The sequence below is a fragment of the Vigna umbellata genome, chromosome 1 (assembly GCF_029865625.1).
Source record: "Vigna umbellata cultivar VRB3 chromosome 1, Vumbellata_1.0, whole genome shotgun sequence".
NCBI classification, from domain to species: Eukaryota; Viridiplantae; Streptophyta; class Magnoliopsida; order Fabales; family Fabaceae; genus Vigna; species Vigna umbellata.
The window spans coordinates 99,815,287-99,876,634 of NC_142165.1; the positions used below are offsets into that span (position 1 = coordinate 99,815,287).

The 61,348-nt window shown below is 34.7% G+C and overlaps 5 protein-coding genes across 15 annotated transcripts; 4 read left to right on the top strand and 1 right to left on the bottom strand.

Annotated features, from left to right (window-relative positions):
* The first annotated feature begins 827 nt into the window (after positions 1-827).
* On the top strand, positions 828-4,956 carry LOC124841032 (uncharacterized). Of its 2 annotated transcripts, none has more exons than XM_047317196.2 (5): positions 828-1,114; positions 1,422-3,154; positions 3,315-3,507; positions 4,244-4,552; positions 4,658-4,956. In XM_047317196.2, exons 2-4 carry the CDS (start codon positions 1,566-1,568, stop codon positions 4,394-4,396), a joined length of 1,935 nt encoding a protein of 644 aa, XP_047173152.2. In that variant the 5' UTR covers positions 828-1,114; positions 1,422-1,565; the 3' UTR covers positions 4,397-4,552; positions 4,658-4,956. The 2 variants fall into 2 exon arrangements, with proteins under 2 accessions (XP_047173152.2, XP_047173150.2); XM_047317194.2 differs by having other exon boundaries at positions 833-1,114; positions 4,238-4,552.
* A 2,924-nt stretch (positions 4,957-7,880) lies between these two features.
* On the top strand, positions 7,881-9,467 carry LOC124841034 (Duplicated homeodomain-like superfamily protein). Its single transcript, XM_047317198.2, has 2 exons — positions 7,881-8,420; positions 8,624-9,467. The coding sequence occupies exons 1-2, from the start codon at positions 7,996-7,998 to the stop codon at positions 9,102-9,104; spliced, it is 906 nt and encodes a 301-aa protein (XP_047173154.1). The 5' UTR covers positions 7,881-7,995; the 3' UTR covers positions 9,105-9,467.
* A 6,222-nt stretch (positions 9,468-15,689) lies between these two features.
* On the bottom strand, positions 15,690-33,676 carry HDA15 (histone deacetylase 15). 3 transcript variants are annotated; one of them, XM_088105138.1, is made up of 18 exons: positions 33,485-33,676; positions 33,115-33,280; positions 32,799-32,996; positions 32,513-32,624; positions 31,493-31,569; positions 24,833-24,908; positions 24,651-24,715; positions 24,102-24,157; positions 23,530-23,653; positions 23,302-23,427; positions 23,132-23,182; positions 22,913-22,981; positions 22,280-22,388; positions 21,721-21,800; positions 21,412-21,494; positions 21,287-21,332; positions 20,886-21,057; positions 15,690-17,622 (listed from the first exon to the last, which is right to left on the bottom strand). In XM_088105138.1, exons 2-18 carry the CDS (start codon positions 33,253-33,255, stop codon positions 17,600-17,602), a joined length of 1,608 nt encoding a protein of 535 aa, XP_087961264.1. In that variant the 5' UTR covers positions 33,256-33,280; positions 33,485-33,676; the 3' UTR covers positions 15,690-17,599. The 3 variants fall into 3 exon arrangements, with proteins under 3 accessions (XP_087961264.1, XP_047165665.1, XP_087961265.1); XM_047309709.2 differs by lacking the exon at positions 15,690-17,622 and adding an exon at positions 20,127-20,638 and having other exon boundaries at positions 33,485-33,673; XM_088105139.1 differs by lacking the exons at positions 15,690-17,622; positions 32,513-32,624; positions 32,799-32,996; positions 33,115-33,280; positions 33,485-33,676 and adding exons at positions 20,127-20,638; positions 31,715-31,855.
* Positions 33,677-39,268: 5,592 nt separating this feature from the next.
* On the top strand, positions 39,269-45,123 carry LOC124834899 (S-adenosyl-L-methionine-dependent methyltransferases superfamily protein). 6 transcript variants are annotated; one of them, XM_088105141.1, is made up of 12 exons: positions 39,269-39,386; positions 40,542-40,803; positions 40,878-40,975; positions 41,054-41,158; positions 41,482-41,542; positions 41,739-41,814; positions 42,607-43,138; positions 43,228-43,332; positions 43,529-43,687; positions 44,205-44,311; positions 44,513-44,587; positions 44,706-45,123. In XM_088105141.1, the coding sequence occupies exons 2-12, from the start codon at positions 40,559-40,561 to the stop codon at positions 44,763-44,765; spliced, it is 1,623 nt and encodes a 540-aa protein (XP_087961267.1). In that variant the 5' UTR covers positions 39,269-39,386; positions 40,542-40,558; the 3' UTR covers positions 44,766-45,123. The 6 variants fall into 6 exon arrangements, with proteins under 6 accessions (XP_087961267.1, XP_087961266.1, XP_087961269.1 ...); XM_088105140.1 differs by having other exon boundaries at positions 39,269-39,326; XM_088105143.1 differs by lacking the exon at positions 43,228-43,332 and having other exon boundaries at positions 39,270-39,326.
* A 3,308-nt stretch (positions 45,124-48,431) lies between these two features.
* LOC124834903 (glucan endo-1,3-beta-glucosidase 8) lies at positions 48,432-55,933 on the top strand. Of its 3 annotated transcripts, XM_088105147.1 has the most exons (5): positions 48,470-48,888; positions 52,769-53,871; positions 54,038-54,256; positions 54,788-54,879; positions 55,093-55,933. In XM_088105147.1, the coding sequence occupies exons 1-5, from the start codon at positions 48,534-48,536 to the stop codon at positions 55,790-55,792; spliced, it is 2,469 nt and encodes an 822-aa protein (XP_087961273.1). In that variant the 5' UTR covers positions 48,470-48,533; the 3' UTR covers positions 55,793-55,933. The 3 variants fall into 3 exon arrangements, with proteins under 3 accessions (XP_047165683.2, XP_087961273.1, XP_047165685.1); XM_047309729.2 differs by lacking the exon at positions 48,470-48,888 and having other exon boundaries at positions 52,654-53,871; XM_047309727.2 differs by lacking the exons at positions 52,769-53,871; positions 54,038-54,256; positions 54,788-54,879; positions 55,093-55,933 and adding an exon at positions 49,146-50,385 and having other exon boundaries at positions 48,432-48,883.
* The last annotated feature ends 5,415 nt before the right edge of the window (positions 55,934-61,348 follow it).

Genomic DNA, 61,348 nt, shown 5'->3' on the forward strand with positions numbered 1-61,348 from the left:
ACACCCTTATAATATTAGGAAAAGCCCACATCACACCAGCGCTGTTACTGCTTCCACCGCCGCCGCACCGTTACTTAAGAACACCGCTGCAGAAAAAAAAACCTTATTTCAAAAAGTTTTGTTTTGAGTATTTTAGAAAACTCATTCCTGAAAGCATTTTATGAGTTTCAGAAAGTTCTTTTTGAAAATTTCATTCCAAAAAATTTATTTCAAAATACATTTCATACGTTCCAAAAATTTTACTTCAGAAATCACGTTTTGAAAATTTTGTTCTGAAACTATTGTTCTAAAATTCTAGAAAGCTTGTTGTACAAAGCTTACAAAATATATAATCTGGAAGTTACTTTTTAAAAAGATAAAATAGTCATTTCAAAAATTTGAGGGGTGCACAAAAATATTGTGGAGTCAGGGAGTAAAATACTTTAAACCTATGTTAAGACGAATGGGATACTTTAAATCAGTTTTCAAATTAGATTTTTAAACATAAATGTGAGTGATTAATTTGTAGCAGTTTGAAATCATTAAAAATATAATGTGATAATTTTAAGGATTTCAAAATCTCATAACAAAATTGCATATAACTCAATTAGAAAAAAAAAATACTAGGCAAGAGAACTGTTAAGATTAATAGAATAATTTAACTTAATTATAGTTCATAAGTTCAGAGGTATAATTGTAACTTATAAATTACAAAGACATACTAAAAACTTTTCAAATGATTCTGTTGGTTCTGCATAAAACGAGAAATCTCTCATTCACAACCCAACATAATTTAATATTAAAATCATTTATTTTGGTGAGGGGGCAGTATTTTCAATTTCAAATATTTACACAACTTGCAATACTATTTCCACTTATTTAACAACAAATGAAAAATTTGTTGCAGATATGTCTTTTTTCTTTAGGAACTCATTATTGATTTGGATACCCATTGCCCTGAGCACAGAAAGTTGTTGAATTTGAAGCCATAGTTACTGGGACCAAGCACGGGGCCTAAAGCTCTCAACTTTGTTTGATTTTCTGGGAGATTTTCGATCAATCTGGTTTTCTTTTGTTGCTGACCAGATGGTTTCCTGCTAGGAACTGTGTCGTGGTTCCTGACTCCTATCTTCAGGTACCCATTTGATGGATCTTGTTGAGATTGAAATTGTTACATTCATACGATGATTTTGGTTACTAGCTTTGATTGCCGAGGAAATGAAGGGAACTATGTATAATTCTAGATCTTGCTTAAGCTTTTGTTCTGAAAACTTGTTTGGTTCTTAGTCAAAGTAACACAAGTAGTTGAGCATGGTTGTTTGAACTAGACTTTCTGATTTTGCTATCTTTCTTTCTTGGTTTCTTCTATGCGATGAGGTACACTTCATCCTTCTTTGTTGTTAGTGATCCTCCTAACAGAATCATATATATTTGTTTCTCAGGCTTATGAGTTATCTGTAAAGTTGAGTTGAACTTCTTTGATCAATGAAGATGCTGCTGGTTTTCTAGCAGGAAGTAGTTGCCAGAGGTGGTGTCAGTGGCATATTGATCAATGAAAGTATGCATTATTAGTATTTTTATTGGATATGAGTAGGTCTCCTTCCTTTAAAGTCAGAGAAGAACATCTTCCCAGTCTTGATCCTGAGTCTTTACAGAGATGGATAGTTGGCTTTTGTGCTATAAGGTTTGATCTTGAACAGGGCCAGCTTGTAGAAGTATGTTATCCGCCTGGCTGTCTTACGAATGATGAAGAGCTGGAGATTGCATATAGTTCGTTTCCGGATTCCATTTCCCAGCAACAAAACCGCTCAAGCATTCATGATTGTATCTTCTTTTTCCGAGTTCGTAGGCACCTCAAATCTCAATCCACTGAACTTGACAAGGACTTTTCTCCAAATAAAAACAATGTCCGTGAAGAATTATCCAGTACAAGCAGTGCTAATGTTTCTAAATACATGTATGGTTTTGTCTTTAATAGACAGATACATGATGAGAGGCTAAAGCGAGGAGGGGAGCAGAAGTCTGTGGTTGTTTTGTCCCACAGTCCTTATTCAAGTGTGTTTAGACCTTTATTACAGATTATAGGTCCCTTATATTTTGACTTTGGTAAGGTAGCACTGGAGCATATTGCAGCTTATGTTTCAGCATGGCCTGCTCCTGTTCCTGGAAAGCTAATGGATCTTCCGATTGGGAATGAGACCCTTAAAGTGAACTTGCCACCTGTTCACTGCTTGCCTTTGGAAAATGGATTATCTTTTGATGAGTCTGCTTCTCCTGTGGCACCTTTACTTCCTAGTAATCAGTCTATTCCACAGGGCCTTTTTCATGATGCAGATATTTTTGGTGCTTTCCGTGGCATCTTATTGCAGCTTTGGTTGTTATGGGAGTTGTTAGTCATTGGTGAACCAATTCTGATCATTGCACCAACCCCTTCCCAGTGTTGTGAGGCCGTTGCCAGTCTTGTGAGTTTGATTGCACCATTACTTTGTAGTGTTGACTTCCGGCCTTATTTTACCATTCATGATCCTGAGTTTTCACACTTGAACTCAATTCGGGAAGGGGAAACCATCCCCCCAATGGTTTTAGGGGTGACAAATCTTTTCTTCCTTAAGGCTCTCCGGAAAATCCCCCACATTGTTTCAGTTGGAAGTCTCCATCCTAGTTCAAATAGGGTTGCCCTTTCAACTAGGTCTTCTGCTGGCAAAGTTTCTGGTAGACCTGATGGTGGGCTTCAACAACTTTCCCTACAGAGCCTACAGAAGTTTTCTCCTTCAAGTTTACTGAATGCAATTAAGCTGCGGAGAGATGGTCCTCTTTGTCTCATGACAGAACATAAGGAAGCCATTTGGACTACATATTCTGCCATAACTAAGCCCGAAACCTCTATTTTAAATAGGCTTGTAGATGCAGGCATGTCACCAAGAGTTGAGGAATCAATGTCAGTTGTTAACAATGAGATATTACGGCGGCATTTCTTGGAGCTCACAACTAATTTCTTGGCCCCTTTTGGTCCATATTTTAGGATCACAGCTCCATTGGAAGGATCTTCTCCTTATGTTGATCCTCCATCTTTGCCTCCATTTAGTGCTGATGAATTTCTTTCAAGTTTATCAACCAGAGGTCCAGGGAAGTTCATTTTGAAGAGAATGAAGTCTAACTGGCTCAACTTCTACAGGTAATGAATTTTATTTGCAATAGTTTTTTATATTAATTTTTGCTACCTACCTCTCAGTATTATATAGTATTTTACAGAGTGATCTTCCTCTAAAATTTTAGTTCCTCAGACTTCACTTATTAGATTTTTTATTTATGGTTCGTATGAATGTTCTTATCAGGCGGTTCCTGAATGGACCCAACTTCATGCCTTGGTTTCAGAGGAGGCGTGCTGTAGCTGAACGGGAACAAGATAGATTGTGGAGGCATTCAAGAATGAAAACTGATATGCAACAACTTGTATCTAAAATGTCTGAGTTGGAAATTGTGGATTCCTTCAATGTTATAGAGAAACTTCTACGTAGAGAATTGCAGGTGGTAACCTACCCTCCTATGGTCCTCCAGTTTTGTTTATAACCAATTGTTCATGTCTTTTGGTACTTTCTCCAAATGAATAGATGTCTACATTTATTTGAATTAATGATTATTTTCATTTGCTAAGCAATAACTAATCTAATGTATTCTGTCACAAGTTTTGGTAGTGATTTATTAGAACTTGAACCGTTTTTATATTGGCAATTTATTTGTTGTTGGGATCCAACGAGGTAAATGATCAAATTGAATGTACCAAGACCGAAGTTATGAAAACTAAATATGTCTTATTTTATCTGGGAGATTGTTGGGAAACAATCATAAATACTGTTTGAGTTCAGGCATGAATTTGGAGTTCCACGTTATGTAAAAAAACTATTTGAGGGAGACAGTGTTAGAGTGAGTTTGGAGTCTAACATTATATAGAAACAGGCAAGTTGAACAAAATATAAGTGAGAAAATTCTACAAACTTATTGTCTTTAAAGTTTTGGATTGAGCATGTTGCCAAATTCAGTTATGTAGTTGATTTGTGGTCCATTGACAAAGATCTCTCCTGAGTTTTCCTTCGAAGAACCGAATAAAACTTATCATTTGTTTCTTTATAGGGTAGACATGCCAATGCTAAGCTCAAGCCTCTAGTACATTATTATTTATTGCATATTGCATGTGTAAAACATAGGATTGTTTAAGCTTACACAGTGCTTTTATTTCTCAATCAAATGCAATTATCAGCTGCAGCAACCTGGAAATGGAGGTATTGATTCTACTGTAACTTGTGAGAAACTAATGAGAGATCTTCAAGCAGTTTTCAATGCGCTTACAAAAGATATGCAACAAATCATGCTTTCAAATCCAGAAAGGGCATCCCTTCTTCAACGTATTGTGAATTGACAGTGCATCCCAGTGAACAAGCTGGGGACATGTCTTCTGCATCGCCCAAGTTAATGGAAAAAGCGTGAAACAGGTGGTCTTCTTATGGTCCTCAAATACACCCTTGAAGTCATTGCCTCTGTCTGAGGGAATTTCTGTAACCTGACACATCAAGGGGTAAGATTTTTTTTTTTTTTTGGAGACATCCCATTTAACTTTGTGAGCATGCAATTCCTTTCAATAGAACATGTTTCCTGATTATCATTTTTCTTCAATAAACAGCTATGGGGTAACCGCGTTTGGGTTGATCAAATCCCCTTCAAGAAGCAGACATATGAACTTGGCTCTTGACAAACAAATAGAAATTGATTTATTTGAAACTTGCCAGGTTGTATGTATTGCCTTTGTAGGTGATAATTGTGGCATCATATTGTTTTAATTATGACCGACAATACTGTAAATTATTCACTTCGTTTTAGCCTTTGGTTATGATCTCTATTCCACGCTCTCTTCAAATCAAAAACTCTCAAATCTATGCAATGGATTTTCTCTCAAGGAAAGATTCATTTACAGGGATTGTATCTTACACTTGCAGTGTCAAATTGCTATTTGCAAGTCACTTTGCAACATCCATTTTCTTAGCAACACAAAATATTGATAGAACGATCTTAATAATACGTAGGCAGGTATAATATGCAAAATTTACATCTGATTAATCACTTCTGAGAGGCTTTGGAACTTTTAAAAGCTTATCAAGGTGGAATCTGTCTAACTCTCCTCTGAAAATTTTAATCGTTGGACATACTTAGACAGATTATCAAGTATGAACGCTTCAGATTATCAAGTAATATTTGATAAAAATAGGACAAGGACTGTGTAGCATAAGAAAACCGAGTTGAAGCTAGACTGGAAGTTGATGACCTGTTTAATCTGAGAGCACTTTTTTCTGTTTTAATGATTACAAATATTTGACTTTGTTTTTATTTTATATTTCAAAATATTGTCCAAAAAATAATGTGAACAAATAAGGCTTTTAGTCCATTATAGAGTGATTATGATAAGAATGGTTTATTATGATCATTATTATCATCATAATTATCACTATGATTATTATGACTTGTGTCAACCATTGCATCTACTTGTCACTTCAATGCTGGATTTGCTACATCCTATTGTAATTTTATGGCGTGACTAAGGATTAGGACTCTGATTCATATGTTGATGAAAAGAGAGCTGAAGCTCAGTGTTACATGAAAGTTTTGGGATGTTGACACTTTGTCCATCAGTCAAGGTTGGTTGCACACCGCATTTAGTTTATGCTTACCATTTCAGGGTCACTGGCTCCAACCAAAATCAAAACCCTCTTACCAACGGAACTCAGTGGAACCTACCATTTTGAGAGAGGGAATGGTGTTTCCAATGTAAAAAAAGAATTTGTTTACCTCACTAAAAAAAGTCAGTAAAAATATGTTGTAATAAGAGGAAATATTTATAAAAAAATTTGTTTAAAAAAAATATCTATAAAATCTTCTTAATTAAAAAAAATAGGTGTAAGATTTTTTAGATTACTTTTTAGTATATTATTATTTTTTTAATTAAATAACTACAGGTAAAATAGAGATAATGAGAATGTAATTGATATGAATGAAAATAATAAAATGATTCTCACTTTCAAGTAAATTTAAACTTCAAACATATATATACTATTTTACTCCACTGATTTTGTTTGTCCTACAGTTGATACAAAACCCATATCCAGTATGAATTTTCTCTATGGATAATATCCAAAATTTGAATATAACATATTTTATTCAAGTAATTAAGAAAAATCAATTTCATATAGATAGACTTACATATATCTTATTTGAAGAAAAAAAAGTAGAAGTTTGAACATGGGACCTATACATATATCTTATTTGAAGAAAAAAAGTAGAAGTTTGAACATGGGACCTATTACATATATACACAAGACCAATCTTTTGGGACAGTATCATAGATAACCGAGTTCTGCCTCAGGAAACAATGTGTGGTAGCAGTTTTATTTTACAAGAGAAGTGAGATACTTATATCATCAGTAAATGAGAAGTGAAGTAGTTATATGGTAACATCAGCAGGTCTTAATCATAAGCAAATGTTTTGTTGTTGCTTGCCATAAAATTGTACTCCTTTAGACGTATCTGAAGGATGTCACTTCTAACTTACATACGCTAAAGGGAAATTACAAACTAAAATCTCTGATTTTTTTCCTATGCGCATAAATGCCTCAAATTTGAGGTATAAAATTGCAAGACAATCAATTGATAGAATGGAACTTTAATCAAACACATAGAACATGAAGGTGGATCTTTTAAGAATTAAAAGTCCCCCTTATGGAGAAGTGGGGTAAGGGGAGAATAGTGTTCTAGAAGTTTGGGTTGATATGGTGCAACTTGATGTTGTGAAATACTATTCCCAGCTGCAACTTGAAACTCTACATAATATATTTTGATGTGAAAAGTGTTTACTTTATAAGATGAGTGCGTGGGTGGATGTGGATAGTATTGTTCTAGTTTTCATAATTTGAATGAATGAATGAATAGGTTCCTATTTGAGAAAAAAGGAAACTAAAGAAATGTGGTTCATATTATCCCAGAGCAGACGTCGAAAATTCGCCACGTCTCTACTTTTCTCTCTATCAATAGGACAAATACTATAATTCTGCTGGGTGTACTGGCATGTGTCTTGTATTTGTGAACCTTCCATTAGGGCAGCATGATATCTATCACATTTGATTTCAATTTCAAAATTCTTGTATTTGATGGAGAATTTTAGGTTGAAAAGTATGCTTCTGTCTCCTATAATTGTTTTACTATGTTCACTGGTATCAGATAAACCAAACAAAATCACTGTTAATTCAATTCAAAACGGTAATTAAATAGGAACAAGTGACAAGAAAAATTTAGACGTGTTGAAAAATCACAAGCCATGCTTAAATGATTGAATAACAAGGGAAAAAGAAGCCATACCTTAATGAACTTGTCTTTATGCCTAGATGTCTATTCATTGGCATGGTCGAGATTCCATTTTATTATGGTTGTATTGGGGAAAATTCTATTGGGCCTACTATATACTCACTCATTCAGAAAAATGTAAGTACATATTATAAATTTACACCATTTTTGTGCTATTTTCTTCTTAGATAATTGAAAATCATTCAATTTTCTTTTTTTAGTATAGTTTTTATTTCTGTCTATGCACCCCTAAAAAAACCTATAAAAAATTATTGTAATATTTGTAAGGTGTAAATATGTTACTCATACTGATTTACAATTTGTGGTTAGTTGTTTCTGCAGTAATATGCAAACAAGAAAAAAAATATATGTGAATGAAGATGACAAATTACACATCCCTTCAATTACAGAGTGTGGTCCTCTTGAAATGGATTGTTTGATACCACTTTACTTCTTATCATACACACATTATGATTCTTCTCCTTATCCTGCGCACCCCTTCTGCTACTTTGTTCAATAGAGACAAAATCCACACACCAAAAGAATGACTTACACACCCATCTACTACCAATTCCACCATTCTCATCCTTCAAGGCTGAACCATAATTGCAAATCCAACAAAGAGCCACCATGTCATCAAGTGGAAGCCTTTGGAACTATGAGGAAGAAAAGGCATTTGAGAATGCCATAGCTATGCATTGGATTGAGGAAGCCTCAAATGAGCAATGGGAGAAAATTGCTTCAGCAGTTCCCAGCAAAAGCATGGAAGAAGTGAAGCAGCATTACCAGGTTCTAGTGGAGGATGTAAGTGCAATAGAGGCAGGTCACATACCATTCCCCAACTATACTTCTGAGGAAACCACCTCTTCAAATAAGGACTTCCATGGCTCTTCCAAGGCCTCAAGTTCAGATAAAAGATCAAATTGTAACTATTCCACTGGTTTTTCTGGATTAGGACATGACTCCACCACTCACAGTACTGGTAAAGGAGCCTTGTCAAGGTCATCAGAACAAGAAAGGAGAAAAGGAATTCCATGGACTGAGGAGGAGCACAGGTACTTTCCAAATACATTTACCATAACTCTTTAACTCTCATACTAACTCCCTCATCTTAATATAACATACTCCATACATCACTCACTCATATCAATTCTATCTGATTCAATTCAAGCAAAATTAACTCCAGTGAGCTAGATGTACACAAAATTGGTTATATGGGAATCAAGTTAAGAGATTTTTTTGATGTCTTGTTTTTCAGGTTATTTTTACTTGGTCTAGACAAGTTTGGAAAAGGAGACTGGAGAAGCATTTCAAGGAACTTTGTGATATCCAGGACTCCCACACAAGTAGCAAGCCATGCACAGAAGTACTTCATAAGGTTGAATTCTATGAATAGGGACAGAAGAAGGTCTAGTATCCATGACATAACCAGTGTGAACAATGGAGATGTGGCTAGTAATCAAGCACCGATTACAGGGCAACATAGCAGCACAGTTTCTTCAAGTACAATGGGTGTAGGACAATCACTGAAGCACAGAGTGCAGGGCCATATAGCACCTGGTTTAGGCATGTATGGAACACCAGTTGGACATCCTGTTGCTGCTCCTCCAGGGCACATGGCATCTGCAGTTGGAACTCCTGTCATGCTTCCTCCTGGACCCCATCCACATGCTCATCCTCATCCACCTTATGTTCTTCCTCTTGCTTACCCAATGGCACCACCACCAATGCATCAATGACAACCCTTTTTCTTTTCTTACTTGTAGTTAGTTTCTTTTTCTCTTTTTAGTATGGAATTAAGCTCCTTTATGTGGAAAGTCATAAATATGGTGTGTCAAATTCTACTCCAGTTTAAGCAAGGAAAAGTTGTTGAATGAATCCATTGGTACTACTTACTACTACTCAGTTTATATCTCAGTATAGAGTTAGTTGATCTTGCCACTGTTCCTGTGAGGTGGTGGATGTAATGCTAAGAATTTTGCCTTGGAGTGTATATGCTGATAGAAGTGGATTCATATACCAAGGCAAAGACTTGAAGTAAATGAACTTGTCTTTGTTCAGTGAGCTATAAATGCTTTCAACAGATTTCTGTAACCTTGAAATACTTGTTTTTGGGCACTTTTCTTATCATTCAAGTTTTTGGGTGACTTTTCCTTGAAACAATGGGAAAGGAGAAAGCAGAGAGAAGCAGGAAAATCAATGAGAATGGAACAGTAACAGATAATTTTGTGTTGGGAAGACGCACTTTACTAACGCAGTCCTTAAATTGTATGACTTAACTATATATCATCTCACTTTCACTTCATAAATTTACCACTCACAACATAGACATGACATGCATTTTAACTAAATTCGGTATTTAATTAAGTATTAATAAAATTCATAAATTTACTAATAATTTATTTTGTATCTTTGCAATATATTAAAAATATTTTTTGACCATTTATTTTACAAACTCACCACCATTTTATTAAAATTCATTCTATTATGGACCCCTTATACCATCTTTCGCTCTCATCAAACATTCTTTGCAAAAAATTCATCGAAATTACAACGTAAATAATTCTACTATCTATTTTCATTTATAAAATTACATTATTTCATATAATCATCTTCTTATCAATTAGTTTAAAGAAATCTTTATTTATCATATCTGGGTTTTTTTTCTTATTTTACTGCAAACAATTATAAGAACTGTGATAGTTGTTCTTTATTATGGATCTTGGTATAAAAGACAATCTTATTAAAGCTAGAGACGTTTCCAGTATGGTTAGACTAATTTATTTAGTGAAAGTTTTCTTCGTAGATAAGCTCTTGTTTGTTATGATTTTTTTTAGGGTGAGGATTATGATAGTTCTGACTTTATCAGAAAAGGTGGAAATATTCTTAAAAATCTCTTTTTCTTAATTTCTTTTTCTCAGGCAAAAACAAGAGTAGTTTGAACGTCTGAAAAGATCTTCTCTCCCATATTATATTTCTCTCCATCTAAACGTGGATGAGAGAAATCACAATTTTGTTTGGTTTTATTTATTTATTTTCAGTTTATTAAACTATTATAATTGTAGATTACTAGAAAGTCTAATAAATAGGCAATGTGGAAACATTTGTTTTATTACATATGCACAGTTATGAGATTGTCATGTGTATACAAATTGATTTGATTTGCCTTTTCTTGTCTTCAAACAACTCTTCCACTTCTAATAAAACCATGCAATTTCTCACTTATTCTAAGTGAATTCCTGGTGTATAATTAACTAAATATACGAAAAATATTTTGCCAACGGTCGTAATATCACAAACAAAAAGAATTAGTAAATTTGAAAAAAAAATCCTTGACAGGACAATACTAAATAAAAGTAAATAATAATTGAGTTGATCTTCTTTAAAAATGTATAGATATACTATGTCCTTATGATATGAACATGCATGATGGTTAGGCACACTACATATTTGGCAACCAATACTGACATACAGAAAATATTGACTAATTTAATATCATGATTAATGTATGTTTAACATATTTACTAACCAAAGACTAATAATAGTAATTAACTACATGGATCGGACTCACCTAGATAAAAAACCTATAAACATAGTATAAATAGCATAATACATAAGGTACATTTATTATGTTCATTAATTATTATATTTATTGTCGTCTGACACACTTGATTGACTTGAGTGTTGGAGTGTCTTTTATAAACACAACCCTCACTTGGCTTTGAGAGGACGAGTACCTAAACATCCCAACCTAAAGTGTGAAGTTAGAGTTGTGAGTGCTTAAAGATTAAGAACCTGAATCATGAAGTATTTTACACTATGATCACAACAATGAGGCTGAACCCTTTTGCTGACAATCTGTGCATGACATCGACCACAAGTGTAGACGAGTTGAGATAATGACGCAAAAGGGTGGGTTTCGTTAGAGAGAGAATGATGGACCTTATATGTGGATGGTTCTTGTAATCTTAAGGGAGCAGGAGCTGACATAGTTTTAAAAGGACCAGATGACGTGCTGATAAAGAAATTGTTACACTTTAACTTCAAGACGTCAAATAACCAAGCCAATTATGAAGTTATAATTGTTAGTCTTATATTGGCTAAGGAAGTGGGACCCAATAGGTGTTGTCATCAAGGTAAAACTAGAACATATTTCTAGATGGGACAATATGAGAGTCGATGTGCTCTCCAAGCTTATAAGCATAAAGAAGAAGGGACAATACAAGTCATTACTATAATAGGTGTTGTAGTCACTATCCATCGAGATAATTGATGAGTGCATGCAAGTAAACAAGTATGAAATGACCTAAATGGCGCATTTTATCAGTTACCTAAAGATCGGGGTCCCTTCCTGAGGGAAAAGACAAAAGATAGGTAAGGAAAGTTGTCCGCTACACATCGGTCAGTGATGAGTTAATTAGGAGAGACTATGGCCGACCCTTACTAAACTGTGTTACTTGGGAGCAAGCCATATACATAATACGAGAATAACACGAAGGTATTTGCATATACCACTATGGGACAAGAACTATGATAGAACACATGTTGAGAGTTGGATACCTTTGGTTGACTATAAAGGCAGATTGCGCTACATACATTAAGAAATGTATACCTTGCCAAAAGCATGACAACACTATTCACATTAAGCAGGAGGAACTACACCATATCTTCTCCTTGTGACCTTTTGCAAAGTGGAGGATGAATATCATTGAGCCTTTTACTCCATGTAAAGGCTAAGTAAAATTCCTACTAGTTGGCATTGATTACTTCACTAAATGGACCAAAGCGGAGTCTTTGGCTACAACCATTGCTCAATAGGTACAAAATTTTGTGTGGAAAAACATCGCATGTTATTATCATGGATAATAAAAGGCATTTTATAGATAAAGGTCTAACTGAGTTCTATGTCAATCTCGACATCAAGCATATCACAATCTTATTGGAACATCCCCAATCAAATGGGCAAGCCGAGACTGGTAACAAGGTAATATTGTAGAGCTGAAGAAGATACTAGACTCGACCAAAAACAAGTGGTCGAAAGATTTACTATAAGTTTTATGGGTATATAGATACACTATCTAGTCTTCAACTAAAAGAGACACCTTTCAGCCTAGTGTACGACGTTGATACCATGATTTCAATGGAAATTAGAGAACCATCTCCTCAACAGGAACAACATGACGAGGAGCATAATGAAGATTGTCTCAACACTAGCCTAGACTTGTTAGTTGAAAAGCGAGAGAGGGCTTAGATCCGTGAGACGATTACCAAGTAGAGAACGCCCATAAGGAACCATTCCAAGTTATAACAAAGAACTTTTAGAAAGAGAGACCTGTATGCCACCTAGCTAGCATTGCCAGGAAAAGTGACGACAAATTCTCCACCAACTGGAAATGACCTTTTCAAGTAGTTGAAGATGCTGACAAAGGTGCTTACAGGTTGGAACACTTAAGACAGCCTATACCCAATAATTGGAATGTAACACATTTAAAATTGCTTTTCAGCTAGCTTGTAATGGCTAGATACTTTTAACCTATGATGTGCTCCTTCCTTACTTGGTCCTTTTTTCCTAAGGAGGGCTTTTGGATGATAAGGTTTTAACGAGGTACTTAATCAATAAAATTAGAGGTTACACTTAGGTAAAACGTTATTTCATACCTTTTTAACTCGGACAATTTTGTAGTCATGTATTAGTTCTCTATAGGCTACCATGTTAGTCCTGGTCGAACTCACCTATTAGTTCCCTATCGGTTTACCTTGTCAGTCTTGGGGATAAAAAAAGGTAAAAGTTATGAAGGAGTTGATTTATTCACCAAAATATACACACACAAAACACGTAAAATCAACCATTATCACTCTCCTACACTTAAAACCTCGCTTGTCCTCAAGCGAAAGGTAACTTGGGCAAGAAAAACATCTACTCAATAAAAGTCAAATAACTAGGAAGCAAGTTCACACAATCAAATCCGATAACATTCATGAATACTCTTCTTTTAACACCAATCCAAAGAGAATATGTGTAACGTTGTAAATCCTTAGCTATGATGATCACAATGCAAATATTACAAGAATAAATATACATGCTTTATGAGAGATTAACAATCATGGCAAAGATGTTTTCATTGATCAACCAAAGAAATCAATCATCACTTGAAAAAGTGCTTCACTCAAACAAACTAGTGTATAAAGGTGTGTCATTCTCTCATTTACCTCTAATTTGACTTTGCTTTTCATTTCAAGAGCCAAGAATTATCAAAGCATGCAACAAGGACTTTATTTGATGTTGGGACAAGGTAAGGAAGAAAATTAGTGTATCTAGATAGTATGAATGAGCAAAGAAAGAAATCACATCAATTTCACAGTCATATCATTCTACTTTCTTTTATCTGAAAACTAGAACAACCAAACACCAACTTGCACTCACCTTATTCATATATTTTCTTTTTCTTTTTCTATTTTTCTCTTTTTTTTTTCCTTTATAGATAACATATATACAAGAATGCATAAAATAAACCAACACCAATTCACAATTGTTACCCATGCTCGCTTTCTAATAATAACTTCCCCCACACTTGAATCACACTACTAACCATGGAAACTTTACTCTCTCATCAAGGTGAGATGGTCAATCATATCAACAAGGCTTAAGATTTTAAAAATGAAGGTAAGTTTCTTTAAATGCTCAAAGGATTGCACAAGGGTTCTAATATTTGAAAACATAATTGGCTATTTTGGGTATATGATGAAAAGAGGGAAGGAAAGACAGTTTTGCTTCAATGTAAACATTCAAATGAATAACAACTAGAAATGAAACTCAAGTAGAGTTAATTGTATACCAAAAGTGGTAGCACTCAATAGATAAAAACTAAGGCATAAAATATCATCCAATTAAGTTCTTTGGTTTCCTAAGATTGTCATACACCATACCATAATCATTAACCACAGTAAAAGCAATAATATTCTCGATATACCTACAAGAGAACAACCACAAGCATAAGGTTTCATTAATTCACAACACATTCTCAATGTATTCTAATATCAATTTATGAGCAAACACAAATGGTTATCCTCAAAGTCATGCAAAACCCACTCAAAATCACATAACTAAATACATCATATTTGTCAGACCAACCAAGTCAAACTTATTATCAGCAAACAGGAAAACAAAATAGAAAGGGAAAGAAAAAGCAAACTCTTTTTGGGTGGACCAACTTGTTGCTCAAATTCCTCAGCTCCTTATGTATTCTTCTTCATTAAAACTTGCATTAAGAACCAGAACAGTGGGGTCAAACACGCAATCTCATCCCTGATGACTTGCAATATCTGGGTTGATTTAGCTAGTTCGGCTGCTAAAATCTCATCCCTAAGACCTTCCAACAAATAGATCATACTCTATGGCATACCCCAAATCAAGCATTAAGTAAAAACAAAACCAGTGGAAAGTATAAACATCTGTAGGAAAACTACATAAAAGAAACACAAACAAAACAAATATACAATTGGCAAAGAATTCTATTTTCCATATTTTCTAAAGTTAGAACACTCAAATCTCTCTTATTGTGCCTATCTAAGTATGATGAACCCTACCCAATCCCTTGGTGTAAGAAGTATAACAAACTTGCCTTAAGTTCCAAAACAGTTAATCCAAACACACAACCCCATCCCTGATGATTTGCACATCTGGTGTGATTTAGTTAGTTATGCTATTGAAATCTCATCCCTAAGAACTTTCAATAATTACATCAAGCACTAAGGCGTACCCTAAGACAAGCATTAAGTTCAAACTAAATCATGGAAAGTGTTAAAAATTAAAGCCAAATGTATACAAAACAACATTCAAAAGAAAAATTCACAACAAAGTCTAAAAGAGTCACAAATGCTAAAATTTCCTTGTGTTGCAACACAAGTCCCCCACAATGACGCCAAAAAACTTGTTGGCTCAAAACTAACGACAAATGCACCGATCGTAGCGTAGCAAGTGAAATATATTTTTCTCTCCCAACGGACTTGTACAACACATGGCAAAGCTTCCTTTCATAACTCAATTAGACATCAAAGTGCACAAAAACACAAAAAAAAAACTCTTTTTGATATTTTTATCAAACAATTGATGTACAAGAAATTTAACATAAAGTATTTACAATTGTCAAGAATAGAATTCGTCTATTTCATTTTCATGCATTCACAAACATCTCAATTTCATCCATTAGATGTTCAATTTCAGTTCTGAGTTCAAATCATATTTCACAATACATCAAGAACCACAAATCATGCATGGGTGACCAAACCAAAGCAAGCATTAAGCATAAAATTGAATACTAAAATGAATTGGAAAAACATATATCATTAACATCACAAAATACATAAGAATTTCATATTTTACAACTAATCTCAACAAATAGAAAAAGTCTTCCATGGTGGAGAACTTAGGGTTCTACAAAATTAAAAAGATAGGGAAGAAATTGAAACCAAAGAGAAGATGCACGATCTTTCCCAAGATTCTTGACATTTGCTCCATGCTTCAATCGCTCCCTCTTCGCATCTCCATCTCCAATTCGTGACCCATCTTTTCTTCCTCAACCCAATAGGGGCAAAATCACCATTGATGAAGTTGAAGACCCAAGGAGGAGTGGGAAAGATTCCTAGCACCTGAAACAACCTCCAAGAGCCTCTTCCAATCACTCTAGGTAAAGAATGAAGTGTAACAGGAGAAGAATCCTCAAAACCTCGCAAGAAACCTGCTTAAATGACCCATTTTGACATGTCAGTGTAGCCATCGCTCAGTTATATATCAGTGTAGCCACCGCTTAGTTGTATATCAGTGCCGCTGAGTGTCATTCAGTTTGAAAAAAATAGCGCTTGAGCACCATTTCTGTGTCGCTCAGTGCCACTCCTCTCGGCCTTCTGCCACTCAACTATGTTCCTGTGGCGCTCAGCTACACAACTCCACCGCTCAAAGCCAAACAGTTTTGACAACATTATCAACATTGCTTCAAATTGATCTTTTCTTGTCTTAAAATATGTTCCCTTGAGTTCTTGTGTGTTTTCCTCCACTATAATTGTTTTCTATTCATTTATTTCACACACTCAAACAAAGATATTACAGATAAAAGCAAGCATATACTAAATAAAACACAAAAAAAGATGAAAACACATTAAACTTAAGCATAAAACAAGGTAAAAATTATGAAGGAATTGATTTATTCAACAAAAGATACACACAAAAACACGTAAAATCAACTATTATCAGCTACCAATCCAGTCCTTATTGAACTCATCTATTAGTTCCATCCCAAATACCATGTCAATCTCGGTTGAACACTTTCATATGTTCTTTGCCGATTACCAAGTCGGACCTAATTGAACTCACCTATTAATATCTTGTTGACTACCAAGTCAGTCTTGATTGAACTCATATATTAGTTTCATGTTGGTTACCTTGTTGGTTCTAGTTGAACACTTTTGTATGTTGTTTGTAAGTTACCAAGTCGATATTAGTTAAACATCTTGCAAAGTCACCCACTACTTACCTTGTCCGCCTCAGATAAGCATAATTAAATGAGAACTTTTCCAACAATAACTTTAAAACGTCAAGTCTATGATACTTAAGATTATTATCATGATTCGTTGTGGTTATAATTATATTGGAGCACAATTGTATTCGATTCTATACATGTCAATCGTAGCATTCACAAAAACCTAAAAAAAATTATAAGTTATAAAAGGCAACAAAAAGAGACAATTGTTGGAAAAAGACAATTTTCATTTTATCAGCCCATAATGGACAAGTCAATACATGATTTGGCCTTGCCCTAATCAACAATCTCATTCTTTAACATACTGGTTATTCTGTGCCCACACACAAGTGTACGATTATGAAACTTCAAAAAGGCACGTATAAGGATGGTCAACTCACTCTTTTCCACCAGCTTCATCTCATGCTCCCTTAGAGCTACCTTAGACGCCTTTGCACATATTGAGTTGAGCACTCGTCAACCCACCAAGGTCATTAGCCTTGTTCTTAGAACTACCAGCCTAGGTGTCGAACTCAACCAACAGTTACCGCGCCTCTTAGCATTTGGACTTTCTTCGCAGCACTTTGAGGTCAATGAGTGTCCACCACTGAGCCTTTCAAGTTAGGTACCATGTTGACTGCCCCTCTCTTCTTGACTTCTAACTCTATGTTGTTCCTCAAATTGCGGAACACATCTTTTATCCCTAACTTAACTTTGTGTTAGGCCATGTAACCTGCAAATACTGAAAAAGAAAAAAAAAACACACACACATTCAAATTAGCTAAAAAGTATCCAAGTTACATAAAATTTCAAACTTATTGAGCAGGTCAGTCACCAAAACACTAATAATACTTTTAGTAAGAAGTTTGCGATAGAGCTCGTCTGTCGAACATAATGTCTTTTGGCCATTCCTTACATCTAAAAAGTTTATTGGTATAGTAGAAAGGAAACTTTTGCCTATTATTCTAACATAAAAGTGAGATCGACCAGTATGATTTACTAGAACCGTAAAAAACTCATTCTTAGATTGCTTAAATGACTGAGAGTACACATTAAACGGGCAAGTACCCAACTAGCTAACTAAGGATAACCAACTAATGGGAGACCTTGAACGAGTAAGGTAGAAATGGAGAAAACACTAAGGTGTTAGCGATAGGTTAAAAGCTTTACATATCAATCTAAAGGCTTAGAGGCAACTCTAGTTATTCAAATGAAGTTGGGTTGGTGGAACATTAAAAAATGAAGAAGACTCATGATGAACTCATCGAAAGGTAGTCAGACATAGAGTTGGGTGAAAAAGGCCATATACACATAGGAAAAGTCATTTTTGTACCCTTCTCAACCATGACATACATTCTCTATGACATAAGCCCTCCTAAACGATATCATATCTTTTACCTTCTCATTCTCAAACACATATACACTATTTAGTTACGAGTTCAAGATGGGCGACCACCTAAACTTAGAAAGGTATTTTTATCTAAAGGATCTACTCACTAATAACCTCCTCTCAGAGGTAAGTTGTTCTTAACAACCTCTTTAGAAGAATCTTCCTGATTCTCTCTTGTTACCTCTTAGACGTTTTGTCCTTGATGATGATGCACTGGAGGACGGCAAAGCCCAACTACAATCACTACATGTCCCTTCACCAAAACCCATATTGGAACCACTATGAGACATACCTACTATTAGTTAATGTTAAAGTATTGGAAATTTTCCTTAAAGATACCAACAATAGAGGAGATTCTCAAGAATCAAGGCGCTCAACTAAGACAAATGAGCTCTTTATTTATAAAAAAATGTTGGCAACCTTTCATATTCCAACTCTTTATTTCAACTTTTAGATCTCTTCATATCTAATTGTCAAAGTGCGCAACTCTACCTTCTAAGCATCACTTCATTTCTTATGCAATATGACAACTCTTCATATCTCACATCTAATAAGATCTGACACTTCATCATTAAAACATTTTTGTCTACACACTCTTCGAAGTTCAGTAGCTACTATACTTATAGGAAGAAATCAAGGAAATACAAATTTTCTTTGTATATACAACACCAATACTAACATCATAACAACAACCTAAAGACATATCGAGTCTAAGGGCAAGTATACCATATATGCTTGAGAACATCTCAGCCATATATGCCTAGATGTATTTGATCTTTATGATATGAGATACTAGATGTATTTGATCTTTATGATATGAGCATGCAATATGATGATTATACCGACTGCACATCAACCAACCAAGACCAAACAGAAAACATTAACTAAGTTAATTAATTTTAAATCATGATTAAAGCATGATTAATATAGTTATTAACCAAAAACTAATCAAGATAATCAACTACATGAATTAGACCCGCCTAAGTAAAAATATTCATAAATATGATATAAATAACACAATACACAAGATACATTTATTACATTCATTAATTACTACATTTATTGTTATTTGACACATTTAATTTCAAGCGTTAAAGTGTCTTTTACATACACAATCCCCACTCAACTTGAAAATAATGAATATCCTCAAAAGGACAAGTACCTAAACATCTCATCCTAAAATACGAAGTTGGACTTAGAAGTATTTGAAGTTCAAAACTTTGCATAATATATTTGACTCTATAAGAAAATAAACATTTAAATTCATAATAACTCAAGCATAAGGTATCTGAATTTTTTAGGTGAGAGGGAGGAATTAATGGCTTTATGTTTCCTGCAATGTCTACGTCTATGTTTGCTATCATTTCCATTCCATCTCCATCTTCTTGCTTAATGCAAATTAGACAAGGAACCCTGAACTGGAACCCCAAATTATTTCGGACAAGATCCACATATACAGCTTAATAAAGTTCGCTTCATCTAATGGGTGTCAAACAAGATAGACAGCAATTTGTTTGCTTCCATTGTCAGCTGTTCAGAAACAGTATCAACTCCACAACGACCCAATGCAATTTACAACTTAAGATTAAGATTAGTCCACAACAACCGGAACCTTTGCCTTTCCATTGCACCTGAGATAGGAGGGTGCAAGAGACGAATTGAACCAGATTTACCATTGTCCCAACCCAAAATTTCAATCTAAACCCAGTTCAAACGTTCAATAATGAAACTTCCAAAGGGAAGGTTATGCTTCTCAAGACCATATGAATCATGAAGCTTCTTATTGAGATGGCTATATTAATAACAAAAAAAATAAGGCCTCCATAATGAAGCATTAACCCAAGTCGAAAGAAATCTGATTTTCAACTCTACTTGTATAACCGCCAAAACATAGGACGAAGAAAAGCATAGCAAATATTGGCTATCATACAAAAGTTCTAAGATTCAAAACAGACCATGAAAATAAAGGATAAGACCACACATGTTTCAGTTTTTATCATGCGTTTTCTTAGTTGAAGCAGAAAGTGTTAATTTCTCATTTTTCCCATTTGGTAAACTATCAAAATTCAATGTTCCAACAAGGATCTGGGAAATTTAATCCTCTACACTTGTCCTCCCCCTCTTTCTTCTCCGATTCTCACCCTTCGGCACTTTGCACGACCAAAGAAAAATCATATCACGAAGATAGAATGTACAAACATGCTGATAACTACTACGTATTTCCTGTGCTTACAAAATTCATCAGCTCAACATAATCACTTTGATTTCTTATGAAGGTGGCCGTTCATAAAATAGAACAATGAACTTTTTCGTCCCCACCTCCACCACATTGGAACCACAAGTCGGCGTCGTTTCTTAATCTGTTTCCCTACAAAACATTGATAATAATAATAATAATAATCACCAATTTAGAATTGATGCTTCTCTAAAATACTAAATTCTAAACTCTCCCAGAGCGCACAGTATGTTAGTAGAGCAGAGAATGAGATACTCCTCCCTCCCCACAAATATATCCCATCACTGTTCCCAACTAGTCCAAAGATATAAAAAATAAAACAATATCCAAAACAAATAAGGTTGTCAAATCAATAAATAAACCAAAGGAAGTTCCTTACTTTTTTTTTGGAAACAGTACATCCTCCATTGTGACTCCAAATTCACAAAAATCGGACCCAAGGAAAGCCAAAATTTCATCTGAATTTTGAGGACTTCCAGAACGGTTAGCAGGCCAGCTTTGGAAGGAAAACTATTTTCCAGTTCACATCCAGGACTCTCACCCAGTAATACCTGTTCCAGTAGAATCCAAGTAAGAAATAAAAAATATATCAAGGAGCCATAAGCTCTGATATATTAATCTCACATGTCACGACCATGCAACAGATTGAATACACAATAGAAATAAAAAACGACCAACCAAAGAAATTTTTCATCCTGAAGGGTGCAATAGAATAAATGAAAGAGGAGACACAACCCAAAAGGGATATCAATACATATCATGAGGGGCATGAGAATTCACCTTGATTACTGCAGTTGCGGAAGACGATATAGATCGAAGATTATAGCTGCAGTAAAGAAAATGTAAATCAAATAGAAACAAAATAGCGTCTAATAAAATAAGTATGAAAGGCGTGAATTACATACCCCCCCTCAAGAATAACAAGCAATTTTCCACCCGCGAGGGTATTCAACATATGCGTCATGTGTGCATAGCCAGAGGGAGTAATCTGCATAATTGATGAAAGTTCCATTATATACCTCGTAAAATACTGATTTATTATAGGCAAAATTGGTTACTTTAATTAAAGTATATTGAATGTTTTTAACACTTGACCAAATAGTAAAACCGGTTAAATTTATTTATACAGCGATTTTATGTAATTTTATCCAATTAATCAATTCATAATATTTAAAAAAGGAAGAAGATAAATATTGTGTTGGTAAAATTCTCACATCGCAACATCCTAGGGGATCGCCTCTTGCAGCATCAAATCCAGCAGATACTATGATGAAATCTGGATTAAACTCAGAAGCTGAAAAAGAATGCAGTTCATAATTAATGTTTCAGAGATTATTGTACACTTTAAGAGATACAACCCGGAGGGTGGGAAGAATAGAATATCATATTCTACAATGCCACTTCTTAATATACATGCATGCCACAATCCAATATTATTCTCATTCCTTGGTAATTTTAAAATCCTTGCCAGCTACCAACAAGAATCAATCTTCCACAGCAGCACGCCAGGAAAATTAGATCAATTACCAAAAGCATATTATTATTGACAAAAGGTTCAAACACTGATATCACGCTTACCAAATAGGTTCCAGTACAATAATTATTATGATTATATTACCATTACTGAGATCATAAAAAGGAGGTCAACTAATACTTGATTTCATCCACCATTTCACAAGATATTCTAAAAGGACACTGTTCTGAAATTATTGATCAATCAATCTTCCAAAAATCAAATTAAATAAATTCCAGAAGTCCACAATATATGCTAACCTATAGGAAGGACAACATGCTGAAATGCAAAATTGTAGTCATTGTCACCAACTCCTCCTCGACTCCAAGGAATATTCACACAGTAACCTTCAGCACCCATGCTACCAACCTGAAAAGATGAAAAAAAGACTTAAAATCACTTCTCAAAATTCAAATGCATTTAAAATAGGAGGAATTTTAAAGATGTATAAGCATTTTACACCCAAATGGAAATATGCAGCAACCAACTCACAGAACAACATGGAGGCACACTAAAAATCCACTTGATCAAAAGCACACGGCAATAACATCCATATAATTTCAACATTTAACTTCTAAAGAAAAAGCACATTCACCGGATGATCTTCCAAAATTTTACAAAGGAAATACACTGAACTCGATAAATCCAATTCAAATCTATATATATCTGCAAGAGCAGGACAAAGTCAAAATAGCCAGTCTAGATTCTAATTGTCATCGAGATTAGCCAAGTTATATCACTCAATGCAATACTTATCTTTATCCCTTTTGGTTTACTATTAAAAAACATTTGTCAGATAAATAATAATATTCCCACTACCAGACCAAAAAGCACCTGGCTAAGTTGGCCAGCAGCATCAGTTTTAATTTGAAATTTCGTCTGCAGTCAAGTACCTCTTCAGCAGCTCCAGTACCAGGATAAAACTTTCCATCCTCGTGTCTATGCAATGATATATACAAGACCTACAGATAAGAAAAAACTAGTTAGCACCATTAAAATCATGAAAAAGCTATTGGCTTAGTTTCTTTAAAAGAGCAAGAGTAGCACATAGATAAGTTTCATCCACACAAGAGGTGGGAAAAGAAAACAGCATTTAATATTAAACAGCTCACTGATTTGTTATGTTCAAATATTTCTTGGGTCCCGTTTCCATGATGAACATCCTGTAATAAATTAATAATCATGAAGCTCAATCAACTCTTCATTTAATAACGATTAGGCCCCATTCAAAACGCTTTAGGAAAAACAAATAATTTCACAAAGGCATGAGTGGCAACATTACCCAATCTAAAATTAGCACTTTCCTAGCCCCTGCAGCTTGAGCAGCCAACGCTGCCACAGCAGCATTATTGTGAAGGCAGAACCCCATTGCCTGTCTTACACCAGCATGATGACCAGGAGGCCTAACCTGATTTATAGAAGAACAAAAATACACTTAATAATTAATGTGTATCAACCTTCAATTGCAACTAATGATGATAGTTATCAGAGGTAACTCAATGATTCCCACCAAAGCAAATCCATTTTTGGCACGTCCGGAAACAATTGCAGATGCCAGATCAGCACATAACCCAGCAGCCAACCTAGCAGCAAGTGCTGAATGCTGATTGGCATATGTGTCTGGAGTGAAATAACTGCAATCACATAGAGACATTAACCATAATGAATCCTGTCAACATAGTTAAAAATACATTAAGCATTTTTACACTGAAGAATTGAATGGAATCATAAATTATTTATTATCCAATTAGAAGATCAGGGTCCAAGGATTGCTACACGATAGTGGAGACTTCTGCATAGGGATAGGGATAAAATCACCAAAGAGGACCAACTGGAGTACAGGTTGTATTAAAAGAGAGAAAACCTAACAGTCTTTTAAACATACAATTATCCACTGAAATTTATTAGAGACCACAACGCTGTGGGTCCCACATTTTATTTAATGAGTCTCACTCACGATGTTATGGTTGACAATAAATTTAACCAAGAGTACAGAGAGTACTAGCACTCTAAAATGACATCAACATCAAAGCATAAAATAAAGAAAAAATATGCATTAGAGATAAACAGAAATTAATGTACCTAGAGAGTGATTCAGTTGTAACTTCCACAGACTCGATATGCTCCAAAGAATGAACCTTCAATTCCAATATCGTAATGATAAGATTGGTTAAGGATGCAAGAGTTACTTCTTAGACAAATTGATAAAGGAAAGGGAGGGGAAAGGAGAAAAAAATTAAAAACAAGTTATCCTATTAGCATAATCAGAGAATATAAAAAAGGCAACTATTACAAGTTACTCTATTTTTGAAGTGGAACTTTCTGAAAACTAATACTGGTGATCAATAGAGTCAAATAAAAAATGGGGTGACATAATGGTAAAAGGAGCTTTGGTCCAATTATACACATGTCACGGATGACATATGCCATGTATTATATTTGAAAACAAAGTTTATCCATTAATACACCCTATCAAACAATATTAAGCATATACAATTAAATTATGTCTACTAATTGAACAGCATTTGTTTGTAGCCCTAGTGTATCTTATTAAAGAAGGAAAGCCATAGGAAACAGACTCATGTATGTGCCCATGCACGTATTCATTACAGTTACATAGAAATCCACTACCGTAATAAGTTCTTCTGGTGTGATTTCCCTAGCAGGAATTGCATAACATTTTCCAGGAAATATGCCTGCATGATCAACAATGATATCAAATATAAATAGACATCAGCAGGAGTACTAAACTGTAAATATTGATGGTCAAGAAAAATGGATGATAGCAGCAAATATTTAGAATATATAAATACCAGCTCTAGAAAGACTAGCAGCAATGACTTGAAGACGATCTGGCCTCTCAGGATGTGGAGGTGATTTCTTATCAACCTATGATAACCCAAAAACCACAGTATCATCACACAAACAGGCATATATTACTAAGTAAAAAAACCAAGCTGCAATCATTGCATTCATAAGACACACAATAGTGTTGCCAAAATACAATCCTACTTTGCTGTATTGTACTCTGTAAACCATAGCTTTTAGTATAACAGTTTCCATGATAAAGATATCAGATGATTGTTTAAATATCAGATGTATGAAACCTTCATTCAAGGATGCATAATCAACATTAAGTAAGAAAATTTATTGTCCGATAAGAGTATATTTATCCACAATTTTTTTTCCTCTTGCTTCCCCTACCCTTAATGAGATATGGTTTTGTGTTGATTGTCATAGATATACTGTTAGGCCTTTACTGGTATATAGTAGAAGGAAAACCGGTACACAACCTAACTGCCAAGGCAGTTAGAGTGGGTAGTTAGGAGGTTTGTATATAGGGGCCGAGAGGGGAGGTTGAGGGGGTTAGCGAAGTAAATACTTTTGGTTGTCAGGAACGTGTAACCTGATCGGGAGAGGTTAAGCTCTCTGCATTGTATCTTTGACTGTTTGATGAATAAAGAATCATTGTTTTCAGTACTCTTGTGTGGTGTTTGAGAGAAGAGAAGTGAGTTACATTAGGTTCTTGATTAAAGAACCTAACATTTGGTCCGACCTGCCGGATACAAGGAGGAGAGGAATCAGCCATGGGAAGCCAGACGGAGGAAAGATTGGACAATTTGGAGATGACGGTGGAAGGAATCAAAGAAGAGACAGCGGCGATCAGGCGCGATATACAGCAACTGATAAGAGGGACAGGTGGAGGCCACGCTAATCAAGGGGGTGGCTCGGATGGAAGTAGCAGTTCAGTGAATGAGAACCAAGTAAGGTACGACAACGGGGGAATTCCCCAAAACTGGCGGAAAAGGGTCGAGTTACCTTCGTTTGAAGGAGTGGAACCACATAGCTGGATTAACCGGGCGGAACGATTCTTTGATATTCAAAGGGTGGCAGAGGAAGATAAGGTAGAACTGGCCTACATCAGTATGGAGGGGAGCGCGAGTTACTGGTTCAAATATTGGAGAGAGAAGACCAAGAATCGTTCTTGGACGGGTCTGAAGGCGGGACTGATTAACCGCTTTGGAGGAGGGTTTAGGGGCACCGTATACGAACAATTAGCCACATTAAGGCAAGGAGGCACAGTGGAGGAATACGTTAAGAGCTTTGAGATGCTATTGGGACAGACCCAGGGGTTATCGGAGGAGTTGATATTGGGGTTCTTCCTAGCTGGGTTACAGGAAGAGATAAAAGGGCAAGTGCGAATCCAAGATCCCCAGGGTTTCATGATTGCGGTAAGGGTTGCGAGGGACGTGGAAGACGCACTGAACCGCGCACGGGGTGTAGTCTGGCACGGAGGAAGGGTGAACCCGGTGAGTGTACGAGCGTCTTCAACGATCGTTAGGGGAGACGGGGATCGTAACTCGGCAAGTCGGTCCAGTGGGGCAGAGGGAGGAGGAGCTACCAGACAGGTAGGGTCGTCAATGGCCAGTAACACCAACGCGAGGGGAAATACGATTACCGGAGGCGGAGGAGGAGGAAGAATGGTACGAAACTTACCGTACCCAGAGTACCTGAAAAGGAGGGCAGAAGGGAGATGTTTCCAATGTGGGGGCCCTTTCGCTCCAGGCCATCGGTGCTCAGAGAAAAACCTGAGGGTCTTATTGTTGGCGGAGGACGAGGGGGAAGAATCGGAGGAAGACGCAGGCGAGGAGACAAAACCGATGGAACTCTCGGCATGTTCCGCGGAGGGGTTAACGCCGCCAAAGACGATGAAGTTGACAGGATTAATCCAGGAAAAGCGAGTAGTGATCTTAATTGACAGTGGGGCCAGTCACAACTTCATTAGCCGGAGAGTGGTTGAGGAGTTGGAGCTGCCAGTGATGGATACGCCATCGTATACTGTGAGTTTGGGTGATGGGCATAAGAAAGTGACAAGGGGGAGATGCGAGAAAGTTCGAATAAGTTTGGGCGTCACTACGGTGGAAGAGGAGCTGTATGTGTTTGAATTGGGGGGTGTGGACGTCGTCTTGGGAATTGCCTGGTTGGCTAAACTGGGAGAAGTCGTAATCAATTGGCGGGAGATGTCGATGAGGTTTGGAGTGGGAAACGAGAAGATAACGATCCGGGGAGACCCCGCCTTATCTCGACAGCTGGTGGAACCCAGAGAATTATGGAAGATAATGGATGGTGACTCATGGGCGTTCGTATGGGAGTTAGGTGTAGTGGAGCAGGAAACAGGGGGTGAGGTGGCGCGCGATTTGACAGCAGCACAGGTAGTGGAATTACGAGCTGTCCTGCATGCCCACGGACGCGTGTTCCAGGAGAGAGAAGGGTTGCCTCCTAGTCGTAATTTGGAGCATAAAATAGTATTGAAAGAAGGAACAAATCCTATCAATGTCCGGCCATATAGATATCCATATCTAATGAAAGAGGAGATTGAGAAGCAAGTTGCTGACATGCTGAAAGCGGGCATTATAAGACCCAGTCAGAGCCCGTACTCGAGTCCAGTCATTTTGGTAAAGAAGAAGGACGGGAGCTGGCGGTTTTGCGTGGACTACCGGGCTCTGAACAAAGCCACGGTTCCGGATAAATTTCCGATCCCAGTTATTGAGGAATTGCTGGATGAACTCAAGGGGGCCAGATATTTCTCCAAACTGGATCTGAAGGCCGGCTATCATCAGATAAGGATGGGGGCCGCGGATATCTCGAAGACGGCCTTCCGAACCCACCAAGGCCACTTCGAGTTTCTGGTGATGCCATTTGGGCTAACAAATGCGCTGGCCACCTTCCAAAGTGCGATGAATGATTTAATGGCAGCTTATTTGAGGAAGTGGGTGCTCGTCTTCTTCGACGATATTCTGGTTTACAGCCCCACTTGGGACGAACATCTGACGCATGTGAAGATGGTGTTGCAGCTACTGGAACAGCACGGGTGGGTTGCAAATCCAAAGAAATGTGAGTTTGGAAAGCGACGGGTCCATTATCTGGGTCATCAGATTTCAGAGCAGGGGGTGGAGATGGACCAAGATAAAATTAAAGCAATCGTAGAATGGGGAGCACCGAAGAACTTGAAAGCTTTGAGAGGCTTTTTGGGCTTGACAGGTTACTATAGAAGATTTGTGCAGAGATATGGGGAACTGGCCAGACCATTAACTGAGTTGTTAAAAAAGGGGAAGTATGAGTGGACGGAGAAAGCCGAAACAGCCATGGCAGCCCTGAAGGCCGCTATGACATCTGCACCAGTTTTAGTACTACCTGATTTTACTCAGGAGTTTCACCTCGAGTGCGATGCTTCAGGGGGAGGTGTTGGTGCGGTCTTGATGCAAAACCGGAAGCCCATTGCGTTTTTTAGCCGAGCTTTGTCCACAGGATCTCTGACAAAATCCATTTATGAAAAGGAATTAATGGCTGTGGTGATGGCCATTCAACACTGGAGGCCGTATCTGTTGGGGAGAAAGTTTGTGGTGCATACCGATCAGCGCAGCCTTAAATATCTGTTGGAGCAGCGGATTACAACTTATAGTCAGCAGAATTGGATAGCCAAATTGATGGGCTATGATTTTGACATAGTGTACAAACCGGGGAGTGCAAATAAAGTAGCGGATGCCTTGTCTAGAAAGGGCGAAGGGGAGATGGAGGAGCTGGAGATGAGCACTATATCCCGACCTTATTGGCATGATTTCCAAGACGTTTTGAAGGAAGTAGAGGCGGATGACACACTTAGGAGGATCATCGAAGATGTAAGACGGGATCCGAATACACATGCGGCATATACTTTGGAGAAGGACCGCTTGCATTATAAGGGGAGGTTGGTTTTGTCGGCCAAATCCAGCTGGATTCCTAGATTGTTAGCTGAATTTCATGTGACTAACACTGGGGGACATTCGGGAGTATTTCGAACATATAGGAGAATCGCTCAGTCCTTATATTGGGTGGGAATGAAAAAAACGGTGACCGAATTCGTGGCTGCGTGCGTGATCTGCCAACAACATAAGTATATGGCAGCATCACCCCAAGGGTTATTACAACCGCTGCCCATTCCGCAGGCGATTTGGGAGGAGGTGAGCCTAGATTTTATTGTTAAGCTGCCCAAATCTCAAGGCTTTGACGCTATCTTAGTGGTGGTAGATAGACTGAGTAAGTATGGCCACTTTATCGCGTTGAGACATCCTTATTCAGCACGTACAGTGGCAGAGACGTTCACTCAAGAGGTAGTCCGACTACATGGAATTCCTACATCGATTGTAAGTGATAGGGACCCTCTATTTCTCAGTATATTCTGGAAAGAACTCTTTAAACTGCAGGGTACCCAGCTCAAAATGAGTACAGCGTACCATCCAGAAACGGATGGTCAAACAGAGGTGGTGAATAGGATTCTTGAGGGGTATTTGAGGTGTTTTTGTTCCGAACAACCCAGGGGATGGAAGACGGTTTTACCTTGGGCAGAATACTGGTACAATACCAGTTATCAGGCTGCAGCGAGATGTTCCCCTTTTGAGATTGTGTATGGACGTTCCCCACCAGCGTTGAGTCGATTTATTCCAGGGGAAACAGCAGTTGAAACGGTGGCGCAAGATTTGATTACTCGTGATGAAGCGCTGCGGCAATTGCAGCAACATCTTAAGCAAGCGCAGGAGGCTATGGTACAACAGGCGAATAAAAAGAGGAGGGAAGCGGATATTAAGGTGGGCGACTGGGTTTATTTGCGGATCAGGCCCCACAGGCAGACCTCCATGCCAAGCCGTTTACATCCTAAACTTGCAGCACGTTACTTTGGGCCTTTCCAGGTGTTACAACAGGTGGGCAAGGTTGCTTTTCGTCTACAGTTGCCCGAGACAGCTAGGATTCATCCGATCTTTCACGTGTCTCAGTTAAAGAAGGCGGTGGGGGAGCAGAGAGTGGAAAAGGAATTGCCAAGGGAGCTGCAAGCTGAGGGGCCCATGTTTTGGCCTGTGCGAATTTTAGAAAGGAGGCAACGGCAGTTGGGTGAAGTTGCAGTCTCCCAAGTCCTGATAGAGTGGCAAGAAGGAGGCCCTGAGGGAGCGACCTGGGAAGATGTGGCTACTATTCAGGAACAGTATCCTGAATTCAACCTTGGGGACAAGGTTGTTTTAGGCGAGGGGGGTATTGTTAGGCCTTTACTGGTATATAGTAGAAGGAAAACCGGTACACAACCTAACTGCCAAGGCAGTTAGAGTGGGTAGTTAGGAGGTTTGTATATAGGGGCCGAGAGGGGAGGTTGAGGGGGTTAGCGAAGTAAATACTTTTGGTTGTCAGGAACGTGTAACCTGATCGGGAGAGGTTAAGCTCTCTGCATTGTATCTTTGACTGTTTGATGAATAAAGAATCATTGTTTTCAGTACTCTTGTGTGGTGTTTGAGAGAAGAGAAGTGAGTTACATTAGGTTCTTGATTAAAGAACCTAACATATACCAACCCTTGCCATTCTAAATAGATGATTATGAATAGTGCAGGAATAGACAGAGAACTAAGGTTAGGAAGAGAGATGTGGCATGCCAAATGTGTTCACAAATATCTTATATACAAAATTGATTTTGCAGTCCATCAATTATCAAAAGAAAAACTAGAAACTAAGTGGAGGAATGGCCTTTCCAGACAAAAGTGTACATAATAAAAAATTGGTAACGCACTCATACATAAAACACATTGATAGCAAAAATCCTTGAATCAATGTTTTCTACAAACCTGTTTGGACGAACTTCTCCATTAGCTTCTTTTAGGAGTGAAAAATAAGAGGAAAATTTGAAATTAACTTGTGCACATAAGCTAATTTGAAGAAACTCTCTCATTTAGTTTATCTAAACATTTATTTTTTTAACTTGTGCACAAACTAGTTTTAGCTAACAGAAGTTAATTTCATTTTTTTTCTCTGCGAGAAGGACTTATGGAGAACCTCGTCTAGACAAACCCTAAAGGTATCAAGATATGAGTATCATATACCACTTCAACAGAAATGGAAATAAAACCATTTTTCGAAGCAATTCAGAATGATTAAACTGAAATGGAAGTGCAATCTTGAAACATGTAAAAACTTACTAGAAACAGATCGTATATAAAAAAATTGAAATATGAGAAGCACATTTGAGTATACTTGAAGTTTTTAACTAAATTGGAAAACAGCAGACAGCATTAAGAAGGACACAGATAATAAAGCACACATAATTAAAAACACGTATTAACTGGAACTATGTATTTTCAAAATATTAAAGTAGATAATTGGAAAGAAAAGGCCTTACTTCAACATTTATCATAAGTTTGCATTGTCACAAATACACTTGTCTATAACACTCCTAGAATAGGTGAGCACTGAAAATCCTCTATTCCAGTTTGACATTCAGATAACACAAGACATAGAGCACTGGTGTTTGTTGAAAATAAAAGAATTTGTATGCCTTTTTTATTGGATAGTAAACCAAATTCATACGGTCTTATGAGATTGTAGGTTACAATAAAGCATAGCATCCATTTTGAAATGAGGTAAAAATGGAAAAAAAAGTGTAAGCCGAACCATACTTCTGCATGCAACAACATTCTCTCATCAAAGCCAATCGCTGTAGAACTATTTGCCACTGATTTCTGTGAGCCAACATCTACAAAGATATCGATCAAACATAAATAAATTTGGAGCTTAATATCACATTAGACAGGGAAAATATATGTACAACCACATAAAAATAATGAAATTATAAGAATCAAAATATGGACTTATAAATTAGAATAGCAGACCATCCCTACCTCCCATTAGGTAAACCTATAGAAACAACTCTTCTAGTTTGAAATATCACCCTTATTTTGAGTTTATAATACTGATACCCAGGCCTGTATAAGTTTCTTTTTGCCATAGACATTCCACTCGTACACCAAGCTCCCTAGGACTTTGGGTTTCCTACACACATCTCTATTTTTAAAACCTACAAAGAAAAATAAAAAGATAAAGAATTAAACTAGAAAACTGTTGTGCAGGTTTTGATAAATTACAAGTTTGTTCTTCAATTAATTTCTTCAATAATATTAAAAAAAAAGCCTATATGACTTTAAATTCAATAGTGTCTTATTTTAGTTTTATTTTATGCCTTTCAGTCCTTTTCTTCACATTACCTTAAACAGGTAGGGCTGAGTATAGCTAAGGGCGACAATATGTTTTTATCTATAGTTTCATCCTATATAAAGGTTTTTTCAAATATTTAATTAATTCAGTTTTTTCTTAATAACATATATTTTCTGTGAGCCCTGTTGATTTCATCTGAGGTTCCCATCCTACATCGCCCCTTTCCACTCCACATGCAACAGCTAAATGATTATGAATAATGACAGCAGATGAAGTTTCAAAAGTAATAACAATAAACCCTTGGCTATGACAACCTATAATGAGCGGCCATAAAGAAAACCATTAATTGAAATGAAAAAGAATAGCTCGACCATATTACTTGCCAAACCAACATTATCTATAGTACCAAAACAACATATAGAACAAACAACTATTGGATTCAATTATAATCATCACAGAATTATCAGCCAAGCATGCATATACACCTTTCAGTCCTTTTATATCTCCCTGGACTTCAATCAGATCGTCGTCTTGAGCTAAAGGAGATGCAAAAAACCCATGGCTGAGGATTTTAGATTCCCTGTGCTCCCCACATATCTACATGTAGAAGATAGCACTAAATTATTCACCAAAACAGAGTGATCCGTATTATTGACAGGTTGACTAGTTTATAGTTTATCACCAAACCAAACACATTCCTATACATCAGAAAGAAACTCATAACAAAGGGAATGGCATAAAATACAACAGAAAGGTAAATTGTAAACATACATAGCAACAGTCATTACAATCCATATTAATCATAGTACAGTTTCTGCAGCACCACTTTTTGATTTCAAATTCCACACACTTGTGTAACTGAAACGGCTCCCAATCACTGTCATCCTCGTCATCCTCGTCAAACACGCCCTCATTTTGATACATATCCTGAAATGTCAATTCCTTCTGCAGCCTGGCCCTCTTGGCAGGCTAAACAAACGACAGTCAGTCACAGATAAAACACATGTTCAATGTAAAATACACTGTCCTAAGAAGCAAAAACAAAAACTTCACAAAAATAAGGGTACACAATACAAAAGACACATACAACATCATGGTCAGCAACAGCATCACTGGCATCAGAAAGCGAGTTGTCGAGTGCAGCATGAGCTGGAGAAAACTGTCTGTGAAGACTGTTCTCAGTTTCCCCATTTGTTAAACCATTCGTTTCAAGAGCTCCACCACCCATTGCAAATTATTCGAAAACCTAGCAGCTACCACATTTCCTCACAGTGAGACAGAGTCACCACCAAAAATTACACAACAACAAAGACAATGGTCCTATAACTTGACAGACAAATTAGTAAAAAAATACATTTTTTTTTTATTTCTTACGAAAATGGGGCTATAAATAAGGAAAAAATTTAACAAGAAAATAAAAAGAAAAAAGAAAATAAAAAGAAAAGAGAGAGAAGTACCTTTGCTCTGGAAGCGGTTGGAAGTGACTATGAATTGAAAGAGGGAGAACCCAAAAATAGGGGTTTGTGAAGAGGGTAGAATTGATAACGAGATCCAAATGGGTAAAAAGATTAAAAAAAAAAAGATCAAGAAGAGAAAAAAAAAGAAAAAAAGAATGAAACCGAGGGAAGAAGAGCACATAGAAATAGAGGGCGGTAAGTCTTACCAGTAACGGGTTTGGACTTTGGAGAAGAACCTACTACCTCTGTCCAAGATTCACTCTTTCTTTGACGATTTGGTCGGGGCAAGAAGGTAACAACACTGTTATAAATATATTTGTTGTCTCTGTTTATTTATACTAAAAAACACGTCACATTAGCTTCTGCTAGTTTTAATTTTTATTATTTTGTTTTGTTTTATTCAGTTAAAATTTCATTTTTGGACAATTTTACTATTGGAAAATTTAAATATTTGTTCAGAAAAATTAAATAAATTTAAATTGTATTACTCAAATCAAATATTTAAAAGATAAAATAAAATCACCTCAACCAAGTTATATTTAAATATCTTACCAAATGTAAAATTTCATATTTAAACACAGATAAAATTTCAAGACATCACTTAGATAAATAATAAAAAAGATGTGATAGAATAAAAATGAAGAGGAAAATTATGATAAAGTAAGGTGATGCAAGGAGAGGAGAAAATTTAAGAAGGGATAAAAGAGTGAAAGAAAATAAATAAAAAGGATATTGATTAGTCCCATTAATAATTCAACTACACGGCTTCAAAGACAAAATAAAAATTTTCTGTTATCAATTAAGGTCAACAAAATCAAGAAAGAGGGAATGAGATTAATTCATAACTATCTTGATACCAAGATTGGATTATCGAAACCAAGATGAATATTAGCAAAGAAAAATTATAAACGGGTAGCTTTATGTGATGTGAACAAATATTTTAAATATCTTTTTATTTTTCTAAATTTTTATGAAATTATATTTTATATAGTATTAAATTTTATGAAATTTTCTTTTATAGAATTAGTCAAATCACTGTACTAGCAAATCAAAATTTATTCGAATATGTAACCTATTATATATAAATACTATAATAATCACATTATAGTATTTATATTATCACAAAATCAATAAAAGAAAAACAGTCAACAAACAATAAAATCGTGATAACTATAATATAAATTTTATATATAATTTATTGTCTAATCGAAAACTATATACATCAAAACAACTATCAAACTAAGCATATGTTGGTCCATTTTCTAAGGTCTGCTCCACAAATATTTTATCATCCTCTCCTCACATTCACCAGATGATCATAATCAAGAAAGTAGTACAAAAATATATAATAAAATACAAACAATAAGAATAAACTAGATAAACAAAACAATTCATATATATTATATTAAATCTGCAAACATTAGTTAAAAATAAACTATAATCATTCATTCATCTTATATGTATTATAACCTAAACAAGACTCATTCGAATTAATTATGAATATGAAATTATGATAATCTCTACACTTATTATGGTAATACATAACCAAGCTAACCTACAAAATTAGTCATTTCGGTTATCTAGGTCATGATTAAAGCCTATTAATTAATCCCATTAATAATTCAACGACACGGCTTCAGAGATTTTTTTTTTTTCTGTCATCAATTAAGATCAACAAAATGAGATGAATATTAGCAAAGAAAAATGATAAACGGGTAGCTTTATGTGATGTTAACAAATATTTTAAATATCTCGTTAATTTTTCTAAACTTTTATGAAATTATTTTATATATACTATTAAATTTTATGAACTTTTCTTTTATAGAATTAGTCAAATTATTGAAAAACTGTACTAGCAAATTAAAACTCATTCAAATAAAACAAAAATTAAAGATAACTTTATATATTAAATAATAAATAAAAAATTCATATGATTAAACACTTAGAATTAATAATGAAACATTTTATCGTGGATAAATAAAACTATTATAAAAGATAAAAAATAATTAAGTATAAAGACTAAAAACTATTTAATCTAGTAAAAATGATGATATATATATATATATTATTTTATTTTATTTTTACTGAGATGGAAACGAATAAATAATAGACGTGAAGATAGAATAGATGTGTACATACTCTTCCTTTAATACAATAATTATTTTGTCAGAATACAAACATTTTCAAACAACGAGAACATCAATGCATTTGATTCATACAATAGTTCTTTTCAAATAAAAACCGTTTCAAACAACAGAACATTCTTGATTTTTGTTTTCAGTTCCAAACACCCAAATGGCATATTTATTAATATATAATTAAAAATAAAAATTTTCAAACATTAAAGTAGACATGTCAAAATAATTCAGAACTCGTAATTCGATTCACCATATAATGAATTGAAAAGTTAAAAAAAAAAGTTATTTATTATGGATAAAACAGGTTAAACTCACTCTAAGCCACGAATTTAGTGAATTCCGGATTATGATGTCACATCCCAGTTATCTTTTAAAAAATAGGGTTAAATATGTTTTTGGTGCATTAAGTATCATACGATTTTTGTTTTAATTCCTATTCGAAATTTGCATGGTTTTTAGTTATCATAATTTTGAAACTCTTATTATTAATTCTTAAAATTGGACGGCGTAACTCTTATTATTAGTCCTTAAAATTGAACGGCGTTAACTTTTAGTAGATATGGCTAACGGTCAACCCACGTGTGATGTCACGTTCCCTGACTACTTTTAATTGACGTGACAATAAAGGTGTGATGGTCGGTCGGCCTGGTGGGTGGTCGGTCATTCGGTCTGGTGGGTTCTATTACAATCAACAGAACAATGCAATAGAAGCAGACTATATAAAAGACCGAACGGTGTTGGGCAAAGACCGAACGGTTATAGTGACGAGTGGAGTGCAATATATGAAAGATCGAATGATGTTGGGAAAATACCGAACGATTATGAGCAAAGACCACCATGCCGACCACCAGACCGAGTGGCCAACCGACCATCACGCCTTTACTGCCACGTCAATGAAAAGTAGTCAGATGGCATGACACATGGATTGACCGTTAGCCACGACAAACAAAAGTTAACGTCATCCAATTTTAAGGACTAACAATAAGAGTTTCAAAACTACAAGGACTAAAAACCATCAAAGTTTCGAGTAGGAACTAAAACTAAAATCGTGTAATACTTAAAAACGAAAATCATATTTAACCCTAAAAAATGTATCCTTCAGTCATAAAATAATATGTCAATAAAAGCGGATACCGATACGTGAATAAAAGGTAACACCTACTCGCACATATTTATTACACGTTATTTGAAAAAAAAATATTTTAATTTATGTTTTATTAAATTAAATTTAATTAAAATTAAATTTCAATTTATATTTAATTTATTTTATATTATATTTTGTATATTTTTTTTTATTTTATTTAAATATTATTTTAAAAATATAAAATATATTTTTTAATATAAGCAATGTTGTGATTGAATTTTCATTTTACGGAAAACACTATCAGTATCCAATGTTATCTCTTACTACAATCATGCATATAATTTTTTCATGCATACTAGATGACAGTATCTGCATAATTAATTGATTTATCTTAATGTTAACCTAAAGGCATATGTCAATAATCCATTCAAAAAATACGATGAATTAATGAATCACTACTTCAATTTTTGAGTTTAAAAGCAACTTTTTTTTATATTTTTTATACATATATTTTTATAGTTTAGTTCATTTATTTCATTGATATCCTTGAAATCTTGTAAATTTGGATATTCGTAAAAAATAATAATAATATTTTAATTTATATCTTATTAAATTTAATTTAATTAAAAATAAAATTAATTAATATTTTATTAGGTTAAATTTAATAAAATTAAATTTTAATTTATACTTATTTTAATTTATATCATATTTTATATATACTTTTTGTAATTTTATTTAAATATTATTTTAAAAATATATATTTTTAAAATATTTGTAGTATGTACTCAGGAGTATATATATTTAAAATATTCACATATATTTTTTAAATGAATAGTAGGCGGATTGTGAGTTGAGTTTTTATTTTGTTGATAAAATTACATGTATGCATTATTGATGTCCATTTCGACCGGTTGTTTTTTCTAACTATAATCATATTATTTTTTCATGTATACTAAATGACAATATCCACGTAACTAATTGATTTACCTTAGTATTAATCTAATATTTAAAAAGAAGTTGATAATCCATTCAAAATATATGATGAATTACTACTTTAAATTTTGAGTTTAATAGCATTTTTTATTCTTTATGCACATTTTTTATAGTTGAGTTGATTTATCTCATTGATATCCTTAAAATCTTGCAAATTTCGATATTCCAAAGAGAATAAATTTGTTTCCATGAAAATTTAAATATTAGAAAATAATAAAAAAGCTGTTTTTTTATCTTTATATGAATTAGTGAATAAATCCACTCAATCTACTAAATTATGATTATGATGGATTAAGTAAGATTACAAAATTTAGAATTCAATAAAGTGACTATAGTTGAGTATATTACTTTTACCTTAATTTACGATAAGTCAACATGTAAATAAAGTTAATGATTTTGTATATAAATCAAATGAATAAAAATTTTGTCCACCCAGTTATTCAAAATCACCTCCCCATTTATTTATAGTTTTAAAGTAAATATTCACGTTTTTTATATTAATAGTTTTCGAGTGAGGAATCACATTTTTTATACTTAAGATTACAATTTTATAAAAACATGAAAAAAGGTGGGTGCCATTTTAAAACCTCTAAGTGTAATTATATTCTTAAAATTTAAGAGATAAATATCTAGTTTAAAACATCATGTAACACAATATTAAGAGAAATAATTGTAATTTTTTGAATTAATTTAATCACTAAGATAATAATTGGTTTAATAGCCAATTTAGTCCTCACTTTGGTTGAAAAATCTCAATTTAGTCCCTCGTTATAAAAGTGTTTTGAATTAGTCATGAATGATGATGTGACACAACTTAAAGCTAACGAGGGACCAATCTAACACATCAGCTTTAAGCTGTGTCACATCATCATCCATTAATTTCGTTAACTTATATTTAACGAAAGGGACCAATCTGACCCACTATTTTAAAAGTTAGGACTAATGTAAAACACTTTTATAACGAGGGACTAAATTGAGATTTTTCAACCAAAGTAGGGATAATTTTGACAGGATTGGGTGAGAATCTTTTGAATCATTTAACAATTGAAGAAAATTTTAAAAGATAAGAAGTTGAAAATTACTAATTTATACCATTATTAAATGATACAATTATTTTTATTTAATAGATAACTATAACAAATAATGAATACGGTTGGATCCAGATTATTTAAATATTTCTTATTTACCTTTTTACCCCTTTGAGATCTTATTATAAAAAAACCCTACCTTTTGGTTCAGTTTTGGGTCTTTCAGTTCCTGTTTTCAACTGCTTCGTTTGCCAAGGTACTTCTCCGTTCTCCACTTTGCTTATTCCAACAACAACACAAGTAGATGCATTTTTTTTCTTATATTTTTTTCTATAATGTGTCTATTAAGTTAGAACCATTGTATTTGTTGTTTAATTTGGTGGTGTCTCTGTCTCACCTAAATAATTGTGTTCGAAAATTTTGTTGGGATTTACTGTCCATTTCAAGACTGCATTGCTAATGGCCTTGAGTAAGGTCTGGCACTGGTTTTCTGCTTAGTTACTGCTTTATGGATGAAAAACTGCAGGGTACTGTTTATGGGTACTGGACAAAGAATGAATCAGTGACTGAGATTGATAGAGAGGAGATGCAGTAAATGGGTTGATTCAATATTCACCAATATGTCTTATTGAATGAAAATTGTCTTACCATCCACCAAAGTATATTTTGAGTTTAATGTTAAATTAAACAAATTGGTTTCTTATCCATTTCAAGACGTGAACGATGCTAGTTTTCACATTGTTCGCGCTAGTATTGTGTACAATCATTTTTAAACCAATGAATAACTTGTTATAGGATTATTGTTTTAGCAAGTCGACTTGCATCGAAACTGAAAAGGATCCTTGGCATAGCATTCGTTTGTTTGGCAATTATTTTCGGGTCACATTCAGTTTGGTTAAACGAGAATATAAGTGGGATGAATCTGTTGGTGTTTAAGTTAATCACTTGGAGTGTGCTGCAAATATTTCAATTTCATTGTTACGAGGTAGTCTTGTTGAGTTTAAATGATCAGTATGCAGATAGGTGCAGCTTAGTGTTTAGGTAGGCAGTGTTGTGTACGGGCTCTTAACCCGTAGGAGGTTAATTAGGGCTGTCATTTTTCTTTTTTCCATCATTTGACCTGCTGTTGACCTGCTGTTGACCTGAGCCTTCTTGAAATCTATTATTTGGAACTTCCTGTATCCACTTTGTCCCTCTATTTTTTCCCTCTATTTTAAGTTGGAAAAGGCTTCATTACTCAATTGATTGTCTACAATACACTGACAATAATTTTAATATTAGCATTGTTCTTTTGCTACACTTTGGTCACTTTGGTGATCCTTATACATGCGATAGGTTGATTGCAGTGTGGCTTTTTACTGGGAATTGCATACATTTGTTTATATGATAATATCTTTCTTAGAGGCCAGATTGTCTTTGAGCCATTGCTGCTAGTCTTCTGGAGCTAATATTTATCTATTTGTAAATATTTGCTGCAATCATTCATTTTTCTTGACTATCAGTATTTACCTCATCAATCCTTTACCAATTTGGAATTGAATTCATTATTTGGAGCACATTGAATGTGTGGAAGTTGCAACCAGATCAATTTTTAGATGTGTTAATCTCTCATCATTTCTCAAATGCATATATTGTTTCTTCATTTTTTCCTTTTGATGTTGATGCTTGTTTCTATAATGCTAACACCATCTACTATTAGTTAAATTTATTGGAAACTACAAAATCCTGAATGTGGCTCATTTAAATAATAAGTGATACCCACAAAAGAGTGTGATTTTGGTTATGTCTTATTCTGATGAATGTGTTACATCTAGGTTTTGCAAATAGACTAATGGATAGTGGAGCTCTTGAAATGAATTGTGTAAAGAATGGGAAAGCTGAGAACAGTCCTAACAAGCTAGCTTCTCAAGCCCATGCACATGACAACTTGCTTTCTGTTGACAATGAATCAATTGCTGACCGTGAGAAGCTACCAAAACCACATCTTGATGAGAGCAAGTTTGACGTGCAATTCAAATTATGGGCTCTACGAATCCCTTGCCAACATTGCAAGGTTGCCACTCGAATCCTCAATGGGTCGGTACCTTGCTCTATATATTCTTTCTATTCATTTGCTTTTGTTTTTAATTCCTGCTTTATTGAATCTGTAGTTACTTGTTTGACAAGCCCCGAGTCAAACCCATCATTGAAGACCCTACCTGTGACAAAAACCGTTACCTTATATTCTCTGACAAAGTTCAGAATCAAGGTTTGTATGAACTTTTGCTTCTATATTCTTGCCACAGATATTCTTATCTATGACTTGTTTTGAATGTCGTGGGGACAGATTTATCTGATATTCCAAAACAAAAGGTTGATGAGCTCAATGGCTTGTGTAAGATTGAAGTTGTGTCCTATTCGTTGACACTAGGGTATTCTTATTGGAGTGCAGGTGAGTGAGTGCGCTCTTAGACCACTGTAGAGGCTGCCTTTCATATTGAATTTTTTATATTGACGGAGTAGTTGCTTCAGAGTACCTCTTTACTCAGGAGTACCATAATAACTTTGATGAAAAATTGACAATTTATTCTATAAAATTATAATAAGTGGAAACATACGAGTATCTTATTATTTAACAAAGTGATGTTGCTATGCTATGTTGGTATTACATTAGTTAGAAACATTTTTTTTAATGATTCTATTGTTTCCTACAGTGTGCTTTCCCCCATCCATCCTAAATCATTTACAATTGTACAACAAATTTTGTGTTTGTAGATCATGTGCTGAAGCAGATATTGCCTACTGGAGTGGAGGTGCCTTCTTCCTTTGAAACAATAGTTAAGTATTTAGTTTTTTGACATTTTTAACTGCTACAAATATAATTTATTTAAATTTGTTATCAGTTCAGCACACATGCTTTGTTAATTATTTGATCACGTTTCTGAAGGGAGCAGTGTTCATTTTCTTTTCCAATTGAATTTGTTTGGGTCAGCCACTGATATCAGGTAAACTAACAGCTTTTCTACCTATACAGGTCAAATTGCCCATTTAAACCTACACGATGAATTACTTCCCTACAAAGATGTTATTGCAAAGGTTATTTATGATGTATGTGTGACTACACTAAGGTTCAAGACTTCAAGTCTCAGTTTCAATACACACACACACACACACATATATATATATAAATAATATATATATATAGTCTTGTTTATTTGTCAGATATGAAGATGCGATTATTGTCTTAAGTGAATTCTGTTCTTTTAATTGATTTTAGGTCAGAATAGTCAGCATTTGACCATTCCCTGTTTTGGTATATAACATAACTATTGCTGCAGCATATATGGCTTCATATCACTGCTACTTTTAGGGCAATGTCAGAAGGAGCAGAGAGGAATTTGGACTGTAAAGTGATATAACAACCTTGCCTACTTGGCATAAAGAGAACTGGGGAGGGAAGGATCTAGGAGTGGTAGGCTAGATTGAAGTGAATGGAGATGCTTTGGGTGGGTTAGGTTATTCTATGCATCTCTAGAATTCCCTTGCTATTTTTTTATTCTCCCCCTTTCGGTCTTAACAAAGGGGACTAGCTCTCCTTTAAGGAGTTTGGTCTTCCAATTCTGTGCTCTAAGTGTGAGTTCCTGTTGGATCTATTTGATTCTGCTTCCTCATTTTAGTACTATGTTTATGACATGCATGTTTCTGTGTTCGTTCATGTATGTTTGAAGCAAAGATGAATGATTGATTTGATGTCTGTATTTGTTTCAATAGCACGCCCTTTGCAATTGTTACAAATATGTTCATTTAAAGATTTATTAACGAATTCTATCTTTAAACTGTTAAGCATGTTGTATTATACTTGTTCTTCCTATTATTTTCATGTTTTCTCTGTTTATGTAGAAAAATTATCCTAGAATCAAAACTATCGTCAATAAAGTTGGAACCATTACAAATGAGTTTCGCGTGCCAGAGTTTGAAGTTTTAGCAGGAGAGCATAATATGATCACAGAAGTGAAGCAATATGGTGCCACTTTTAAGCTTGATTACAGTTTGGTTTATTGGAATTCGAGATTGGAACATGAACACAAAAGGTTAGTGTCAATGTTCCAAGCTGGGGAGACCATTTGTGACATGTTTGCCGGTATAGGTCCTTTTGCCATTCCTGCAGCGCAAAAAGGATGCATAGTCTATGCAAATGATTTAAATCCAGATAGCATTCACTATCTGAGGATTAATGCCAAAATTAATAAGGTTGATGATCGTATTTATGCTTTCAACATGGATGCTAGAAAATTTGTATCCCAGTTGATGAAAGTGCCAAATACTGAGGCTACATCACAACTCTCATCCGAAGTTCCCATTTTGGATACTTGTCACACATGCAGGATACAAGACAATGCTGAATCAAATTCTGAAAATGAGTTGCTAACTGGTAATATCTTTATGGTAAATGACTGAAAGTATCTTAATGTGATATGGAAACATGTTGCGTAGTAGTTAATACTAATATTCCCATTGTAGTTCATACAAAAGACAATAATAGTGGTTTAGGGGATGTCAAGGGTTCAACCAGGCAGAGTGCTACATCTGTAATTGCTGGTAAAAGATCTTCTAGTTATCATGAAGGTATTACACGAACTGCAATATCAAATCAGGCTGTCACTAGATGGCTGTCACTAGATGTAGTAGCTGTAACTTGATCGTCTTCTAGCTTGTAAAAGATTTAAAAGACAACCTGTTTTGTTAAGGAAACAATTACAATATTGATAACAATAATCCGTGTTGGTTTTTAAATAAAATTACAGTTGTTTTCATTTGACAGGGGATGTGGAGGCTCATGAAACTGGCTTTCTTGAAGGTGTTAGGAGAAAAGGAAGCACAAACAAGAGAATGAGAAGCTCTGAAATGCCTGTCACAAAAACTTGGGAACATATTGATCACATAATAATGAACCTGCCTGCATCTGCTCTTCAGTTTCTAGGTACAGCATCATTTGATATAATATAGCCTTTTCTTTTGTACAAATCATTTTGCCTTACTCCCTTAGGCGAGACTCTTATTTTTCTCCATGTAATGGGATTAGGAGTATTCAAACATGTTCCTTTGCTTAGTACATTGAAATTGCAGGCAATTTGTCTTCCACCCCCTTGGCTGGTGAACAGCTCTACTGTTTTAGGTGGACGTAGATTGATATATATTTTGACATGCATAGTTTTACAATCAATTTTAGTGAGAGCTTTTTTATCTTCATTTTTTTGTGTGGGAGGGATCCATTGACTATCTGATTGACGCTTAACTTATTTCTTTCAATGAGCTAACATAATCTAAACCAAGATTGATTAAAGACATTATTTATTAGCCTTTTGTTTGTGCTCTACTATGTGATTGAATGTATGCAGATTCTTTAACAAGACTCTTATATATATATATATATATATAATTTATTACCATTTTAAGAATTATAGACGGATATCTGACTTAAGATAATGGCCTACCAGATTCATTCAGGGGATTAATCCAGAAGAAATATTGGAAAGGATGTTTACCATGGATTCACTGCTATTGCTTCATTAGAGCGACTGAGACTCCAGAGACTATCATAGCTGTGAGTTCATTGTGCTAAAAAACATTTCATGTTTTCCTCTTTTCTATGTTAAAGTTAGAATATAAACGACTTTACTGTTTTGTGGTATTTAAAATCCTCCATCCATCCTGATGGTTTACGTTAGCTACTTGGATATGGACAATAATGATAGAATGTATGCATTTTATTTGCTCGGATAGTTAATTGAACTATATCTTTCAGGTGGCAGAATCTGCTTTAAACGCTCCTATACAAGATTCAAAATTTCATAGGGTTAGGGATGTGGCTCCAAACAAGGTATGGATAGTTCTATTTCACATTGTTGATCGTTTGGGTAACTCAAACTTATTCTTCTTGTTACCAGAACTTGCATAGTCACCTACTCATGGCTTTTGCTTTTTTATTTACTGTGCAGGCAATGTTTTGTTTAAGCTTCAGGTTGCCAGGAGGATGCGTTATAGAAGATGGTCAATAACAGTCCTTAGTGATGCTGAAGAAAGGATAGCTTTGCATAACTACCACAGTTTTCAGGGTTTGACTACGGTGCATTGATGGATTCAATGCGACGTTCTATCTGACTCAAAAGCAAGGATAGTGAAATATGACCAGTTTAACAAGAAGGAATAGGCCATATTTATTGAAACTATAGACGGATAGTCATTCTTCTTGAGATCATCGCAATCATACTCAGAACAGTAGTAATACACAATGTGTGGTGCTTTTTTTGGAATTATAAACAATGAACAGTACTCTATCAATAACTACTATACAAATCTTTGCAAATATAACAGTTTGCTAAACTGTATTAATCTCATAACGCCACTGTTTCAATCGATCTATACCTTGGAGGATGTCTTCATCACATGAGAAATATTTGATAATTTATGTTTAATATTACTTTTTATCAGAAAACCGGAAAAGGGGGGATGAGTACCAGGGTGTGCAATCTTGAACGAAATCATGTCCCCTTCTTTCGGCAGAAAGGAATATATATTATTAAATACGACGATGGTATATATATCTGGGTCCCTCAAGTACAGTCACTTTGATTACTAATTATCTGTATAGAAAATATTTTGGAGAGGCAATTTACTTTGTAATACCCATATTTCCTTATCTGTTGCTGATTAGGAAATCCTTTAGTAAACTCCAAAAAGAAAACCTCTGCAATCAATCGTTTAATCGTAATCTCTTCAAAGGATTAGATTTTGAACAAGGTCAAGGGTTTCCTGAAAATGGTGGTTTTGGTTGGTTGATAAGTAAAGTGATAAAAAGAAAAGGGGAAAAAAGGGTGACAGAACTTAGTGGATTACAATGGACAAGTGGACAAGTTTGTGAGCGGTTTATCTGCTTATTTTGTTTAATATGAAGCACCAATACAAATTTGGTGCTTCCTCTGCAAACAATCGTTCATTTGATGGAAGTTGGAACTGACAAATACTGCGTCACATTGACAAGAAGTAACATCTTAGCATAGCATTAACAAATATATTAAGAGTAAAATCCTCAATGTTATGAAAACTTTTTGTCAAATAGTATGTACTATTATCTTTCCTACATACATTTCCGTCAAATCCATGCTTTTGCTTATCAGCTTTCCAGTTAGCCAACAAGAATAAACTGTCTTTTATTCGTAATCAGTTCTCCAAAAAAACTTTGCACCACACAGTGCTACTCAATAAAAAGTGTACTGAAGCACAGTTTCAACGAAGGAGTGTTTGTATGCTGTCGTTGTTGTTCAATGTTACATCATAAAGAGTTTGAAAACATTAACAATTTTTTTTAATATATTAGTATTCACTCATAACTGTACATTATCAATTTCCATAGTTATTATATTGAAAGTCAAATTATTTTAATAACGAACAAGTATAACGGTTTATATGTAAATAATTTCATTTTATTACAAGTGTAGAAAACTTTCAGCTATTATTAAATCAGTTATTGTTGCATCAAGATAACCTGAAAATAATAATATCACAACACTATCTAAGTGATGTGAAAACCATTAAGGCGTAATGATTAAGATTCATATTCATATGTCTTTATCTGATGACAAATCAAGAGTTGCATCTGCACTTAAGTGAATGAAGGAGTGATAGATTTTGAATTAAGTCGGTTTTTAATAGACTCTCTTTGATCATCACATAACTCATTTTGAAAGGTCTTTATCATTATAAAAAAAAAAAAACAAAGTCTCTGTCCATCATTTTGAAGGTCTTAATCATAAAACAATAACTGGGAAACTAGAATGAGTCATGGGAAGTTAACTTTTGACTATTTAATTTTCTAGATTTGGGAAGTGGTGTTGCTCTTTGTAATACAAAATGGAGTCCTTAGACGTACTCTCCTTTTGTTAAAGCAAAAGGATATGCATGCTTTACCAAAAAGATACACACAAAGGATAATAGGATTAAGAGTACACGTAAATTGAAGGTGGAAAGTTACAGAATTGACGACCCTGTCTCTCTTCTATTCTAGTCAATTACTAGTCAATGCGTTGTCCACAACCAAAGTGTCTCTTCTGTGCCCATTTTGCATGAGCAGCAACCAAAAGTCTCTTCGCTACGCTACCAGAAACTTGAATCAAATAATGGCCCCACTAAATTTCTCACTCTATGCTACCACTTCATAAATTCCACAAGGTTTAGTGTTCCAACTGTGTGAACTGAAAACAAATAAAATAGAGAAAAACATTGGTGGAGATTCTAAGTTAACTAAAGATAAGTCGAGTTTATAATATATAAATGACTACAACCTCAACTTACTAATTGGTTTTCTAAGATTGAATTAGGTTTAAAATTTACTTTTTAATATGATATCAGAGTCACGTGTTAAAAAAATGTTCTAACGAGATTTGTTGTTTGTTAAATTTGCTGTGTCACCTACTATCAAGTCATTACCGGACTACTTATTCATGTCTAATCTCATACTTGAAATATATATAAATCGGCGTGAATCCCACATCGACTGAGATAAGGAGAGTTTATAATAGATAAACGAGTTTTTCCTTTACATGCCGGTTTTGTGGAGATGAATTAGTCTTAAAGTCCAGTTCTTATTAAACATATTTTTGTTCCTTATTATTTTTATCAAACTTCATTTTATATCAATGAATATTGAACTGTTCCAAACCACATGCTTTATGATTTGTCACTTGAGCATCAACGAGAGAGAATATTGAGAACCTCTTAGAATATTTCCAAACTATATAGGAAAGTAGCTCTGTGAATATTCTGCACATAATCAGTTCCTGAATTATAAGAAAATAGCTGTAGTGTGAGTATTCTGTACATAACTTTATGGCAAAAGAGAATACTACACCATTGCCTTTTCTTTAGAGCATTAGAACTTGGCCGTTTAAATGATTCTTTATATTTCTTATAGTTTGAGAATATGGACATTTGAATGTATGCACTTCTCTTAAGGCTAAAATTTCCAACACATGTTGATTAGCTTTTTATTTTATATGCATTGGGAATTTGGTGGGGTAGAGATAAGAGAGTTGCATATAGTATGATTAATTCTAGACAATTTTAGGAAATCAAAGGGGAAAAAATTGGAATTCGGATTCTTTGAGGTTTTTCTGTGTTGTTCTTTTTCTCTGTTTTCAAACTATAATGATGGACATTTATTTTAATATTTTAGAATAACTTATAAAGAATTTGAATATACTAATATAAATGTATTTTTAATGTTCAACATAGGATCACTAAAAATTCAACGGAGAATCTAGACTTGAAAAATGGTGAGGAGAGCAAATTAATGATTGAATTTTGTAATCAATGATTGGGTTTTGTTCATAGAATATTACTGTCCCTCTAAATAGATGATTCAATTATCTAATGGCCCAAATGCCCTGTGATGTGTGAGTTCGTATGCATGGTGGTAGGAGAGCCACTTGATTGGCCTTAAGAAAACCCCTTTTAGTCTTTTACTATTATATGATTATAATTATGATGATGAGCTAAGAGCTTAACACTAATGCAACACATGCTGGCATTATTACTGAATTAAGGAACGAATCTTTGTTCCATTTTATGATATTGTAAAAAACTCCAGGATCTAGTCCTTGTTTTACCTTCTCTGTGAAGGCACTCAACCACACGCACTCACAAAGAAACCTCTCTTAGTCTATAAATTCCTCAGCCAAGAGTCATACCTTCCCCTTTCTTTTTCTCCCATTTGTTTGGGTTCTGTTTTGTCACTTTTCTTGAATCTTTGCCAGTTTGAAGACCATAAAATGACACAAGAAAAACCACCATGTGTTTGGTACTTGGTGGAGTTTCTTCTTGTCTTCTTAACCATGGTCTCGTGTGGTTCAGGGGTTGGAGTCAACTGGGGCACCATGGCTACTCACAAGCTTCCACCAAGCATGGTGGTCAAGATGCTTCAAGAAAACGGTGTTGATAAACTGAAGCTGTTTGATGCTGAAGAGTGGATTATGGCAGCTCTGATGGGGACTGATATTGAAGTAATGCTGGCAATACCCAACAACATGTTGGAGGATATGAGTAAGAATCCTCAGGTTGCAGATTCTTGGGTTTATGAAAATGTCACTACTTACATGTACCCTGGTGGACTGAACATCAAGTTAAGTAGTCCTATGAGTATATTCAGCATTCATGATGACGTTATTTTCTGTTTCTTTTCCTCGCATGGTAGTTTCTTGCTCTCCAATGTTTCTACTATTTGACTCATCCATTCCCATATCTGCATTCTTCCATGGCATCTTTCATTTCTTTTGTTCTGTTTATCATATTGCATCATTCTTTATGTGTTCAATATATGAGTTTCTGTTGTGTGTATGTTTGAATCAAAATTTAACACTACTCTGCATATGCTTGTGATGCAGGTATATTGCAGTGGGTAATGAACCTTTCCTTAAGGAATATAATGGCTCCTATCTACAGACAACTCTGCCTGCTCTTAAGAACATACAAACAGCACTCAATAGTTGGGGCTTTGGTTCACAAATCAAAGTCACTGTTCCCTTCAATGCTGATGCTTACTATTCCCCAGACTCAAACCAAGTGCCATCAGCTGGTGACTTCAGGCCAGAAGTACGAGACCAGACCATTGAAATAGTCCAATTCTTATATGCAAACAATGCACCTTTCACTGTCAATATCTACCCTTTCCTAAGTCTTTATGGAAATGATCATTTCCCTTTTGATTTTGCATTTTTTGACGGAAATAACAGGCCTCTTATAGATGGTAATTCGGTTTACACCAATGTGTTTGATGCAAATTTGGACACTCTTCTCTGGGCCTTAGAGAAGGCAGGGTTTCCAGACATGGATATTATAGTTGGAGAAGTTGGGTGGCCAACAGATGGTGATAAGAATGCCAATGTTCAGAATGCAAAAAGGTTCAACATGGGTTTGCTTAAGCATACACTGAGTGGAAATGGTACTCCTAAAAGGAAAGGTATTATTGACATTTATCTATTCAGCCTTATTGATGAGAATGCCAAAAGTATTCTTCCTGGCAACTTTGAGAGGCATTGGGGGATTTTTGAGTTTGATGGAAAACCAAAGTATGAATTGGACTTGGCAGGACTTGAAGAGAACAAGGGTTTGGTCCCTGTGGAGGGTGTAAGATACATGGAAAAACGGTGGTGTGTTTTGGATCCAAAAGTGAAGGATCTCCACTTATTGGCTGCTAGCATTGACTATGCTTGTAGCCAATCAGATTGCACTTCTTTGGGGTATGGTTCTTCTTGTAACACTCTAACTCTCCTTGGGAATGCTTCTTATGCCTTTAATATGTATTATCAGGTAAATAGCCAAAAGGACTGGGACTGTGATTTCACTGGTTTAGCCACAGTAACAGATGATGATCCATCAGAAAAGGGTTGCCAGTTCCCTATAATGATCTCTTATGCCTCTTCTTTACTGCTGCATGGAAGTCTCACAATCGTTCTGATGAAAGCTTTGAGCATATATTTATTTGTAATTCTGCTATAGTTTTCTCTCTGAAGAAACCAAGGAGCACTTGAAGAATGTGCTCCTACAGTTTTTTTACTATATATATTCTTGAAAAAGTTGCATTTGTTTATCTGGTTGTAAGATCACTGTGGTTATATCAGAAAGAAAAACACGATTTTTTATCAGGTGTATGCAGTTAGTTAGTGTTGGATCAATTTTATTTTATTTTTCTTCTCAAAAAGAGAAATGGGGTTAACCGAAAAAAAAAAAACTTTAAAGGAATTAAAGAACTTGAATTTGATAAAAAAAATAAGAAAAATTGCTTTTAAAAAGGTTCGTTAAAGTAACTTTTAATAAAAGTTGCACACCCTAATCTCTCTCTCTCTCTTTCAGCTTGAACAAATTTATGTTGGATGATAAAAAATGTTAACTTGAAAGAACATTTGGACCAATTTCTACTTATGCAGTAAAAAGTGTAAGTAAATTTTGAGTTAAAAAAGAGAGTCAAGTTTTACTACCATGTTTTATATCATGTTGGCATAGTTTTTTTAATTTTAAACTAATGGAGTTGAATTGTTTTTTTATATCTTTCAGCAAACAAATGTAATTTCCAAAGTTTTTGTTGGATTTCCGAACATAGGGTACAATCAATAGCGATGAGACTTAGTTTCTAAAATTTGTGCCTTTATTTGTCTGACATGATCATATCATGTTACTCGGTTACATGCTATTTCTGCTAGTTTGGCTAGCATATGAAATGGTGTCAACTTGTTTGATCTGTGTTTTTTTTAGTATCTTTTCAGAGTTGTTAGAAAGAAAAAAATCTAACTTGAATAAAGAAAAAAAATGCATACTAGAGTGTTAGAACTCAAGTTAGTGTCCAATGATAAGACTATTAATGAAAGAATATAGTAATATTTAGTATTGTTAATAAAAAAATATTAGTAAATATAATCAAACTTATTTAAATAAATAAATGAGTGACTTTAAGTAAAGATGAATTAACATTAAAAGAAAAAAATCTCTGGATCTAATAAATAATTAGAATTTATGAATATTAAGTCACATTTCCACCTTTGTTATATGAAACCTGAAATATAAAATAAGAGAAAGAATGAATGAAAAAAAAAAACAGAGACTTCTTAGTAGGAATATGTCAAGTATGATTTTTGCATATGTTTTTTTCTTCTTTATAAAATTCTAATAAAGAAATGAAAAATATAAGTTTGTGATGTTAATATGAATGTTTAGTTTATTTATTTTTCAAATCATGTAAGATAGGATTTTAATTTTAAAATAATATAATTGTTTTACTTTCAACTCAATGTGGTAAATCAATCCATGTTTTAAATATTTTTTAAAAAGGACAACATTAATAAGACATTATTGAGATTTAGGTCACTTTTCAATTAAAAACCTTAATAATAAAATTATTAATTTTTTTTTCTCATATGTTACTTTTCTCATCTCTGTTCAATAAGACTTTGATTCTTATATTCCTAAAAATGTTTGTTGATTAAAGTTAGAATGATTAAAGAGGGTTTTCACATGTTAAATATATGACATTATAATTGTTTGTATATAAAAATCAAGATGTTAATATAATTTTTATTAACTATGTGATCATAATAATGATGATTTATATCTTCATTTATTTCAGGTTTATTGGAATCTCAAATTCTAATATTTCATTTTATGTTTATTTATAGAAAATGCAAGTTGGTTTAGATACTTTTTTAATGATTATATTAAAATTTGATATTTATTTTATATTTATGTTGAATTTCTCGTTTATTTTACGAGTTAATACGTGTAGTGTTGATATCATATGTTATCTAACACACTCAAATTACATCACTCCAAAAACATTTCCCGAAGAGCTTCTTTAATAAAATTGACAACAAAAATAAGATTCAATGAGAATTATCCCAATTTAAACAAATATAGAAATGAAATGGATAGAATTTGACACCTAAAAACGTAAAAACTTATTGAAAAATTCATAACAAGATATATTTATTTTAAAATATGCATTATCCATGTAAGATAACATAACACAATTTTAATACAAAACTTTGCAACTAAAAATTTGATGTTATTACAGAGAATTATTTGTAAAGTATAAACTCTTAAGAAGAATATAGATAATTAAAAGCTGTGAAAATCTTTAAAGTAGTTGTTGGGCCTGCTTGAATAAGCAAGCATATTAGCCGAAACAGTTTTAGATTCAATTTGCACCAACCATCCTCTAAGTTCAATCTTACACTGCTCCTTTATTTTTATTATAATTTAAAAAGAAAAGCAGATAAAAAAATAGAGAAAATAATTTCGAAAAGTGAAATAAACGTTGAAACGTGAATAGGCGTGTGGGGTAGTGCAGGCTAATTAAAATAAATAAATAAATGGCGTGATAATAGTAAGTAGAGAAGAGAATCACGAGTAACGGGACAAATATTTGAATTCAAAGAGAGATCTCATAGAGCGCATACAAAACCTCTTTGTAACGGCTTCATCTGAATCAGTCACAGAGCAAGAGAGCAAGCAACAGCAATAGCAATGGCTTCCCTCACCCCAGGCATTCTCCTCAAAATGCTGCAAGCCATGAACACCAACACCCGCGTCACCGGCGACCACCGTTCTCCGCTCCTCCAGGTTATCGGAATCGTCCCCGCCCTCGCAGGCTCCGACCTCTGGTCCAACCAGGGCTTCTACCTCAACCTCTCCGACTCCCTCAACTCCACCTACGTCCTCCTCTCCCACCCCGACACCGATCTCATCCTCTCCAACCGCCTCCAGCTCGGTCAGTTCGTCCACGTCGACCGTTTCCAATTCGATTCTCCCCTCCCCTCTGTCTCCGCCATTCGCCCCCTCGCCGGCCGCCACCCCTTCCTAGGCACCCCCGAGCCCCTTGTTGCTCGCATCTCCCCTTCCACGCGTCACTTTCTCATCCAACCCCTCCCTGACTCCGACCTCGACCCACTCTCCCTCTACCTATCCAACACCGACCCCACCCAACCTCGAAATCCTAACCCTAGCCCCAGCCCTGAAGAACTTAAACCCAAAGAACAGAAACCTAAAGACAAAGAACGCGTCTCCCGAGAGCCTCTCGCGCCTCGCGACAACTTGCCTCCGCAGAGATTCTCCTCCCCGGCCACTGCCAAGAGGTCGCATTCTGCGTCCAGGAACAAGATCGTTGTTGCGGCGGAGCGGGATCCCTCTCCCGCTGGTAAAGGGAAGAGGTCGGCGTCTCCCGTGCCGTCCAAGTGCGTGGTTCCCAGCCTCGTTTCGGCGCGTGAGGATAATCGGAAGGTGTCCCGGGAGCCGGCTATTATTGTGCCGTCGAGGTACCGGCAGGCTTCTCCGAACGGGAGGAAGCAGCCGTCACCTAGTCCGCGGAGGGCGTCGCTTTCTCCTGGTAGGAGGTTGTCCGGCGGGCTCAAGGTATCGCCGGTGGTGGTGGACTCCGCCGCAAAAAAGAAGATGGCCACCATTGTCGCGGGGATCTCGAAGGTCTCCGATGCGCTGGTTGGGTCCAAGAGTGCGAGGAAGAATTGGGATGAGCAACCCCCGGCCACGCCTGTTGAAACTGAACACAAAGAGAAGGGTGGTTCTAAGAACAAGGTTGACGCGCAGGCAATTTTGCGTACTCAGGTAAATGAAATAGAGATGAACCAAAAGTATAAAAGTGTAGAGCGTAACCGCCGGTGATCGAGTATGAAGTGACGAATTTCAATTGTTTTTCTTGTTTTAGAAACAATGCAATGCACCTTACTTGGTATATGTTTGGTTTGGCCCTAATGCTGATACAATTTTGCAGGCTGCGATGTCAAGACGTTTGAGTGACGTGAGTAGTCAAAAACCGGGTAGCAATTATTCTTCTAGCAATGAGAAAACTAAAGCTTTATCTCCTCAGAGTTGTGTCCTTGAAGAGAAATCCAATTTTGCAGCTATGGGTATCACCGTTCATGAAAAGAAATGGACCGATGGAAGTGTTCCATTTGATGCTGTGTCTGGGAACCTTGCAAGACTCGGAAAGGTATGGGTTTTAACAATTTACTACTCCTTTATCGTTATCATTTGATATAAGCTAGAGTTAAACATAATAAGGAGAAAACTCTAGTGCTTCTGTCGCAGTTCTGAGCTTCCATTGGTAACCAGCTAACACTCTGTTGAACTGATTACTCTTAATTACTAATTAGATAACAGTCTTGAAGATATCTAGGTAACTGCAACTAAATTTTGTCACAAGAAGTAACAGATTTTGCACCCATCTAAAGTAAAATGCAGTGTGGTGACAGTGAGTTTATGAGGGCTTTTTCACATGCTAATATATGTAATTATGCTTTTCGCATACCATGAGTTGTTCCACAAGTGTTAGCACCGCAATTTTTAGAACAATAGGAGATTTTAATCCAACAAAAACAAGCCAAAAGAATAGATAGGTATATATCATTCTGGTGAAACGAAGGGGCTAGAACAGAGTCAGTAAATTTTCATTTTTTTTTATGAAGGGACTCCGTTGATTTGATTTAATAACTCCAAGTCCCTTTTTATCAACCCAATGCAGGAAGCAATGCAAAGAAAGGTTCTTGCCTCTGCTGCTGCTGCGGAAGCATTAGAGGAGGCCAATGCTACTGAATGTATTATAAGAAGTTTAAGGTAACAATTTGACTTTTACCTTAATTTTCTACTGGAAAGAGCCTAAAATATTCTACTCTTTTGAATTGTATCGGAAGTTTCAATATTTAAACCTACAATGAAAATTCCATTTTCTTTTCAAGGGTTTCAATTCATATCTTTTCACATATTTTGGCTTCCTCTGTAATGGCTAACATGAGTGATGTATTTGTTTTTGTTCCTTCGACATGTCAGCATGTTTTCAGACCTGTGCTCAGTGTGCCAGGCTAGAAATCCTTTGCCAACCATAGACAGATTTTTCACTATCTACGATGATGTTCTGAAATCAACTGCGATGGCTGAAGCCGTTGGCAACAGATATTATTCAGAGACACCTGAAGGCAACAGCATTTCGACAGAACAATCAAAGTCCCTCACTCTCTGGGTCGAAGCTGCCTTGGCCACTGATCTACAGATAGTATCCCTTCTTACTGGCACCGCCGCTGATCCACCATCAACATTGCAGAAAAGCTTATCAAAACGACACTCTCTTGGTGCAGCTAGGAGCCATATGATGGTTCCTTCATCACCACCATCCCGTCTGAGTGCTAGTGTGTGGACAAGAGGTAGTGGAATGAAAGAGACAGTAGAGCTTGGTGCAAATTTGCTATCTGAAATGCAGATGTGGTTTCTACGGTTTGTTGAGGAGTCCCTTGATGCAGGATTTAAAGTGTTTGGAGAGTGTACAGCTGATGGGAAAAAAACATTGCCCCTGGACGGTGGCTCCATTGCTGTTGTTTTGTCGCACTTGAAGCGTGTGAATGCATGGCTGGACCGTGTGGTTTCCAAAGGGGATGACTCACTTACAGAGAAGATTGAGAAATTGAAGAGAAAGATCTACGGATTTGTCATTCAGCATGTTGGAACGACTTTTGATAATTCTGCTTCATCATGAATTTCTGAGTTCATTTCCCATTTAACTTCAAAAAGTTCATTCAAATCGATGAACGGGAAGTGCTTCTTCCCTCATCGGATAAGAATGTTTTCAAATGCTCAGGTATTATTATAATAATAATAATTATTATTTTTATTTTTATTTCATTGTATTTCAGTGTGGCTGAGATAATGGACTTAATGTATTTACAAAAGGATTGAACAGGTCATATAGCTTGATTATTGTTTGTTATACATATATATTTTTCAAATGCTAAAATTTAGATATTTTTTAAAGTAATATGATGCAAAACCAATTGTTATAGAGATGTTAAATCACATAGGACACCGAAAGAGTACAACACCATAAACACTACAATCTCTAAGGCTTTGTTCTTTTGAGTGTATTTAGGGGAGATGATTTGGGGGAGATGATTTGAATGGATTTGAATGCAGCTGTAACCGGTTACACCACTCTTGTAACCGATTACTCCTCTACTTTATATATGTTCATGCAGTTGTAACCGGTTACACTACTCTTGTAACCAATTACTTCTCTACTTTATATTTGTTCATGCAGCTGTAACCGGTTACAACACTCTTGTAACCGATTACGGCTTCTCCAGATCAATTGTGGGTGTATTCAATTGTAATAAAATTATTAGAACAGGGGCAATTCAGACTATTTCATCATCATCCCTCCAAATCTCTTCAGATGTTCGGGTGAATGAACAGTGGATGAATCCCGCAAATCACTTCATTTCCATCTAAGCTAATCAACTGAAGCGAACACAATTTTTTTGATTCATCGCTCGCAAATTGGCGCAAACAGTGCCATCCGCGGAAGCGAACACAGCCTAAGTTATTTCCCCTGTATGATTTCTATTTTTTTTCCTTTTTTTTTTCTCTAGTTTTTGTTGTCACTTGTAACTTCCCATAGACAATTATACTTGTCTCTTAAGAAAACAATAAACCTGGTTAAATTGGAAATAAACTATCAACAACTATCTTACTTGCCGTACGATGGTTTCACGGCTTCTAATGAAGCTTCAAATTCTAACATATTAGTCCACTAAGTGTGTTGGGTACGAGACTATATGCACAAGTATTCACAATTAAAATATAAAAAAAATAAGAAAAAATTACTATAATAGACAAAATAGAAATTTTTACTAATGGAAGAAATTACAACTCCTTTTTCTTTAAATTTAAAGAGAACTACTCACAATGTTAAAGCAAGAGAAAGAAGAGAAGAGAAATGATTTTGGAATGTTAAAAGAACGGAGCATGTGGTTTCTTTTATGATCATCCAACCATGTCCCTAAAGATGTTTTTACATATGTGGAACTTCTTTCTTTACAATCTCTCACTTGAAAATTTTGATTAAACTAATTAAATATTCACACTATATTTTGTTATTCATATTACTTATTCTTTTAATAAGTCATAGAAATTTATTTAAACTTATCAATGTTGACTGATTTTGTCATAACATCTGTTAGGTTTTCATTCATATGAATTTTTTGCATATCGATACATTTTTTCTCTACTACTTATCAAACAAAATGATAACGAAGTTCTACGTGCTTTGTTCTTGAATGAACAATAAAATTCCTTGCAATTTGCAAAGCACTCTAATTATCACAATATATGAGTTTTTGTTGTTTGTGCCCAAGTTCCTCTATCATTCTTTAAATCTAAATAACTTCCTTGCAAGCTTCAGTAGTTGCCATGGATTTAACTTATGTAGTAGATCCTAATAATCTAGATAACCAGCTTACTGAACCTCTTATAAGTGTAAACACATAGGCACTGGTAAATCTTCTTTCATTAGTATCACTTGCAAAATCTGAGTTGATATAGTCATTAACAACTAACTATAGTTCTTTGAAACATAATGCAACACCTGAGGTTCATGTGATGTATCTAAGGATCCTCTTAGTTGAGACATATTCATTCTCTCTAATTTATTGTTATAACTTGTGCTTGAGAATAACTTGCAATTTATAGGAAGTGATGTTGAATTTTTCTTTAATCTTGCATGTTGAAGTGTAGCAAGATTCTTGATGAATCTGCATGTCTAAAATCTTGTTTGAAAATACACATTTTTGTACCTCTCTATTAACCCGTACACAATAAATCCAATAAACATTCTTAAGATAAATTGTAATAATACATTAAACAATAGATTTTAAATCTAATTCAATATTACAAAATCAACTTTTAATTCAAGGTTTCAATTTACTTTATTGATAACTTATTTAATTTATTTCTATCATTTCTACAATTTATTTTCATAACTTATTATTTCTTGCCACCTGTTGAATTTTATAGTAATAACGGTTTCGGGTAAGAGTTGAGATCTTTTACTCAAAACATTCCAAATTGTTCGGAAGACTATATGAGTTTCATGATGATCCTTTATTACGTTGTTCGCTCCCTCTCCTCCTTGTCCAAGTCGTATGGGAGGATACCTGTCAAATGCACTCTGACACAAGTAAGTGACTTTGCGTAGTAATGTTTAATAAAAACGAGTATTCATAATTCGTTATCTGACCTTCCTGCCAAACATATATTTATATATATTAAAATAGGCTTACCCTTAGGTTTGACCCATTATCAATAAACCACTTTCATTATTCTATTAATTGTCAGCAGTCTATTGTTATTATTGATTACCGTGTAACTACTTCAGTGGCTTTCTTAACCGATCGGTTACTGAGTTGTTAATTGTTTACACGATCATTGGCCTCATAGGTATCCATACAAGACAATAACTAATCATGGTATTGTCTTTAGTATTTGTTAGTATTTTTTACGTAGTTCAAATTAAAAAACTATACATGTAAGAGCCTGAAAATAATAAGGCTATTGGGCCTTATGTTGAGGCAGTCAGCCCATAAGCTAAGGACCCATGACCTTAGGAAGGGGGTTTCTAAAAATCAGAATTCCTTCATTTTGCCAGCTTTCTTTCTCTCTCTAAAACTCTTGCCCTAAAATTCTCTCTATCTTCTCTCTAGATTTTCTCTTCACTGAACCGATCAAATTTTGATTTGAAGGTGTTTCCGCGCTCGCTACACCACGGACTTCAGTTTGAACCGAACGTTTTTCCATTCCGATCGGTAAGTGTTTTTTTCCTTTTTTTCAACCGTTCTTGAACCTAAGCCATGCAACTTGCTGGTTGCCTGTTATTGGTAGCTTTTCCTTTAGTCCCTTCCAACTCTAAGAAATGTGCTATGCACCAATTTTTGGTGGTTTATAGGTACTGTCAAACTCGCCTCTGTGAGGAGGTACTGCTAGAGCATTCCTAGGAGTGGTACTGTTAAGCTTTCCAGGTAAGGGGAGCTAATTATTTTTGTATGAATTTATTTTATAAAAATATATGCATATGAATGTTGAACTGGTGTGCTCTTGTGAAACTATTTTATGACTTTTATTGTATTGGGTGTTATAACTGAAACTGTGAAATTGTGCATGTTGTGATGTGATGAATTTAATCTGTTTTGAATGAGTTTGTTGGCTGAAATTGATCTTGTTGGAAGGTCTGGAGTAAGGGTTTTGTAATAGCGTGTATATGGGTATTAAATAGATGTACAGGTACTGTTTGAGGTTGCTATGAGAGGAAGTGAAAATATTAAAATTAGGCATTTCAAATTTAGAGCATAAGATAACAGGGTAGATAATTTAAATAAACTAATTGTTAATTGTTGAGAGCCTTTCTTTGTTGGTAGGATAGAGGAACCTTAAAAACCTGAGTTGACACATCCTTGATCATAGAGCAGCCCTGGCCTGGTTGTGACTAGTCATATGTGCTGGTGACCAATTGGGATAAAGAAAGATCTCTACTAGGATGAAAATAAAATAAAACAAGTTGATTGTAGATGCATAAAGTTATCATGTGTTAATTTCTAGTCAATTATAATTTTAGGAAATCAGTCACTGTGTGTTTAGAATTTAAAGTAAGGATCCATATATAAAAAAAACATATATATATATATATATATATATTTAATATTCTATATTAGTTTAATATAATATATATATATATAATTATAATGTAAATATATATATTTATAAGATAAAATACGTACTATATATATATATATAATAAAGTAAGGATAGCTGTTTCTTATATTGAAACATGAGTGTTAATCAATAATTATATTACTTGTAGGTATGTATAAATTGATGCATTTTATGAGCTCTTATGGGTTAGTTGGAGCTGTTTGATTCATGGTATTGATTAACTTAGATTCAATTGTGGATATGTTATTTTTATAATTTCTGAGTGGTGAGTAATGTATATTGTTGAGATTGTGTATATGTTGATTGTGGCAGAAAGTATATGATTACAAAGTGATGAAAGTATGATCCAAGATGTAAATCAAGTTCCATCTGTGTAGGATCTCTTGGTGAGATCCTTAGTGTTTTAGAAAAGTGACTTGTAAAAAAAAGTATCCAGTCTTAAAAATTTAATGAAAATTTAATCATTTTAAGAAAATCTAAATTATAATTAATAATTAATAATATAGTAAATTTTATTTGTATAGTAAATATATTTAGTAATATTCTTTTAAATTATGACATGCTTTAATGAATTTGATTGAAGTTGTATTTTTTGCAAATAGCTTATCTATGATAAATATTGTTTTTAATGACTTTCTGATCATACGAACAATTCCTAAATAGACATATGTTTTTGTATAGCAACATTTTTCATATCATGTACAAAAATAATACTTTAACATTCTTAAAAAATAGTCTCTTCCTAAAATCTACTTCAATATTATATTGATATATGTTAAATTTTGATATTAAAAAACTAAATAAATATAATTAAAAAATATTATTTTTTGGTTGTGAAGTGATTTTTTTTTATTTGATGATCTAAAAACATCGTCATTCATTTGCGTGACAAAATATATCTATTACAATTACAATTTTCAATGACTACAAATTTATAATTTAATGAAAAACAATTTTGTCTTTCATTTCTTTCCAATTCTTGGAAAATTTGTTTCTCTCTTTTATATTTATCTTTCTAATAAATGTTAAAAATTCAAAAGGAAAGAGAAAATACATGTTATTTGTAACCGTTTGCAGGTAAATAATTTGCTTTATAATATCTCCTTTTTGCATTTTCTCTCACCACACTAATGATAATCAATGGAGTAATAATTTCATTAATACTGCAGTAACTTTTTTCTTGATTTATTTTCTCTTGCCTTTATTTTTTTATTTAGTCCTTTTGTGAGATGTTAAATTAGATAAAATAAAAGACAGTGTAAAACAGTGGATGGATTGTGAAAAGAAGACAGAGTATGTGGGGGTGATTAATATAATAAGTAAGATATTCAGTTATCATATTACTTAATCATAATAGATAATTAAAAGTTAATTGACAACTGTTCGTAAATATATACTTTTCAAATAGCATAAAATAAATATAGAAATTATTTTAATCATAGTGTGAGAATGGTCTAATAATTGAAAAGAAAAATAACATTAAAATATTTTAATAATAAAATGTTGATATTATAAATAGACTTTTTATTAACTACATTTTTTTATCTGTTCT

Coding starts and splice junctions, on each gene's coding strand:
- HDA15 (XM_047309709.2), bottom strand. CDS start 33,255: ATGGGTGGTGGAGCTCTTGAAACGAATGGTTTAACAAATGGGGAAACT. Junction 24,158..24,650: donor CACCAGAAGAACTTATTACG/GTAGTGGATTTC, acceptor TTGGAATTGAAG/GTTCATTCTTTGGAGCATAT. Junction 23,428..23,529: donor CCAAAAATGGATTTGCTTTG/GTGGGAATCATT, acceptor TCTATAAATCAG/GTTAGGCCTCCTGGTCATCA.
- LOC124841032 (XM_047317194.2), top strand. CDS start 1,566: ATGAGTAGGTCTCCTTCCTTTAAAGTCAGAGAAGAACATCTTCCCAGT. Junction 3,155..3,314: donor AACTGGCTCAACTTCTACAG/GTAATGAATTTT, acceptor TGTTCTTATCAG/GCGGTTCCTGAATGGACCCA. Junction 3,508..4,237: donor TTCTACGTAGAGAATTGCAG/GTGGTAACCTAC, acceptor TGCAATTATCAG/CTGCAGCAACCTGGAAATGG.
- LOC124841034 (XM_047317198.2), top strand. CDS start 7,996: ATGTCATCAAGTGGAAGCCTTTGGAACTATGAGGAAGAAAAGGCATTT. Junction 8,421..8,623: donor TGGACTGAGGAGGAGCACAG/GTACTTTCCAAA, acceptor CTTGTTTTTCAG/GTTATTTTTACTTGGTCTAG.
- LOC124834899 (XM_088105140.1), top strand. Junction 43,333..43,528: donor ATCTTCTAGTTATCATGAAG/GTATTACACGAA, acceptor TTCATTTGACAG/GGGATGTGGAGGCTCATGAA. Junction 44,312..44,512: donor CTCCAGAGACTATCATAGCT/GTGAGTTCATTG, acceptor TATATCTTTCAG/GTGGCAGAATCTGCTTTAAA.
- LOC124834903 (XM_088105147.1), top strand. CDS start 48,534: ATGACACAAGAAAAACCACCATGTGTTTGGTACTTGGTGGAGTTTCTT. Junction 48,889..52,768: donor TGGACTGAACATCAAGTTAA/GTAGTCCTATGA, acceptor AGCAAGCAACAG/CAATAGCAATGGCTTCCCTC. Junction 53,872..54,037: donor AGGCAATTTTGCGTACTCAG/GTAAATGAAATA, acceptor ACAATTTTGCAG/GCTGCGATGTCAAGACGTTT.